Source organism: Lampris incognitus, chromosome 15, assembly GCF_029633865.1.
Source record: "Lampris incognitus isolate fLamInc1 chromosome 15, fLamInc1.hap2, whole genome shotgun sequence".
Taxonomy (NCBI): domain Eukaryota; kingdom Metazoa; phylum Chordata; class Actinopteri; order Lampriformes; family Lampridae; genus Lampris; species Lampris incognitus.
The window spans coordinates 40,523,207-40,594,160 of NC_079225.1; the positions used below are offsets into that span (position 1 = coordinate 40,523,207).

General features: G+C 47.8%; 4 protein-coding genes across 8 annotated transcripts in view; 3 read left to right on the forward strand and 1 right to left on the reverse strand.

Moving 5' to 3' along the window:
* The first annotated feature begins 413 nt into the window (after positions 1–413).
* Positions 414–19,192, forward strand: tube1 (tubulin, epsilon 1). The gene is made up of 12 exons (XM_056294872.1): positions 414–527; positions 631–704; positions 4,935–4,987; positions 5,101–5,161; positions 5,515–5,630; positions 6,889–7,010; positions 8,685–8,872; positions 9,108–9,280; positions 11,491–11,631; positions 15,170–15,310; positions 16,574–16,748; positions 18,345–19,192. Exons 1-12 carry the CDS (start codon positions 503–505, stop codon positions 18,501–18,503), a joined length of 1,428 nt encoding a protein of 475 aa, XP_056150847.1. The 5' UTR covers positions 414–502; the 3' UTR covers positions 18,504–19,192.
* Positions 19,193–19,296: 104 nt separating this feature from the next.
* Positions 19,297–27,686, reverse strand: ccn6 (cellular communication network factor 6). 2 transcript variants are annotated; one of them, XM_056295040.1, is made up of 5 exons: positions 27,614–27,686; positions 22,356–22,617; positions 21,392–21,634; positions 19,853–20,025; positions 19,297–19,578 (listed from the first exon to the last, which is right to left on the reverse strand). In XM_056295040.1, exons 1-5 carry the CDS (start codon positions 27,659–27,661, stop codon positions 19,297–19,299), a joined length of 1,008 nt encoding a protein of 335 aa, XP_056151015.1. In that variant the 5' UTR covers positions 27,662–27,686. The 2 variants fall into 2 exon arrangements, with proteins under 2 accessions (XP_056151015.1, XP_056151014.1); XM_056295039.1 differs by having other exon boundaries at positions 19,853–20,046.
* Positions 27,687–41,428: 13,742 nt separating this feature from the next.
* On the forward strand, positions 41,429–57,718 carry si:dkey-119m7.4 (uncharacterized protein LOC560629 homolog). Its single transcript, XM_056294219.1, has 10 exons — positions 41,429–41,785; positions 43,271–43,374; positions 43,838–43,992; positions 46,705–46,873; positions 48,269–48,392; positions 48,530–48,636; positions 50,762–50,973; positions 52,222–52,330; positions 54,142–54,354; positions 57,634–57,718. Exons 1-10 carry the CDS (start codon positions 41,429–41,431, stop codon positions 57,716–57,718), a joined length of 1,635 nt encoding a protein of 544 aa, XP_056150194.1.
* A 7,205-nt stretch (positions 57,719–64,923) lies between these two features.
* Positions 64,924–70,954, forward strand: part of fynb (FYN proto-oncogene, Src family tyrosine kinase b) — a 102,405-nt gene continuing 96,374 nt past the window's right edge. For all 4 annotated transcript variants that reach the window (XM_056295137.1, XM_056295138.1, XM_056295139.1 and 1 more), the window contains exon 1: positions 64,924–65,077. The gene's annotated coding sequence lies outside the window, so the exon portion shown is untranslated. The remainder of the gene's footprint in view (positions 65,078–70,954) is intronic.

Consider the following 70,954-nt stretch of genomic DNA (forward strand, 5'->3'; position numbering starts at 1 on the left):
AGGCGTCCACGTCATGAGAAGAGATGGGTATAGTATGAACGAAAACTAACTTAAGAGTAAATATGCCTGATTTCTCCTATTCCCCTGTTTTACATTTCCATCGTCTGACAACGTCAAGCGGCCCAGCCAATCATGTGGGCTCAGGCCCGACGCTAAGGGGGGGGGTCGAATCCAGCACGGTACATATGGTAAACGTCTTCCACTGCTCTTTTTGTCCCATTCGTCCTGTCTATCTCTTCCGTCAATTCGAAAAAAGGCTAAAAATGCCAGATACATCTTGAAAAATCCTCTTTTCTGTCTCAATAAAAACAAAAAAAATCGACCGTAACCAGCGTAACGGCGTCGCCTCTCCGCGACTGAGACGTCATCACCCCGCGACCGTCGACTGCCGAGGCGCGGAGTTCAAACGTCACATTCGTCTGCCCGTTGAGTTTAGCGTTAAAATGTCCGTCCGTGGAGTTTGTTTTCGAGCTGTAAAGTTGTCAACCGAGTTGCCGACGTTATGACACAGTCGATAGTTGTGCAAGGTGAGTTTAGCGTTTTAGTGAGATAACTGAGGCAAAGTCCTCGGTGATGACAGATGATCGTGACTGTGAGATATGTTGCCGTTAACCAGCGTCTGTTTTTCAGTCGGGCAGTGTGGCAACCAGGTCGGCTGCAGATTTTGGGATCTTGCCCTAAGAGAGCATGCCCATGTCAACAAAGTGAGTAAACATGAAAAATGTTTAAAAAAATCACACGATATTCAATGTGGGGTTTTATAGCGCTATAAGGTTTATTTTCCTCTTGCTCTATAATCCCCTTGGCGTAGAGCAGTGTTTCTCAACCGGGGGTCCGCGGGTCCTTAGTGGTCCGTGGTGTAATTGCAAGGGGTCAGTGAAAATAAAATATCTTTTAAAAAAAAGATCCTGTGACATTTTATAGAAATAGGATTATTTTACTCAAATGTGACTGAGACCTTTATCTACCTAAACTATAAAGGGTAACAGGACTTTTTTCTCTAATTACATCTGTTTGACAAGTGTAATTTATTGTATTCTAATAAGAGATCTCGCTCCCGTTTGCATTGTTAAAAGTTACCGCATAAAAATTCTGTTGTTACATCTATCTGAAAGTTACTGAATACATATTCTGTTTTGTTACATATATCTGAATGTTACTGCATAAGAATTCTGTTTTGTTAACTATATCTAAGTTACAACTGAAAGCTCTTATTTTTGCCCCAAAGAGTGAATAAATGCTATAATGCAATTTAAAATGCAGTTTCTACTGTTTCTATCAAATTGCAACCCCCCTCCCCCAAGATCAGGTGGAGGGGTCCTTAGGGTAGATCAAAAATACGCAGGGGGTCCAGCACCCCAAAAAGGTTGAGAACCACTGGTGTAGAGACTGGTGTTTGAGTAAATCAATTTTTGAAAAAAAATGTGGGTTAAAGGTGCTGTCATATACTGTATACTTTTCATAGAGGGCTGGATTATGTGAGCTATCATTATAGTCAAAAGTCAGTATTCTTTCAAACATGTCAAGCTTCAGTACATAAGAGATCTATCCACAGGTGTAGGTTAGCCTGTGGTTTGTCAGAATACACCAGTGGTTTTTGGGTAATCTGTTTCATAAAATCTATAGCCTACTGGGTAAAGCAATACATTTGTCTGCGGGAATAGTTGGGGGTTGGAAGGGGTGTGTCAAGATTTCCATGATTAAGATTGTTTTTCTCCAAAGGCATCTAATTAAACAGCATTAAAACGGTATTAATCAAACTCAGCTGAAAATCTTCTTGTGGTGTTATTGTCACGCTGTGCCTGTTTCATCCTATTTCATTAAATGACAATATCTTTAGTCATGATAAAGATTCCAGTATTACTGTATTTGACTTTAATTTATTTTTGATTTCACTGTTAGCATTTCCCCTGTATCCATCAAAAGCTAAATGGGTTCATTTAGAGTTAAACAACATAAAACAGCTAATGAGAGCAGCGGGGTTTGACTGCCTGGTATTTTGATATGCAGAGTGATAGAAACAGGCAGTAGTGTCACTGCCGTTATTGTTGTTACCATGATTTATGGTGAAACTGACATACCATCCCATCCCAAATACAGCACATACACAGGCTGAATTATTATAATCCTGGCTCAAGCTTGAATGATGATGCTGAGGTCTCCAAGTTTATCTCCTGAGCTTGGATGTAGAGCCCAACCGATAAATTGGTATCAGCGTTTATAACGGCCGGTAAACGACAATTAAAAAAGAAACAGATGGAAGATGGATCCCTCAACCACGTTATGAGTGTTGTCGTTGCGTAGTTTGCAACTCCACTGTTGGCAACACGTGTTTGGAACGCCACAAATCACAACAATCAGCTGACCCAAGAAGAGTCGAGCAGAGTAGCCCATGATGGAGATCATCTGTATTCATGGTAAGATAATTGTCACGTTAAATACAGTAATTAAATAATATAATAAATATCCCCAGTTACTTCTCTTAGCCTAAGTAAGCCTGACAATATTCATGTCAGCCATGCCTGGTTTCGCTGCAGTAACGTGAAAGCCGGTACCGTCGGTCAAACATCAAAATTACGTTTATTGTTATGGTAGTTGAATGGTGTAGGCTAAGCTGTTGACAAACTTGATTGTAGGTTTATTTATGAAACAGTGTGGCAGGTCTAGCCAGTAAACAAACAACAGTACTATCGTTTCTCCCTCGTCTAAAAATTATTCTAAAAATTCTCTGGCAACATCACTTACAGCAGCGTATAATGCTCTCCGTTGCTAATTTAGGTGAACCACAAAGCTAGCTGATGCCATGTTTATCAGTGCAAGACCACTAATGTTAATGAGCGGTTAAACTAATAGTGTTTAGCTTATTCTGCCCAAATGAAGCAATGGTAAATATATTTGCCACTTGCATGTCTGTTACCTGTGATGGCCTGGCGGCCTGTCCAGGGTGTCTCCCCGCCTACCGCCCAATGACTGCTGGGATAGGCTCCAGCATCCATGCGACCCTGAAAGCAGGATAAGCGGTTTGGATAATGGATGGATGGACACATCTACTACTACTACTACTTTCGGCTGCTCCCGTTAGGGGTCGCCACAGCGGATCATCCGTTTCCATTTCTTCCTGTCTTCTGCGTCTTCCTCTGTCACACCAGCCACCTGCATGTCTTCCCTCACCACATCCATAAACCTCCTCTTTGGCCTTCCTCTTCTCCTCTTCCCTGGCAGCTCCATATTCAGCATCCTTCTCCCAATATACTCAGCATCTCTCCTCCACACATGTCCAAGCCATCTCAATCTCGCCTCTCTTGCTTTGTCTCCAGACCGTCCAACCTGAGCGGTCCCTCTAATATAATCGTTCCTAATCCTGTCCTTCTTCGTTACTCCCAGTGAAAATCTTAGCATCTTCAACTCTGCCACCTCCAGCTCCGCCTCCTGTCTTTTCGTCAGTGCCACTGTCTCCAAACCATATAACATAGCTGGTCTCACAACCATCTTGTAAACTTTCCCTTTAACTCTTGCTGGTACCCTTCTGTCGCAAATCACTCCTGACACACTTCTCCACCCACTCCAACCTGCCTGCACTCTCTTTTTCACCTCTCTACTGCACTCCCCGTTACTTTGGACAGTTGACCCCAAGTATTTAAACTCAGATGTCTTTGTCACCTCCACTCCTTGCATCCTGACCATTCCACTGTCCTCTCTCTCATTCACGCATAGGTATTCCGTCTTGCTCCTACTGACTTTCATTCCTCTTCTCTCTAGTGCATACCTCCACCTCTCCAGGCTCTCCTCAACCTGCACCCTACTCTCACTACAGATCACAATGTCATCCGCGAACATCATCGTCCATGGAGACTCCTGCCTGATCTTGTCCGTCAACCTGTCCATCACCATTGCAAACAAGAAAGGGCTAAGAGCCGATCCTTGATGTAATCCCACCTCCACCTTGAACCCATCCGTCATTCCAACCGCACACCTCACCATTGTCACACTTCCCTCATACGTATCCTGCACCACTCCTACATACTTCTCTGCAACTCCTGACTTCCTCATACAATACCACACCTCCTCTCTCGGTACTCTGTCATAAGCTTTCTCTAAATCTACAAAGACACAATGCAACTCTTTCTGGCCTTCTCTATACTTCTCAATCAACATTCTCAAAGCAAACATCGCATCTGTGGTGCTCTTTCGTGGCATGAAACCATACTGCTGCTCGCTGATCGTCACCTCTCTTAACCTAGCTTCTATTACTCTTTCCCAAATCTTCATGCTGTGGCTGATCAACTTTATACCTCTGTAGTTGTTACAGTTCTGCACATCGCCCTTGTTCTTGAAAATCGGTACCAGTATGCTTCTTCTCCACTCCTCAGGCATCCTCTCACTGGATGGACACATGAACACACACAATTTCCTTTAATGTTCATTAGTAGTAGTACTCTATAGTTTTTAATGGATCTGATATTTTTATTTTTATACATTTGACTCATTTATCAAAACTTTGACATGTTTTGTTGTACTTTTGTTCAGAGTACTATTTATTACAATAAAGCAAGCTTGTTTTTAAACAGCATCATGTCATGGTGAGGACTCTTAATTAGATATAACAAATGTTTGTTTATGTTATGTGTTTTTTGCTTTTTTTTTTTTTTTTGGGGGGGGGGGGGATATCGGCCAGATTTTTAAATCCTCAAATATCGAAATCGGCATCGGTCTTAAAAATCCTATAATTGGTCGGGCTCTACATGGAGGGTTCTCACTAGGTGCTTTGCATGGACTATTTGTGAGAAGGCACCCTGTGGTGTGAAGTGTGTGTGTGTGGGGGGGGGGGGTGGTAGGTGGGCTGCGTTTCCATCCCGTTAGCAGTAGCAAACGGTATACGTTTCCCCATCTCTCCCGGAGCATCTGTAACATCCTGCTTCTTTTCTTTCATTCAGAAAGGAGAATATGATGAGGCCCTGAGCAGCTTTTTCCGGAATGTGGATTCAAGGTAACTGTATACGCTCTGATCCAGCATGCCTCAACGGCCACATGAGCGGAAAAACGTGCCCGTGATCTGTTGCCCTTTTTTTTAAAACCGTGCCCATGTGCGCACTTTTCCAGGAAGAGCAGTGGGGGAGCCAGTGACATCATTGGTGGGAGAATCCAACATCTGAAGGCCAGGGTAAATTCTTCTGATCCACTGGCTTGCCCAACTCATGCTGTTTTACATAGAAGACAACACTAGGTTGTTTTGTGTGTCTGTGTGTATAAAATTCTTATTCGTTTAACCAGTTAGGTCAGAAGGGTCAGATACTGGGACAAGTGCAAAGAGTTTTCGTCTTTAAATGAGGTGAAGCTTATTTTGGAGTAAGGGGGTGAAGGTCAGGCTCAAGTTCGGCATCTGCTGGGTAAGGTTAGGACAAAGAGGTCAAAGGGTGAACATGAGTCAACGGCATGTTCTGGAGGCACAGCAATACCAAAGTGTATATGCGCCGGTTCCACACGCAGTCACCAGAGGATTGTCTTCCAATGCAGGCGGTGCTGGTGGACATGGAGGAAGGCGTGGTCAATGAGATCCTGCAGGGCCCTCTGCGAGAGGTGTTCGACAGCACTCAGCTCCTCACGGACGTGTCGGGCTCGGGCAACAACTGGTGAGCAACCAACCGGCAGCCCCAGCGCGGCCTGGCACACGTGCCCGTGTAGTTTATGGCCGCCCTCGTGAAAGCCCTTTTATAACCGCTGTGAAGCGTTTGATAACTGTTCAGGCTGTGCAGCCACATCGCCTGTGTAGCCATTAAAAACAAATACCGAAGGGAAGTGGGGAAGAGAAATTACAAATTCATCTGCAGAAACACTTTTTTCCACAACTATTTATTTATCTATCTATCTATCTATCTGTCTATCTGTCTGTCTGTCTGTCTATTTATTTATGAGTCTGTGTAACTTCACATATGAAGCCATTTGCTTCAATAGACAGCCACAGGATTTCTCTACTCCATATAGGCCCAAAAGAACGGCGGAGGAGTTGACCAAACATCTGAACAAGCGATGGGGTAAATAATCCCCTGCAGTGGTGCTAAAAAGCAGTTTGTTGCTGGAGATAAATGCCCAAGAAAGGAAAATTATGAGCAAGGTCACTGACGCCACCTTGAGAGGGGCTGGTATAAAGTTTATGATGCCGGGCTTCCCTTTGCCCGGCAGCCATTGTAAAACGTCGTTCCTCTTGACGACATGCCTCTCTTGTGGAATTAAAGGGCACAAAGTGGAATTCATGACATCAATTACAGATGTAAAAACATGCACATTTCCAGTGGTCTCCAACCCTGCACCCCTGCTGTATTACGTTAGACGCATTTGTATTCATATTCTCTCCCACAGCGGCCTCGGTCGCCCTTTATTTCCGAATTATTGGAAATGTCAGGAGCGGTGGAAATGAGCCTCGGAAAGACTTATTCACATGTCACGTTCCCCTTAGAGCTACTCTGGATTCATTATCTCCTCTCACACGGCACATCCTGATGTGTCTGTAAGTTGTTTAGTCTGTCTGTATATAAAACTTTATGACCCTGCCTAACACATTATTGACTTTCACCAATTACCGATTTTTCCTACATTCCACATCAACGGGATTAAGGGGCTATTATAGTGTTATTTTTTCAGTATATTTTTATAGCGCTTTTTAGCAACTTAGTATTATTTTGTTGTCGATGACATCAGTGCCTGTGGGAGGGACCTCACACTGGCCATCACCAGTCTGGTGCTGGAATAATGGAGGAAAATGTTCATTTCCATTGATTTTATGTATAATTAAAGATGCAACCATGTTAATCCGGTCATTAATTTCAGTGTATGTTGGCGTTCTGGCGGGCGTTTGGTCACGTGTCGTCGTCCTCTGTCACCCCTCTCCAGGGCGGTTGGTCACATGACGTACGGCTCGGCGTACAGGGAGCAGATCGTGGATAAGCTGAGAAGGGCAGCAGAGCACTGTGACTGCCTGCAGTGCTTCTTCCTCATTCACTCTATGGGGGGAGGTGAGGCACAGGAAGCAGCCGTAGCCGAGGTGTTGTGTGTCTATGTGAATCGCAAAACTTGGTTTGAATCTCGCTAGGCTCTTTAATGCAGGACACAGAGGTACAGTTGTTGCTGATCAATACTGATGTGAAACCAACCAGTATCCACGTTGCATGGTAGTGAATTGATGAAAGGTCTCAGCTGCTGAAAAAGCTGAATCCTTTAATTGGTAAAACCCAAGTAGACAACTGATTATTAAATGGCAGGACATTGTAAGAACTTGTTAACTTAACTGTCTAATGGCAAATCCTGGTCCAGAAAGTAAAAGTTGTAACCATGTATTTGGCCCACCCATGTACTAAACCTTCCATTCATCCATCATCCGAACCGCTTATCCTGCTCTCAGGGTCGCAGGGATGCTGGAGCCTATCCCAGCAGTCATAGGGCGGCAGGCGGGAAGACACTCTGGACAGACCGCCAGTCCATCACAGGGCCGACACACACATTCACACCTAGGGACAGTTAAGTATGGCTGATTCACCTGACCTACATGTCTTTGGGCTGTGGGAGGAAACCCACACAGACATGGGGAGAACATGCGAACTCCACACAGAGGACGACCTGGAAACGACCCCAAGGTTGGACTACCCCGGGGCTCGAACCCAGGACCTTGCTGTGAGGCGACCATGCAAACCACTGCGCCACCATGTCGCCCATGTACTAAACCAGTTGAATCTAACCAACAGCACTCTTCAGTATGGTGAGGGAATGAAATCAGCTGATTTAGTACATGGGTGAAGGAAATACACAGTTCATAATTGTACTTTCTGGACCTGGATTTCCCACCCCTGTTGTGAAGAAGGGACAGTAGGGACCCTGTTCTTGTCATCAGTTTTGAGGCCAAATGAAAGGGTAAGCCCCTTGTTAAATGTAGAAAAAAAACTGCCATCTGGTTTGTGACCATCGTGGGAATAAGAACAAGCCTCTAGCTAAATACCGGTAAATAGTTCAGGCTAACCAGCTGCTTTAGCATGCAGCTAACTCAGAGTTAGATTTCTACTTATAAATATGTTTGAGTGGTTAAAGAATTAAAGAATCGGGGTGTCCGCATGGCGTGGCGGTTTATTCCGTTGCCTACCAACATGGGGATCGCCGGGTTTGAATCCCCATGTTACTGCTGGCTTGGTTGGTCATCCCTACAGACACAATTGGCCATGTCTGCGGGTGGGAAGCCGGATGTGGGTATGTGTCCTGGTTGCTGCACTAGCGCCTCCTCTAGTCGGTTGGGGTGCCTCTCCGGGGGGGATAGCACGATCCTCCCCTCCACATGTGTTGGAGGAGGCTTGTGATAGTCTGCAGCCTTCCCCGAATCAGCAGAGGGGGTGGAGCAGCGACCGGAACGGTTCAGAAGAGTGGGGTAATTGGATGGGCACTACTGGGGAGAAAAGGGGGGGGGGGAATCAACAACAACAAAAAAAGAGTCCAGTTACATTTGAGATTTACCAGCTACTGTGTCCCATCAGAATCTGCTTTTATTCTAGTTCTATTATTTTTTTCTTCTAGTTTTTACATACTGGGAATTTGACTTGATCCTGAGCTCTCTGTTACACACTGACATAACACAACATTCAAGAAACAAAAGCAGCCAACATAAACTACAGTAATTAGGTTGGTTTCTACTTTCTGAACGTTAGGGACGGGCTCTGGCCTGGGGACCAGAGTGCTGAGCCTGCTAGAGGAGGAGTTCCCCGAGGTGTGCCGAATCGTCACCTCCATCTACCCCTCCGCCGAAGATGATGTCATCACATCACCCTACAACAGCGTCCTGGCCATGAGGGAGCTCACGGAGCACGCCGACTGTGTTCTGCCCGTGGAAAATCAGGTCTGTATGTTTATAAAAGTTTCATGTTTTTTTTTTTTATTATTATTTTTATGGACCCAACTCCCATTATTTCCTAACCAGATGAAGGTCCCCTCCCCCCTTCCCTGGTTTTATCCTTCTTTTCCCGTTTTTCCTGCTCAAATTCCACCTTACTAAAAACTCTGCTCATAATTCACTTAAATTGTAAAACCGCACATCCTGAAGTTGGTGTATTCCCATGCCTCCTCTCCTCCAGTCACTGGTCGACATTATGAACAAGATCAAGCACATGACGCATGGTGGAAAGTCAGGGTTGGTGGTGAAGCAAGAAAGCACCGTCATCTCCAGCCAGGGTGGGCTCAGTGGAGCAGAAAAGCCCTTTGATGGGATGAATAACATTGTGGCCAACCTGTTGCTCAATATCACCAGGTATGGTGCTAGCATAGCAGTACAATCACAACAGTCTTGACACAGAATCCCCCCCTCCCATACCCCCCTACACACATACAAATGGGCACACACCCCCTCCTGTACAACCCGAGCCGGTTATATGTACAGAGCAGGTATTCAGTAGCCCATGACAGTTAAACATGGCCTGTTTCCATCAACGTACTCATGTCAAGTATCATCTCTGTCATTTTCTGTGTGCAGTTCAAACACGTTATTTTTCACTGGGTCAAAAGGAGTTGACAACCACCTACAAATGTGATGCTTTCCTTGCAGTCACTGACGGCATAATGGCCGCTGCTGCACCCCTTTGACTTTTCAAACACAGTCAATAAAGAACAATGTCTGATATTACTTACTTACTTAGAGGTCTTATGTGGTTGTTTCAGTTTTGAACATACTATGTTAAAGTATTGATAACACATGGTCATTTTTCTTGCAGATGCACAACTTATTGGGCAATTGAGCTCAAATTATGGCCACTTCATTTTGTCTTTACACTTTTTGTGTAATCTCTATTTAAAGTCAGTTTTATTCGTGTAGCCCTCAATTACATTTGTTGTCATAGTCCCTTTTGCAAATCCCAATTCCTGCAGAGGGAAGTGGTCTGAATCGGAGTTTGTATCCAAACAGGGACCAACCTCATCCCTCGCTCCCTTAACCTTGTGCTGGGCTGTATCCTGCCCCAACCACTGCCCATCAATCACGTACACTACCGCTCAAAAGTTTGGAATCACTTGTCATTTAAGTAGTTCTCGCAATTTTATTCAATATTAGCGTTTTTAAATTAAATTCATGAAACAGGGCATCCGGGTAGCGTAGCGGTCTATTTCATGCCCACCAGCGCGGGGATCACCAGTTCGAATCCCCGTGTTATCTTCGGCTTGGTCAGGAGGCCCTACAGACACAATTGGCCGTGTCTGCGGGTGGGAAGCCGGATGTGGGTATGTGTCCTGGTTGCTGCACTAGCGCCTCTTCTGGCCAGTCGGGGCGCCTGTTCAGGAAGAGGGGGAACTGGGAGGAATAGCGTGATGGTCCAATGTCTTTGCCTCTGAGCCCAGGCCAACCTTTTCTTTACATTTTGACATCTTAATAATGGTTTTCTGGCAGCTTTATAAAAAGTGACAATAGCACATCTGTTTTCAAGAGTCATTTCTTCTTCTTCTTCTTTTTCTTGCCATAATTAAGGTATGAGCCCTTGTCAGCCTTGCACAACTCCCCTCTGCCTGTAAGTGGTTATCCAACAGCTCTCAGCTGTTACCCATCCATTTATAGCTCAACCCTAGAGAATTCTGGGAAGTTTCTTGCGCATTAGCGAATAATCTAGAATTTCCTAATAATCGCTGGAAGCACATACAGCTCTCTAAAGGAAGTTGGTATCATCTACAACTGACATAATAATAATAATACATTTTATTTGTGGGTGCCTTTCAGAGCACTCAATGACACCTTACAGAACACAGTAAAAAACAAGCAGCACTGTTATCAGACAGCATAAAATCAAAGCAAAGTAGGGTAGACAATAAAAAGTTAATACAACATGGTCATCATCTGCACAGAACTCATCCGCATAGGGGTGAAATTGAATGCCAAATTTCCTGAAAATGTGGCCAAGAGGTAGTAGGTAAATAATAAATAGGAGGGGTCCCAATACACAGCCCCGGGGAACACCAGTAGTAACAGGAAAGGACTGAGATCTCAAATTTTTAAGTTGGACAAACTGAGTGCGGCCAGAGAGATATGATCGGTACCAGTCAAGGGGGGGGCCAGTTATTCCAATGGAAGCTAATCTTTCTAGGAGGATGTTTTGTGAGATGGTATCAATGTAATGATTCTGGACAACTGTAAAATGTCTTCATTTTTTACAACTTCTTTCAAATTATTTTAAACCTATGAAGGTGCATAATACTGACAGTCAAATCAATTTATACATAGTGCATATGCAATAGGACGAGTTTTACATTACTGGAAATATTGATTCTGTGTGAAAGTCCCTTGTGATTCCAGACTTTTGAGGAGTAGTGTACATGCATATTTACATACACATGGCCCCTACCCTAACCAAGGCTTTTTAACCATGTAAAGCATACTGAATTTCGATTTTAAAAATGTGCCATATAAATGAAGTTTGATCAACTAATCGCCTGTGTTAGCACCCTCACATGACACGTGACATGTATGCTGTCTTTCAGCTCAGCTCGTTTTGAAGGTTCTCTCAATATGGACCTGAACGAGATCGCCATGAACTTGGTCCCCTTTCCTCGGCTGCACTACCTGGTACCCAGTCTGACCCCTCTCTACACGCTGGCCGACGTCAACATCCCCACCAGAAGGTCCGTCCGGCTCTCCGTGCCACTATTTTTACCCTGCAGTTGTATGGTTCCCTATCAAGCACAAGGTATTAAGCCTGCTGTCATCCCGATAGACCCAGACACATGGCCGGTGTTGACTGAAGTGCCGAGTGGCAAAGCCCCTGCCCCCTTTTCCATGATGTCTTTACTGATCAGTGGTGTACACAACACCGCTGACAAATCATTGCACTAAAAAGCTGTTGATAAGCTGGACGTGGTCGTGTAAGACCGGGGTAATTTAAGAGACGTACTGCTGTCATCTTGAGATACACATAATCCACATTCTCATTCCTTCATCAGATTCGCAAAGGAACAATTGGATTTACAATCAAATTAATATAGGGTCACCAGCACCTGTTGAACATGCATTCCTGCATGTGCACTCTTTTTTCCCTCAGGAAGGATAGAACAACATTTGGTGCAATAAGAGAAGCCACATACCCTGGGCCCCTGTCAACCCCAGTATCTTTGAGCCTGGGACTGAGTCCTCATATCGTTTGTATTGGTTAAAAAAAAAACGTTTTGCTTAATGTGGCTTTAATTTCTTGCACTTCATTGGTTTAACTGACAGTATTAGATATTAGGGCTGAATGATAATGGAAAAATCGACATTGTGATATTTCTATTTTTTGGAATATGTATTGTCTTTGATGGACTGGCGGCCTGTCCAGGGTGTCACCCCACCTGCCGCCCAATGACTGCTGGGATAGGCTCCAGCGTCCCTGCGACCCTGAGCGCAGGATAAGCGGTTTGGATAATGGATGGAATATGTATTCGAATTTCAAAGAAAAGAAATTACTGTATTTCACCAGATATATGGAACCCCCCCATCCCCCCTTTTCTCTCCAATTGTATCCAGCCAATTACCCCACTCTTCCGAGCCATCCCGGTCGCTGCTTTACCTATTTGGGGAGGGCTACAGACTACCACAAGTCTCCTCCGATACATTTGGAGTCGCCAGCTGCTTCTTTTCACCTGACAGTGAAGAGTTTCGCCAGGGGGACATAGCACGTGGGAGGATCACGCTATTCCCCCCCAGTTCCCCCTCCCCCCTGAACAGGCACCCCAACCAACCAGAGGAGGCGCTAGTGCAGCGACCAAGACATACCCACATCCGGTTTCCCACCCGCAGACACGGCCAGTTGTGTCTGTAGGGACGCCCGACCAAGCCGGAGGTAACACGGGGATTCGAACCAGCAAGCCCCGTGTTGGTAGTCAACGGAATAGACCGCTACGCTACCCAGACACCAGATATATGGAACTTTTAACTTCAGTAGTTGCATTTGGAAAGAATTTAACAGTTTAGCAGTGATTCGGGTGATTTTAGAGGAGGAAATAAGAAGGTTGTTCAGTACTGTGGTTGACTCAGCATGGCACCATTGTATTCAGTTAATGCTCACCCAGCAATCCAGGCTAGTCCATGATCAAGACAACATTTATAATGTACTTTGTTTACCTTTAAAGAAGGGGGCTCGTCTGTGAATGAGTGAAAGAAGGGGGATGTTCCAGAAATGATTCAGGAGATTACAGGAGATTTCATATCACTGTCCTGAATGAGAACGATTGTGTCTGGCCATTCGCTGTGCACATAGAGCATGCGTGCAAGACCAGTAACCAAGAAGTGAGAAAATGAGACTAAATCATATTTATCAGATGGACTATTTTTCTTCTGGATTAGTCATGAAAACTGTGAACTATGCTTGTTTTCATTTTCTATCAAGCAGTTAAAAGGTTTTTGCATAACGTGGCTGATGGGCCCAATTTGCCTGACATTGCATTGTTTGCAGTGAGGCTATTGCATATGTGCACATGGACTATGGATGCTGAAGTGATATATTGTTTAGTTTATATATACAAAGAGATGTTCTTCACATTGTAGAGCATAGTGTGCTTTACATGAAATGAGACTGTCTCAAGGTTAGCAGGGAGCTTTGTAGCAGCAGGGTTACAAGTTCAAATCCTAGGGACATCTGGGAGCATCTGATTAGGGGAATTGACTGCATAGCGCCCCTCACACCCTTATATCCCCCTCACACCCACCCCTCTCCCTCTCTCAGCAACAACTACCAAGGTGCCCTTGTGCGGGAGACTCGGTCCAGAACTGCATCAGTGGGAGTATTATTTTTCAGCAGTGGGGGGCGGGAGGCTGTGGCTATACTGGGTAACTCCCAGATGTGGATGTGGGTAACTACGTGAATATAAAGCAGGGCATCTGAACAGCGTGCATGCTTAGCAGAACCTGCCTGAATAAATTAGGGTTGAGGAAAATAATTATTTTCTTTCTCTCCACCCTGCCTCCACTCAGACATGAGTCAGGCTCTGAAATCTCCATTTAAAGTTGCTCTTGGCAGTGGAAGGGTTACAAAAAACAACAAAAATAGTTGCGCTGATCATTTTCACTGTAATGAACTGGTTAACTGTCACACACCAGCAAATGGCACAAGCCGTTTGCTTTTGTTTTTTGGAATTTTCCCCCGTTTTCCCCCCAATTGTATCCGACCAATTACCCCACTCTTCCGAGCCGTCCCAGTCGCTGCTCCACCCCCTCTGCCGATCTGGGGAGGGCTGCAGAGTACCACATGCCTCCTCCGATACGTGTGGAGTCGCCAGCCGCTTTCGCCAGGGGGACGTAGCATGTAGGAGGATCACGTTAATCCCCCCCCAGTTCCCCCTCCACCCCGAACAGGCGCCCCGATCGACCAGAGGAGGCGCTAGTGCAGCGACCAGGACACATACCCACATCCAGCTTCCCACCCACAGACACAATGCCCGACCAAGCTGGTGGTAATATGGAGGTTCGAACTACCGATCCCCATGTTGGTAGGCAAAAGAATAGACCGCCACGCCACCCGGGCGCCCTGACACAAACTGTTGTTACGTCTTTTCCTGTTCAGATGAACCTTTATTTAAGCAGGAAGTCACCTTCTGATGAATTTTCGTTGAAGACCTGGCCAAGGAATGGCAGCATCACTAGCAAACCGAATAGTTTCAGTTCAACATTAATAGATATGCCACGTTGATATAGGCACCAATATGGACTAAAGCAGGCATAGGCAACCATGTGCCATGGAGTGCCAAGAGTGTGCAGGTTTTTCCATCCAACCCAACACTCCAGGAAGTGATTTCACTGATTAATCTGGTGCCTTCAGTTGAAGGTGTACAAATCAGTTGAATCGCCTGGTGTGACTAGTGGAATGGAAAATCATCATAACCATGCCTTCCATGGTACATGGCTGCCTACGCCTGGACTAAAGATGACATCAACTAAATGTGCTTTTCAAGCCACGTGCACCACATTTCGACCTCATGATAGGAACTTTTAAGTTGTTCTGACCTGTCTCTTGTTCTTATTTCTATTTCTTATTTATCTTTTATTTCTGTTTGTTTCTGTTTCTATTTTCTTATCTTGTATTTTGTTAGTTATTAGAGTGTGAGTGTCTGTAATAGAACTCAACTTCTCCTCAGGGATAAATAAAGTATTCTGATTCTGATCTGATTCTTCTGTCGCTTTACCTTCTAGACTCGATCAAATGTTCAGTGACGCCTTCAGCAAGGACCACCAGCTGATCCGGGCTGACCCCAAGCGCAGCCTGTACCTGGCTTGTGCCCTCATGGTCCGCGGCAATGTGCAGGTGTCCGACCTCCGCAGGAACATCGAGAGGTCAGTGCGGCATCCTCGCTGTGCACCCCAAGCAGCCCCGTCAAGGCCTTAGGCGTTCTACCAGACACACCCACGCTAGTGGAGCGCAAAGACAACCTTCCTTTCGCCTCCTCTCAAATAGTGGAGCCATTCAGTGCTCGGTGTTTTTCTGCTCAGCTGACAGCCGTGATTCATGACTGGCCCAGTCAACACCCACCTCTCTCTTCCTCTCTCAGTCTCACTTGTTTTCTTTCACTTTCTCATTTTCTCTCTCTCTGTCTTCACCACTCTCCATGCATACCTTGTTTTCCTGTGGCACAGCGTCAAGAAACTGGAACGGGGGCGGTGTACGAGCGCATACTTGTGTGTGACCATGGTGTAAATTTGATGAACATATCCCGCACCAGAATGTGGCTCGTGGCACATTTAGTAACCAGGTTTGTGTTTGTGTTGCAAAACAATTTCGCAATACAAACACAAACTTTCTTACACCAAAAAAAATAACATTTGAGCCTTGTCCTTTCTTTGACCTTAATTTTATTTTCTGACATGGCGTGGGGAAATAGTTTTGCAGCATCCAAAACAATATGTCCCAATAGTGACAAGCTAGCTTGTGCTTGCTAGCTTAGCTTGTGGCTGGCACAATGTGAACTATGGGTTTCATTGAGTTTGACTAATAATACCAATTAGTGACTTTGTTGTAGCCAACAGAAAAAATGCTTTTTACACACACACACACACACCGTAAGTGATTAATGGAGTCAAAGAATGTAATTCAGGGATCCCGTTGAGGGTCCCTTTAATTTGTCTCCGTTATATATGGGGTGGGGAGAAAATTTGATTCAGTGTAAAATCACAATACTAAGTTGTAGTGATTGTAATTTTGCAGCATTTCGTCTGAATTGTGACGTTGAAGCACAATGAACAGATGCTGTGAAGAGGTTTGATGTAAAGCTTTCTATATCTCTGGAGGTTTGAAGGGGCTTGAAATAAATCCAGCTTGCTGAACATTTTCCTTGGATTAATGCAGTTATATATGAGAGGGGATGGAGCCTTACAAGAGTTGTTAATAACGAACAGCAATATTTGTAATATCTGAAAAATTACCATATGTATTGAGTTTGCACTAAAACATCATTGTAATGTCGAATCGAGAGGTTACCGCCAGCCATAGTCTTCATTCTATGTTGCATTAAAGTGTGTGTGTGTGTGTGTGTGTGTGTGTGTGTGTGTGTGTGTGTGTGTGTGTGTGTGTGTGTGTGTGTGTTTGTTTTCCTCCTGCAGGCTGAGGCCCTCGCTGCCCTTTGTCTCGTGGAACCAGGAGGGCTGGAAGACGGGCCTGTGTTCCGTCCCCGCCGTGGGACATTCCCACTCGCTGCTCGCCTTAGCCAACAACACTTGTGTGAAGCCCACGTTCATGGAGCTCAGAGAGCGCTTCACCAAGCTCTACAGGAAGAAGGTTGGTCCGCGTGGCTTCCTGTGCTGTTTTTAGGCCTCAGGCCACAGGAAATGGTCGTAGAGGGTTGAGTAGTGATGGAAACAGGATCACCTGTCCCTCGTGTATCATGAGGACATATTCTCCTGTTTGACTGTACAATGTTTTGGCACTCCTTCCCTTGCAAAGGGCAACTTTATTTGAATATATTGATTATAGTTTATATATGAATATATTGATATTCATATATATACATGTGTTTGATAATAGTCATATGATTATACATGTGTATGTGTTATTTATTTTTTTCCGTAAATACTGTGAAATTCATTTCGCTTTTACATATGGACCCTCATTCATGGTCTGTGCATAATTTATTGAAACCTTCTGCAATCAGCCATTTCAGTCTGGTAGTCATTTGATGAATTAAGTCAAAGAATCAGACAAATCATACCCCACAGGGGGGCGTCCAGGTGGCGTAGTAGTCCATTCTGTTGCTTACCAACACGGGGGTCGCCGGTTCGAATCCCCGTGTTACCTCCGGCTTGGTCGGGGGTCCGTACAGACATAATTGGCCGTGTCTGCAGACGGGAAGCCGGATGTGGGTGTCGTTGTCTCTGCACTAGCGCCTCCTCTGGTCGGTCAGGGCGCCTGTTCGGGGGGGAGGAATAGTGTGATCCTCCCACACGCTACATCCCCCTGGTGAAACTCCTCACTGTCAGGTGAAAAGAAGCGGCTGGTGGCTCCACATGTATCGGAGGGGGCATGTGGTAGTCTGCAGCCCTCCCCAGATCGGCAGAGGGGGTGGAGCAGCAACCAGGACAGCTCGGGAAGAGTGGGGTAATTGGCTGGGTACCACTGGGGAGGAAAAAAAATCATACCCCACAGGTTTTGAAAGGCTAGGCTATCCTAATATTAAATTGTTGCTACAGATATTATGATACCGTCTCTTCCTTTTTACTGTGCTTTGTTAAGGAGGATACAGAAAGTTTGTCTAACCACTGTTTACATGAATTAAAGAAAATAGAAGGAACATGTCAGCCAGTTAGGTATAATATATAAACTTTGTGGGAGAGAAACGATGTAGCATTATTCCTCAGCTCGGCACAGATCACCCTGCAAAACTATTGAAACGACTGGAGACTTGCGGCGATTACACTGTTACACTGATACTGATATTTATTGGTGATCAGTGCCATCTGTTTGGCTGTGGTTTGTGCTGAGTTTTCACATATGAAGCATGTCAAGTTTCTAATTGTAATCATATGCAGTAGGCCTTGGTTTGAGTATTACTTCTTTCATTTCTGTCTTTTTTTTATCATCATATGAGGCTAAATTGCGGTATCCCTGTTCAAATATTTAACTTGTAATGAATTCAAAGTTATTTTGCTCCAGCCCTTTTCCAGAACAGACTTTGTTCTAAAGATAACATGATTTCGCATTCAGCAATTTTTTTTTTTTGAACAGCCCAGTACTGACTTGATGTCCTGTCTGTACTCTTTCAACAGCCTGTAGTGGTCATCCTAATCTTTCTGCTGTTTTTGCGCCCCACTCAGATCGGATGACTTCACAACATAGCCTTGCCTGACCTTTTTCCTCCATCTTCCTCTCTGTTCTCAGGCTCACCTGCATCACTACCTCCACGTGGACGGCATGGAGCAGAGCTTCTTCTTGGAGGCCGTGGCCTCCCTCGGCTCGCTGATCGAGGAGTACAGTCGGCTGGACGCCACCAAGGCCAGGCTCATGCTGGACGCTCCGCGGCTCAGCATCGCCACATGAAGGTCCACCGTGTCTCTAAGCCCTAAGCAGTCTTCGACCGTGCCCGGGTCTGTCCAGGTGTACGTGCACCGCTAGTGATGTGCAATATTCTTTTTTCAAAAAGAAAAGGACTCCTCATACAACCAAATGTTTTGTAGATATTTTTATGGGTTATCTTTGGAGATTTTCAGTTCTAGATCATGTCTAGATAAAGTCTCGAATATGTATTGATTTAGATGTTTCCATTTTGATGTTTGTTTCCATGGTTTACAAATAAATAAAAAGGAGCTACATGTAAAAAAAAAAAAAGGAATGTAAATGATGGTAGCGTAATGAACAAAAGCTCTGAAAACACAAAGTTTAGCTAATTCTATAGATGATATGTTTCATATTCATAATCCCTACTGCCGTTTCTGGGCTCCCTGACGTCCATAGCATTACTGAGGTACTCTTAGTAAGTCAATAGCTGCTGGTAGAAATACTACATCAGTCACAGTCTGTGTTGTTATTGCACACGTATGCCCTTAGGACAGGGTTCATGAAACCGTTTCGTCATCGTCGTCGTTTTTTTTTTAATTACTAACGTAAAAATGTTCCCCATTGACTGAATCATCCCAGTCCGTTCTTTGCAAAATGAGATTCTGTTTCTGAGTTTCGGTAGTTCGACCCGTTTCTAGTTGGCCAGAGTCATGTCACCGCTGCGTAGGAGAACTTTATCACCAAAGCGTGAGTATGATTTATTCCTCCCCAGTCTGCTGCTCCGAGGCTCGCGCCCCGTTTCTATACCGTGTTGAGCAGGCTCCGCGTTGGCCCGCTAGAGGAAGCGCAGGTCGGCAAACATGTCGCCCGGGTCGTCGCACCTCTTCTGACACACGCAGGAGGTGATCCACTGCATCTTCCAGCGCGTGCCGGGGCCTCCTTTGCAGCTGAAGCTGACGGTGACCATGCGGGATTTGTTGGGGACGCAGCAGCGCTTGTCCGTGCACACGCCGCAGTACGTGGGCTTGTACTTCTTGATGCTGGTGCAGCCGGAAAACCTAAGCCGCTCCGCTTTCTTCGCCTGGAACTTCGGCTGACACGTCTTTCCCTTCGCCAGCTAGATGGGGTGGAGGAAAAGAGAGGGCGATTGGTGATTTTGCATTTCATAAAGGTGGCGGTTTAGCGATTATTCGTGTGAGGTGTGTGTGGATCATGCTTTGATTCTGAGCAGGGTTACGGCGCGGATAGCGGTCCTCATGGGGCACCGTGTTTGTTGTCATCACATACCAGGCCAAAGGTTTTGCCTTTGTTGCTTAATGTATTTGAACCTTTGCCATGTGTGGTGTGCAGACCCCTCTCAACAGCCGGAGGGAGCTTGGCTAGCTCGTCACCTTTACGTTGTTGAGCACGGTCTTCACACATGGCCGCAGCAAACACAGGCGCCGGTCCTTCCTCATCTCACACTTGCTGTTGTCGTTGTTGACCCGCATGGAGATTCCCAGGCCGCAGGTCTTGGAGCAGGGGCTCCAAGGGGTGGTCTGGATCAAGCAGTTCTTCTTCCAGGCTAAAGGAGGATCCCTGTAAGCTTTCAGTATTATAGTTAAAGGGTACTGTGTCAACAGTGTCCCTGAACGCAGACCTCTAGGCAGCATGGTGCCAAGCAGACCACAGACCCTGTGCTCACAATGAACCCAAAGACCACCAAATGCATGGCCTTGCCTACCGCCTATGACTTGCTTTCTTTTTTGGGGGGGGGGGTTTCCCCCTTTTTCTCCCCAATTGTACTTGGCCAATTACCCCACTCTTCCAATCCATCCTGGTCGCTGCTTCCCCCCCTCTGCCGATCCGGGGAGGGCTGCAGACTACCACACGCCTCCTCCGATACATGTGGAGTCACCAGCTGCTTCTTTTCACCTGACAGTGAGGAGTTTCACCAGGGGGACATAGCGCGTGGGAGGATCAGGTGCCCCCGATCGACCAGAGGAGGCGCTAGTGCAGCGACCAGGACACATACCCACATCCGGCTTCCCACCCGCAGACACGGCCAATTGTGTCTGTAGGGACGCCCGACGAAGCCGGAGGTAACCCGGGGATTTGAACAGCCTTCCCCTTGTTGGTAGGCAACGGAATAGACCGCCACGCCACCCGGACGCCCCCGAGTTTGTCGGCTTTGTGACAAAACTCTGACTTGTGATGCGTGTGACTTTCTGATACAGGTCCAGACAAGAACCTCGTAAATGTTTCCCACTCCCTTAAACCAAGCTGATCAATATGTATTGGCACCATTTTGTTTTGTTTTTTGGTGGTAACACAGTTTCTGACCAGAAACGACTCCGTTATACTGACCCTTGTTAACTCACGGCTGAGGCCAGGCAATATGAAATTAACCTGAGATGCCAAAATCGTTTTCATGACCTTGTGAGCGCCAACTCATGACTTCTAAATCACATTGATGCTTTGGTTTTTTTACTTTGGACCAGTGATTGAAGTTTGATTAAATTTGCATCATGCCAGGGTGGAGAAGATCATAATAGAATGGTGGTTGCTCATTTAGCTTCACAGGAAACTGGGACATTTCGCATTTAGCATGCCAAGCAACACAAAATGCAGTAAAAGTACATCAAAGTGAAACAGTGAGATCTTCAGTTGCTTTTGATGAAAGTCAAGTCACCCGTGCTCTCTGAGTGTTTATGACTGGAGTCATCCATCCCCCCCCCTCCCCTCTTCTCTGGGGGTTGGTTAACCACAGTCATGCAACTACAGTCACTGCTCTCTCACTCTCGCTCTCTCTCTCTCTCTCTCTCTGCACAACACGTCCTGCCAAAGTAATGAAATGCCCTCTCCCTTTTCCTTCCAGCCTACTCTGACACCAATTAGCATTCCAGACCGGACAAGCTAGCAATTCTCCGGTTTTCTCAACAAATACACACCTGGCATGGACATGTAGGTCGTGTCCTGCTGGTGCTTCCTGGGGCCGGGACCACTCCGGAGGCCTGCTGGCACGTTGCTCATCAACGGGGCGGGACCCAGGAGGCCTGCGGGCTTCTGGATGAAGGCAGGGGTGCAGCCAATGGCTCCGGCGATGCATGTGCACTTATAGAGGGGGCTGGGCTGGAAGGCCTGTCCATTCTCATAGTGGGCCCCATTCAGGTCACACCCCACCGCCATCAGGTCTGAGGAAAGGGAGAGAAAAACAAGCCAGGGTTCGGGTGCTATCTAATTTTAGGAATACAGCTCAGAGTCAAGAGAAATTTTAAGATTAAATCTAAAACCTGTCTGAGGTTTTGTAGCGTAAATCAGAATGCAGTTTTGATTATTATGTTTTAATTATTAACTTTTTATTATTACTTGGTTTGAGAGCAGGTAGTGGCACTTATATAGTAGAGTATGCTAACTAGTGCGTGATGATGATGGCTGGGTTTCCAGAACCGGACTGAAAATGCATTTAATAACTTCAGGGTCTTAAAGTTTTTGGAGTAGACGGTAGGTCAGGACAACAGTTACTATATTAATTTATTTACTCAGTAGGTCTCTAGTGTGAATGGTCACTGTGGCGTGTGGCAGAAGAATTGTTTCATCATATGCTGTGTATGGGGTAAATGGTCTTAAAAGGGCTTGGAAAAAATGGTGTTTTTCAGTCCCATTATACCTTTGAAAACACATTTTAAGTTGCAGATCCATTTGTAGTTCAAATGTTTTGAGATATTTCTTTTTTTTCCTCGAGACACAAGACTTGTGTATTTGGCCATCGTATTGCCCTGCCACTGTCTGCAGAAATCACATTGACCAGTCCCAAAAAGGCTCTGAATACAGCGAAGAAATTCAAGTCTTTGAAAATAATGTAAGGCCGCTGTTTAATGAAGAAGGAAAAAAAAAAAGACTAGAATCACTCACATGCGCAGACTCCAACCTCATATCGGGGCTGGTCGGCGGAGAAGTCACAGTACATGCCCTTGTGTGGGTCGCAGACGTCCCTCTCGTTGCAGGGCTCTCCGATCTGCCGGGCGCAGCTCTTGCAGCAGCCGCAGCCGTCTAGGACGGAGCTGACGCCGGGGGCGCACTGTGGCTTTGCCCGGCACTTGCATGGCCACTGGCAGAACTGCCGCCTCTCAACAGCTGCCTGGCCATCTCCCTGGTTCTGGGCCCCGCTCAGGCCCTGGGTTCGAGAGAGAAGGATATCACTGAGCAGATGCTGTGCTGTTTGATTAGGTGATTTCTACTTCTACTAGGGTTTGGTGATATGTCAAAATTTTCCTACCAGCCGCTGTCAGACCAACAATCGGTGATTGCCGATATAGTCGCCCCCCCACCGCGCGCGCTGTATCATTCCATCCATTATCCAAGCCGCTTATCCGAATTCGGGTCGCGGGATGCTAGAGCCTATCCCAGCAGTCATTGGGTGGCAGGCAGGGAGATACCCTGAACAGGCCGCCAGGCCATCACATGGTCCACACACGGTCAGATCTAGGGACAATTTAGTACGGCTGATTCTCCTGACCTACGTGTCTTTGGACTGTGGGAGGAAACCGGAGCACCCGGAGGAAACCCACGGAGAGAACATGCCAACTCCACACAGAGGACGACCCAGGCGACCCACCAAGGTTGGACTACCCCAGGGCTCGAACCCAGGACCTTCTTGCTGTGAGGCAACCATGCTAACCACTGCGCCACCGTGCTGTGCGCTGTACATTTTCAGCAAATGCAATTATGGAAGAGCTCATTGTGAAAAAGAGTACAAAATCACCCATTTGAGATTGTTTTGGTTTTAAACCAGATGCAACCAGCAAGACGAAGGACCTAAATGAAGTCATTTGCCATCTTTGCAGATGAGAAGTGCTGGCAAGAGTCTAACACTACCAATTTGCACGAGCATTAATGTGAAAATCTATGATTTTACTAAAACATTACAGGGTACTCTCGGGGCTAATCTTCAATTAAGCAAAATAAATCACCTTGAGATCTCCGCTAAGCAATAAGCTGTAAAGACAGGCTGAACAGCTGTGCGACACCATTTGAGGAGGGAAAAAAGAGAAAGAAACAGCCTCCAAGTGAAGAAGCAGGAGGGCATAACAGAACTCTGACACTAATCAGGATGTACAGCTGCACATACAGCTTTTGCTATAGTTCTCAAATACTGCTTCTCAGATATTGCATTAAAGTTGACGTTGCTTTTCAGCACCAATCAATTGGACAGCAGCCACTAGAGACAGACGGCTTAATTGTCCTGCAGTCACCGCCCCCTACTTGTGAAAGACTTGTCGGAAATCAGTGCAAGAAGAACATGCATACGGCCCAACTCCAGCTGCCAGTTCCCTACCCACACACGTTTTGACTTGAGCTGTACAGGTTGATTATTTACCGAGTTGAATCCTTGCGAAAGCAGACCATTAAACTGTCAAAATAAAATGACAGAAATCACTCCAAAACATCGCCCAAAACATCCAATCACTGATTGCCGATATGTTCATCCAGTTGACCAAGCCTAATTTCTGTTTACGAGCAATCCTACTGATAATCTAGGCTTTTGTAACACGTGGGGCTTAACATCAGTGCATTTTGTTGTACATTTACTTTGAATTATTGCAGTTTTCACGTTTTGCTGTAGTTAAGTGGATGGAGCCTTACAAAAATCTCAGTATCAGTTCACTATTTTCGTGTCTTGATATCTGAAAAGTCACATTATGTATTGAATTGCCACTAAAAGCGTAATATTGAGTTGGGTTGTACCCGCCGGTACCCAACCTTTGTCATGGCCGCCCCCGGTTCCGGCCACTCCAGCCCTGGTTTCCATGTCCCAGTCCGGAGAACTCTCCGGTTTTCACCTGTTGTTTATTTGCCTGAAAGCTGTTGTTGATTATTCAATCAAGTATGTGTGTATTTGGGGTGTCCGGGTGGCGTAGCGGTCTATTCCTTCGCCTACCAACACAGGGCTCGCTGGATCGAGTCCTTGTGTTACCTCCGGCTTGGTCGGGCATCCCTACAGACATAATTGGCCGTGTCTACGGGTGGGAAGCCAGATGAGGGTATGTGTCCTGGTCGCTGCACTAGCACCTCCGCTGGTCAGTCGGGGTGCTTGTTCAGGGGGGAGGGGGAACTGGGGAGAATAGGGTGATCCTCCCTACATCCCCCCAGTGAAACTCCTCACTGTCAGGTGAAAAGAAGCGGCTGGCGACTCCACATGTATCGGAGGAGGTGTGTGATAGTCTGCAGCCCTCCCTTGATCGGCAGAGGGGGTGGAGCAGTGACCGGGACGGCTCGGAGTAGAGTGGGGTAATTGGCCGGATACAATCGGGGAGAAAAGGGGGGGGGGTCCAAAATAATAAAAAAATCTGTGTATTTAAGTGTGGCTGTTTAGTGCGTTCGTTGTCAGAATGTTGTACTTCTGTACCGTGTCTCCACCAGGTCACCATGTCTCCACCACGTCTCAACCATGTTCTCATCATGTGTGTTCCTGATACCCTCATGTTTCCTACCAGTAAACCTTTTATTTCACCTGCTACTGCGTCTGCATTTGGGTCCTCACTTCCTGCTCCCGCCGTGACAGCCTTGGTATTAATACACATCATATGTACACGGTTGCTGTCCAGACCAGAGCACAGGTACCATAACACACACACACATATACACACACACACACACACACACAAACACATTTAACTTAATGTTCTGATGGGTTAAAATGGGGCGTGATCACCCTGACGCATTAAATTCTGCCCTCACACTGAAGTGCTCCCTTTACTAGACCAGACCAAAACAGCCACCCCTTTACTAGACCAGCCCGAAACAGCCACCCCTTTACTACACCAGACCGAAACAGCCACCCCTTTACTAGACCAGACCAAAACAGCCACCCCTTTACTAGACCAGACCGAAACAGCCACCCCTTTACTAGACCAGACCGAAACAGCCATCCCTTTACTAGACCAGACTGAAACAGCCACCCCTTTACTAGACCAGACCAAAACAGCCACCCCTTTACTAGACCAGACCGAAACAGCCACCCCTTTACTAGACCAGATCGAAACAGCCATCCCTTTACTAGACCAGACCAAAACAGCCACCCCTTTACTAAACCAGACCGAAACAGCCACCCCTTTACTACACCAGACCGAAACAGCCACCCCTTTACTAGACCAGACTGAAACAGCCACCCCTTTACTACACCAGACCAAAACAGCCACCCCTTTACTAGACCAGACTGAAACAGCCATTCCTTTACTAGACCAGATCGAAACAGCCACCCCTTTACTACACCAGACCGAAACAGCCACCCCTTTACTAGACCAGACTGAAACAGCCATTCCTTTACTAGACCAGATTGAAACAGCCACCCCTTTACTAGAGCAGACCGAAACAGCCACCCCTTTACTAGACCAGACCGAAACAGCCACCCCTTTACTAGACCAGACCGAAACAGCAGCCCCTTTACTAGACCAGACTGAAACAGCCACCCCTTTACTAGACCAGACTGAAACAGCCATTCCTTTACTAGACCAGACCGAAACAGCCATTCCTTTACTAGACCAGACTGAAACAGCCACCCCTTTACTAGACCAGACTGAAACAGCCATTCCTTTACTAGACCAGATCGAAACAGCCACCCCTTTACTAGAACAGACTGAAACAGCCACCCCTTTACTACACCAGACCGAAACAGCCACCCCTTTACTAGACCAGACCAAAACAGCAGCCCCTTTACTACACCAGACCGAAACAGCCACCCCTTTACTAGACCAGACCAAAACAGCAGCCCCTTTACTAGACCAGACCGAAACAGCCAAGTTCGGTACATCAGATGTTTCTAGACAAGCTTAATAAGAGTCGAGATGGAGAATTCTCATGTAAGGTTGTTTTGAGTGTTTTTTCCATCGAGACATGAAAATAAATCCACCTTGAGGCTCCACAGAAAAGACACAAAATGAGTGAGACGGTTAAAGAAACTGTCCCTCTGGCATCACAACTCCAAATTAAGCTCCCGAAAAAAGAAGTATTTTTTAAGACTTAACCCATTCAAGTCATATTTAATAGTCGGTACAGTTTCTGATGGTCCTTGAGGCCTTGGTGAACTTCGAGGTGTGTTATAGGGGAGCGGCGTTTCAAACTCTTGGCCTTAACCAAATTTATGCACAAAACTATTCTTTCAGACGACAGTTAAAATGATCATTCAGGTGACGGTGATCAGTAAAGTCTTGTGGTTTTTACACTCCTTCAGTTCCCTTCTCACCAGTGAGCTCTGCAGCTCGCTGCAGTTCACCGCTTCTCAACTAGATCAACTCCCCGGTCCCACAAACAGCACGCTGTGCCGCTAAAGACCTTCCCAACAGAATTTCTTTTATTTCTTCTGTTCAGGTCGCCGCGCTGAAAAGAAACCGGCTGTCCCCCCGACTGCAGACGAAAACAAGCGGCTCTTTGAATATGAATTATATTCATGTTAAACTACTGACTCCCCCCCCACCCCCCAAAAAAACCTGAGCGGCAGCACCCAGGAAAGGTAAAATTCCACTACGCACTTCTGTAAACTGATGTTTGCTGTGATGCAATGCATGCGAGGTGTCATCTGCGCTCCAACTGCCCCGCCGCTGGCTGCTTCCAGGGGTCGCCGGAGGTTACGCCAAAAAATCTGAAGCCTTTCTGCCAGGTTTACAGAATGAGCTCATTTCACAGTGTGAAAACAGATCTGCCGAAGCCTTAAAACGCAAAGCCTTGAAAACCCGTGCTGCTGTTTTGTCTGGCCGGTGAGCGCTCCTCGTGCAGACCGCCGTACAGTAGACGCTAACCCCTGTCCCAACGAGCGGACGGAAACGTTACCGCACGTCTTGCGACAGACCTGGAGATAAGTCCTGTTTATGCCTAAGTTCATTTATAGATTTCATCACAAACTTTGCAGTTTAATTCACTCTCAAAATACTGCTGGTCCTGAATAGTTGCCCCGTCCAAAAAGCCATAAATTCAACAGCAGACTAATTCACTTATAACTTAGCCAGTGTGCTGTTTAGTTTTTTAGAACAGATTTTGGCGTCTCTATGGCATCATTTTCTCTTTCCCCAGATCTCAACGTAAGATAAGGTGTTGAATGTTCTGCCGAGCATCGCGTCCCAGTCCGGCGACCCTGTTTACCCGTTTGTCTAAATAGAGAAAGCCAACACACGTACCTGTTGAGCTAGGATGAGCAGGAGGGCACGGCAGAGCACAGATAGCATCTCTAAAGGAGCATTAAGCCTTGTGTGAGCTCCAGGAGCGAGGGAGCAGGGGCACGGGAGAGCTGGGAGGTGGGGTTGAGGAAGGTGGGGGACTTGGAGTGGGGGGGGGGGTTGGGTTGGGTGAGTGGTGGGGTCGCATTGGGGGGGGGGGGGGGGGTTGAGGGAGCCGACCTGTAAGGAGAGGCCGGACAAAGCAGCCCTCTGTCTCCTCTCCAAACACACCTTTCCGCGGCTTGCTGATCCTAAGGAGAAATATTTGTCTTCATAACTACTGGCCCGCTCCATAGCCTTCAAGCCCTGCCTTACTTGTTTATTTTTTGCCTGGAGACCCCATCACCCCCAGTACGTGAACACGCTTGTGAGATTTATCTGAAACTGAGTCATCCAACAGTTGGACCTCTGTGAAATCGTTTGTCAATCTAAAAAAAAAATTATTTAAACCGTATTACAGCACGGGCGCATATCAGATAATCCCCCCCCCCCCCCCGTATTTCACCCTAAACTCTAGCAGGGAGAGAAAACCCTGAATTCAGAGGTATTGCTCTCGGCGTAAATACACCCAGTGTGTCCTGTGAATTTTAATGTGGTGTTAGGCGGTGTGGTCCCACTTTACATGGACTGGGACGTATTTGGCTCCACATTCCTTGATTATTTACACTGAGTAAAGAGGTCCCTCTCAGAGCCAGCTTAAAGCCAGAGCTCCTTTCACCATTCAGACGGAGAGCCCTTCCGCAATCTGTGCACCCGAAAATGGCAGTAAGCTAATACTGCTTACCGTCGCTGCTACTACATCTTCCACAACAACTTTCAAAGGGGCAATGTGCAATAATGTTGGCTTTCGCAAAGCATAACGCGGCTAGAAAATATCTGTAGGAGTTACCCGCTGGTAGTGATTAAAGTAAATGGTTCATGGTCCCGCCACTCCCCAGACTTCTGCATTCAGAATCACAGGAGCTGGGTCGGCTGACTTTTGGTTGTTTAAAGGCTCCGTCCATCAAAGGCTTGGCTCATACACACAGTCCTCAGTGAAATATGTTGATATCTGATATCTACTGAATGTGTTCCAAAATGACTCTGAATGACAGAAATCAGTGCACAGGTAGAAATTACACACACCGTTCAGTAGGTTTATTTCATTAATTTTCATCTTTACTATTGGTCCGCCTCCTTGAGCTTATACAGTATATATGTTGATGCTATATATTGACAACCAGCCTGTGCCCACCATCATCGTCGGTCACTCGGGGTTGAGTATGACCGTCCTCCGTCTGGGTCCACTGGTGTCCTCAGGTGGGTATAGAGGCCGATCCTGGAGCCGCATAATGGGAGGACGCCTACGCGTGACAGCTTTTTACGTGGAGTGGCTGATGTGCCTGCAGCCACCACACAGTCCTTGGCAGGGGGTGGCCAGAGTCCAATGGCATGGAGAGCCAAGACAATTGGGGACCACCCTTTGTTGCAGCTTTCGTCCGCCTTCACAGCAATTGTGACCTGGAGACATCTTCCTCCAGTTCTACCGTTGAGGTCTTTGTTAGATCGCACTTCATCTGGAACCTCCCCCTTGACCTATTCGCCTTAGGTGACCCTACCAGGAGGCCTATCATCATCATCGTCATCATCAGCAGTCACTCAAAGCGAGTATGACTGTCCATTGGGTTGTCTACTTGTGGTTCTTCAGATGGCTGTAGAGGCTGATCCGCGATCCACATACATTACTGACCACATGTGGTGATCCCTCTGGACATGGTAATCCAGTCAGGAGATTTAAGGCAGGCTGTTTTTAGGGCACCTTTTCTAGCCCCTTCCCCAGGTGGGGTGAGCAGAGTAGATTCTAAAGAGGACGGCTCAGTCGTGGGTGCAGCTACTGAAAGGGCTCTTTCTACCTCGTTCTAAGAGCCCAGCAACTGAATCTAGCACCCACCGCCCGATGTGCCAGCTCATGACTAGGGGCTTCCAGACCTCACAATCCTGCCCCCGTCGCCACTAGCCAGTCATGATGGACTTAATCCAGGATGTTAGGGTGGATTCCCTTTATGGAGAATGCCTGTGCGTGACTTTAACATGTAGAAACTGGTGCACAGACAGCAACCACACGGTCCTTGACAGATCTGGGTCAGGATCCAGTGACATGGAGTCCAAAATGACTGGGGGCCCATTTCTGCTGCAGCCTTCATCCGCCTTCCCAGCCGTTGTGATGCTTCCCTAAAGTCAGCCATCATCCTCTGCCTGTCCCACCATTGAGGTCTTGGTTGGATTGCTCTTTGTCAGGGACCTCCCCCTTGACCTTACTGCCATGGGTGACCCTACCAGGAGCATAGCTCCAGACGGCATTGCTCTCGGGATCTCAGGACCACGCAAGCTTCTCCACCACGACATGGTGACAATCCACGGAGAAGAAAGGAGGCCCACCACACACACACACACAAACACACGACAGATGGAACAAGCCTGAAAACATTTGCCAGATCAGTTTGTGCATCGTTTACTATGTGATTTGATTAAAAAGGCTTTTGACTACCAAGACGTTCAAGTCTTTGTTGGTGTTTTTGGGCAGTTCAAGGAAGTGCATCGACTTAACCTGCAAACCCATATCAACATGTACACTCCCGCTCACCACCTTCATTCTGCCTCTGGCAAACTAGTATCTGTCACCTTTTCCAAAGTAGCTCCCTGTCCAGAGTTTTCTCTCACCTGGCTACAGACTTGCTTACTTCATTCAAGAAATGCCTAAAAACCCTCTTCTTCCAGGTCTTCCTTAGTCCTGAAATGGTTTCTTGTGGCACTTTGCAGCTACTATGACTCATCTAACACTACCATTGGTGTCAGCTACAAGACGACTGTTGTGCCCTTGCTTATCCGTGTCCACCATTGTGCCCTTCTTTTACCTGCAATCTCATAGCAATGATGTGTCTGTTACACTGACGTGTCCTGTAAATCTACTTTATCCTTTGGTTCTCCTATTCACCATCTCCTGATGATCTATGTCGCACTTACACCAAATACTCAACACGGCATGAACTCTTGGCTATGATAAGTTTACTATGTTTACTACTAAGTTTATTACTACCACTACTACTTCCTCTTGAACTACAATGATATGATTACTATGTAACACATGTACTAGTACTACTATGTATAGTACTACTGTGATATGATTACTGTTTAGTAGATATACAACTACCACTACTTCATATGGCAGTATCATGAAGTGATTACTAAGTAGCACTCTTATGATGCCAGCTGGTAATACTTCAGTTTAACTGCTAATAGGCGACTGTCTTTTAAGTCGCTTAGGATAAAAGCGTCTGTTAAATCAAGTACATGTAAAATGACTACGACTGCTCTGCTGCTCTCTTTTTCCAGTCAGATGTGCGAGGCCCCAAGTTTTGGAGCTGCCTTTTGGCCTGAGCTACTCTTAATACCACAAGGGGGCAGACATAAATTTTATTAGCAGCAGATATGAAAGATTGATAGGTGCAGGTAACACGGACAAACACTGTAGTCCGTCCACGTTGAACACTGGTGGTATTGTACATGTTAATCCACAGTGCCTATAGCAGTGGTTTGAATATCATGTGACACACTCCCAGTTCTTTATATCCATTTCAGAAGTCCTTTAATAACATATTTCATCTGTCGTTCAGCTACAACCGTCCTTTTGTCATCAGCATCGGGTGTTATTTGATTAAGTGGAGGTTATGAACTTGGGCATGTAGGCCTCTTTCACGCTTTCTTTTTCTGACTTGGGTGTTTTGGATAAATTGGTCCAAGTCGATGTGAGACTCCTTTCAAAGCAGTCCTGAGAAACTGCCCTCCTTTAAAGCCGGTGGGAGAGCACAGTAGAGACATTTTCACCGTCTTTGTGATCTCGGACGTCCATCCAAACCGCTTATCCTGCTCTTAGAGTCACGGCATGCTGGAGCCTATCCCAGCCGTCATTGGGCGGCAGGAGGGGAGACACCCTGGACAGGCTGCCAGTCCACAGGGCCCACACACATTTACACCTAGGGGCAATTTAGTACGGCCGGTTCACCTGACCTACATGTCTTTGGACTGTGGGAGGAAACCGGAGCACCCGGAGGAAACCCACGCAGACACGGGGAGAGCATGCAAACTCCACACAGAGGACGACCCGGGACAATCCCCAAGGTTCGACTACCCCGGGGCTCGAACCCAGGTCTTGGGCATATTAAAAGTTAAAGATAAAGTAAGTCAAACGTTGTTAAACATGGTCTTTGAGGGGAGAAAATCCAGCTACATGATACTCAGAGGAAAGAAAAAGCTACTGGCTTGTAAGTTTGCTTCTGCAAAGTTTTCCCCTTTCAGTTTCACGGATGTTCAACTTCGATCATCTTACAATGCTGTGGTCAGTTGGCGCGTTGTGGCCCCGGCTGTGCCTCCAGTTGTTCCCCCTTGTGTTGCTGTGTGTCTCCCTTTTTCCTGGTGTCTCCTGTTATCCCCTGCCTCTGTCTGTGTGTGTGTGTGTGTGGGGGGGGGTGGGGGCATGGCTTCCTTCCCTGGCACTCTCCGGCTCCCTCTTCTTCTCCTTTAATGCATAACGGCAGTTGGCATCCACATTGCTGCGTTACTGCCATCTTCCGGATTCAATCAATTCCTACGGTATCCTGATTTTGACACTTTTCCTGCGAGCCCTGTTCTCCGAGGGGAGCTGATCGAGCATCTTCTGCCCTGTCCACTAGCACCGCACTCCGGCATGTTCTTTAGCTCTGTCCCTGTGATCCCTTTTCTTTCCCCTCCCTTCTTCATGTCCTTCCTTCCATTGCAGTTAATGACAACATGTTCTACAGTTTCTGGTACCTGACAGTGTTCAAGAAAGACCGGTTGCCCAGGTCCTTCCTGATTTACGGCTCATTCACCTTACCCGCCCAGCCTGCACACCTTCCTTCCATCAACTCGACGGTATATTTTTACTCTGGTTCTCCATCCTGTCACCGCCAGATCGTTGTTTCAGCCACTGTGGTAGTCTCTCAGAGTTGGTATTTCTGGTCTTGTTCGAGTTACCTGTATTTACAGTGTCTCCTTGTGCTTCCAGGACCACTGCGCTCCGGTTCCCCTGCCTGCCCCACCTGCTGCTTATCCTCGTCCTCTGCCAGCCACGCTCACTTCCTCGTCCGTCTGCCCTGCTCAGCTTTGCTGTTGACCATTCAGCTCGGTCCAGCTCTGCCATCTGCCATCGCCTCTCTACTTCCTGCCCTACCTGCCATTCTCGTTCCCCTTGACTCTAACAGTAAGCCCCCTTTTACTTTACTTAATGCCATTGTATGTATCTGCATTCGGGTCCGCCTCTCCTTTTTTGGGGGGGGGGGGATTCCCCCCCTTTCCCCCTTTTTCTCCTCACTTGCACCCGTCCATTTACCCCACTCTTTCCGAGACATCCCGGTCGCTGCTCCACCCCCTCTGCTGATCCGGGGAGGGCTGCAGACTACCACATGCCTCCTCCAATACATGTGGAGTCGCCAGCCGCTTCTTTTCACCTGACAGTGAGGAGTTTCACCAGGGGAATGTAGCGCGTGGGGGGATTATGCTGTTCCCCCCAGCTCCCCCCTGAACAGGTGCCCCGACCGCCCAGCAGAGGCGCTAGTGCAGCGACCGGGACACATACCCACACCCGGCTTCCCACCCACAGACACGACCAATTGTGTCTGTAGAGACACCCGACCAAGCTGGAGGTAACACAGGGATTCGAACCGGCGATCCCCATTTTGGTAGGCAACGGAATAGACCGCCACACCACCTGGATGCCCAGGTCCGCCTCTGCTGACCATACCATAGATCTTATTTTGTGTGTGTGTGTGTGTGTGTGTGTGTGTGTGTGTGTGTGAGAGAGAGAGCGTTCTATTGATTATGTTGTCATTAGAGGACATTTGTGTTGTTGTTTTTTATATTATTTTCAACAACAAAAAAAACCCCGCCATTTTCATCTAATTTGCTTATTTTTTGGGTCATTAAAATCTATCATTTCTTATCTCCACCCTCCTATGTTTTATCAAGGGGCAAATAAACAAATTACACTTAATAACAGTCCCAGAATTTGAAATATCAGTTGCTCTCAACCAACAGGTATGTGGCCTTGGATTCAGTCAGCGTTGGAGGCAAAAGTCTGGATGTTTGGATCTGCCCTGCCCTCTCCGCTTGACCTTTGACCTCTGGCCCATAGGTAACGTATAGGAGATTAAGAGGTCATTCTTGGTCTAATCTCTCCATAATGGAAATAGGTACCAAAGGTTAATGAGGGTCCCACAGTCGCCTCTTCCCATAAGGCATTTGAGGAATGCCGTGCTGTTTGCGTTGCACTCACTCTTTTTTTACTGCTTCCCAGTCTAAGCTGCGGTGGCTTCGCTATTCCCTGACTATGCCAACACACGGGAACGAGTCATTGTGTATTTGTTTGTTTGTTTGTTTCAACCGATGGGTTTCCCAGCTCTCTATGGACATGGGCAGTGTGTGGCTCCTTCCTGGTATCCGTGGAAATCAAGTTAACTTACAAATGATTCGGATTGTCCATTTCCTTTTATTGGGGGGGGGGGATTTCCCCCCCCTCTCCAGTTTTTCTCCCCAGTTGTACCCAGCCAATTACCCCACTCTTCCGAGCCGTCCTGGTCGCTGCTCCACCCCCTCTGCCGATCCGGGGAGGGCTGCAGACTACCACATGTCTCCTTCCATACATGTGGAGTCACCAGCCGCTTCTTTTCACCTGACGGTGAGGAGTTTTCGCCAGGGGGATGTAGCGCTTGGGAGGATCATGCTATTCCCCCCAGCCCCCCCCCCCCCTGAACAGGTGCCCCGACCGACCAGAGGAGGCGCTAGTGCAGCAACCATGACACATACCCACATCCGGCTTCCCACCCGCAGACACGGCCAACTGTCTGTAGGGATGCCCGACCAAGCCGGAGGTAACACGGGGATTCGAACCTGCGATCCCCATGTTGGTAGGTAATGGAATAGACCACTACGCTACCTGGCAGATTGTCCATTTCTAATGAGATTAAAGTGTAATCGTGACGGTATCTGTCCAGAGTCCTGACGGGTCAGTGCAGAGGTGTCTGCCTGTCCCGAAGCCCCCTGAAGCCCCCCGCCCATACACAGAGCATTAACGGTGACCTTTGTGGCTCTGTTTACCAAAGCCAACACACGCACACATGCACAAACACACACCTTCCAATGCGGCTGCTTTTTTTTTTTTTTCCACATCCCATTTAGAGTGAAACCTACCACCGCAAAATCAGCGCTCTCAGGCAGAAAGAAAGCTTCAGCACGCACTGCCACGGGTTCGCGGCGGGCTCTGGAGGAAGGGAGAGGAAATTCCATGCGTGTGACCCAAGCTCTTCAGTTGTAACAGATTTCCTGGCCTCGTACCAGACTCACTAGAGTTGCTGTATGTGGCAGACGGCAGCGAGATGCTCTCTGGATCATCATTCAGACCTGACCCACTTACCGGCTCGCGCCGCAGCTCCGGAAAGTTTTGGGAAATATGGAAGATTCATTTTTATCGTATGGGATGACTTGGAATGTTTCAGAAATGCCGCCCCCCCCCCCCCACGCAAAAAAAAAAAAAGTCTCGAAAACTGTGGAAAAAGCATTGCACTGCACAGCAACGGTTTACATTACTGTCCAGCCCCTCCGCATGTGTTTATGTTGGTCGTGATATTTCCTCTGCAGGAGCTCTCAGCAGTGTGGGTGCTGTGATGCTTTGTAAATCTGAATTTATTGGAAAACCGTATTTACCGTGCTGTTTGTTCAGTTGGTTGGACTCGAGGCGTGCACGTGGCTCTGCACTGTCCTTGCAGACAATCAAAGCAAATAGTTTCAAATGGAGATTCTACAGGAGACACGTTTCAGTGATAGTGGACCTGCTGATGTGTCGCTTAAGTGATCTTGTTCAAGAAACCGCTGAGAAATGGCCTTTGGGGGTAGAACATCAGATAATCCATTGTAAAAGATTGTGTGCGTTTGTGTGTGTGTGTGTTAGAGAGAAATCCTGTTCCTGTCCACAGACCCGACTGGTTTTGGCTGTTCAGATCAGAGACCCGCTTTGCACAAGACTTTAAGCCCCCGTCTTGAGAATTTGCATACAAATGAATGTCTTTGATAATGCGTGCTGCTCGCTCCACAGCTAGCCACGTCACGAATGCTTTTGAGGTTTTCCCCTCTAAACGGTCCAGGGTGTCTCCCCCGCCTGCCACCGCCCAACGACTGCTGGGATAGGCTCCGGCATCCCCGCGACCCTGAGAGCAGGAGAAGCGGTTTGGAGAGTGGATGAATGAATGGCTGCGGTCTGGTAGGACGTTCTGATGCCAGTAAGTAAAGTTCAGGTTCAGACATGCGTGTTTTTTGTTGGGCGGTGAGGAAAGTGCTGACACAACCAGCACTGGCAAATCTCCCCAGTCGGTCTCGACTGGGTCGCAAGGGTTCGCAGCGGTCGAACACCGCCGCAGTCGCCGGTATCGCCGCCGGTGTCGGTGAATGAAGCAGAAGTGTGTGATCTTGAGGCCCACGGCTCTGTAGACAGGTCTGGGACCACACTTCACTATGAACTGGTCTCGATCCCATGTGCAGCCCCCCTCGACCAGCTGTTCGTCTCCTTAAAACCTTTATTTCTGTTTTACTGATGACGCGGTGTCAAACGGAGCTGCTCGCGGCTCCGCCAATCAAACGAGGCTCCCCGGTTTTCATACCGGCACGGCTGCTCGAATCCCCCCCCCCCCCCCGGCCAGTTCTTTTTAATCCGGCCTGTGCTGCAGACTGTTATTTACAGCCAGGCCCGGGAAACAGCAGGCCTCATGAATAGAGCTCACTAAACCAGCTTCAGCCCTCAGGAATGAGTAAAATATCTGAGCAATGAATACAAACTGACTTTATCTAAGATAGAAACCTGATTTATGTCTTCTTCCCCCCCGTCAAGGATGTTGATTCATGCAGCTGGCGGAGGGAGGGATCCATTTTACAACCTTAATCTAGATGGATAGTGAGATGCCGTCTTACCCCTGACTGTAAATTAGTTATTGTGCGTGGGGAGGTGATAAGGAACAGGACTACAGTGTTTCCAGCAACACCATTAAAAAAAAAAAACAAGATTAGTCCAACAAGCTATCGCGAAAACGCAACCTTGAGGCCGTGGTGCTAGTTTTTTTTTTTTAGCATTGCCTTAAGAAGTCCTGGCAGTGACTTTTTGTCAGATATTGTGAAAAAAAGCAATCTAACAGCTAATAATAATGTGTGTAAACTGGTTGTGTGGCAATGCTGAGGGTGTGTGTTATATAGTTGAGAGTACCATGTAGACTACCTTGACAAGACTGCAGGCAGTGAGTTCGTTTTGCAAGTAAACCAGTGCACCAATACTCCCGCAGCACAAGTCGCACCGCAGTGAAGACGCCAACGGTAATGTTGTTGAATTCTGGATGTGCAAGGCTTGTGTTATTGATAATCTTCCTGTCATACAACCCATGACTACCACAAGACAACATGCTACCAGACACAACACATGAACCCTATCACTGTCGATACAGGTTTCAGTTCCACATTAATCCAAGTTTCGGTACTAGCTTGATCCATGTACATTCCCTCTAAGTATTTTCCCCCGATTTCGGTGAAGCGGCTACACATCTGCTCACGAGCCCAGAGTATACCCGGCTACATGTTTCCCACTTTTGGAGCAAACGGGGTTTAACTGACCGTTATTGCCCCAAACATCTTTAACCGTCTAAGATCCACAACGCGAGTCCATATAGAATACTTTTAACCGCTCTTATTTTGGTAAGGGGTAGTTGGGGTTTGGATGTAGACCCCTACCAGACTTTGGTTTTGCAGCCACGTTTCATGGCGGCTAGATGGTTGTAGCACATGGAGGCGGTTGTTGATTCAGCAGCGGTCGGATGTCCTGAGAAATATTACAGGAAGGTGTGAGAAGTCGGTAAAGGCACAAAGTACCTGCAGATACACGCATACAGAGGTGCATACACGCTTGCTGTGCGTTACCGGTGATAAATCAGGGATCGGGGACAATTTCTTGTCGTTTCTCCCAGCTCACAGCAGTGCAACACAGAAACACATATCCAAAACTTCCCAAAAACGACACCACCAAAAACATACAAAACCAGAGAGAACAAAGCAAAAAAAAAACCACAAACGGTTAACAACACAGTCCACCCAGTGCAACACAGTCCAAAAGCTCCACTGTCCGGAGAACGATGCCGGCCAGGAGGACTGTCGGAACCGCCGGTCTGCATGGGCTAGCAGTTAGCTTAGCCTGCCCCGCTTCTGCGTTCTGTCGGACCGCCCTCGGTGTTTCCTCTTGGGGCGCAGCTCCGGGCAGGGCCGTGGTCCCTGGGCCCACCGGACGCAGCGGCTCGGCCGATCCAGCACCAGCTCTCCCAGCCATTAAATGAAAAAAATAAAAACTTCACACAACGTCACAAACTTAGACGTGGACAAAGACACTGCATAGTCAGCACAGGGTGAGGCCGCCACAAACGTGAGTTCGCGCCGCCATCTTCCCAAAATCACGAGACACAAGTGTGGCAGGAGGAGAGCAGCAGTTAGAGAAGTGTTTGTGCTGAAGTGCGGAAGCATTTGGTAGGGCATGTTTGGTTTTTGTGTTTCGTTGGGGTGAATAGTGGTGGTGTGAGTTTCAGCTTGTTGGATGGTAGCCGTGTGGAGTGTGTTTGGAGGTTTTTCTCCATGCACTCAGCACAAACACAATTAAATATAGCAGTAGTTAACATGATGTTTTCATGTGCAGAAACAGCTGTGAAATGTGTGGCAGTGTCGCGGAGGCGTTTAGCCGACTGGTTCAGCAGAGGAGCAAGCAGTCACAACACGAGGAGGATGTGTTGCTGAGGGCAGCTCGGAGAACAGAGCCGAGCAACGGCAGAACCTCCTAAAAAAGGAGATATGGCGAATAAGAAACAAGTCTGCCAGTGGTAGCAAAAATTCACTTTATAGTGTAGGTTATATATGAAGGCCTAGTTTCTAACACAGTTTCACATTGTATATTTTAAAAGGGGTTTAACCCTGCTGATGTGTGTGTGTGTGTATATATATATATATATATATATACGTATATATATGTATATATACATACAGAGTATGGCTCACTGTGCATGTGAAGGCCTGCAAGCAGTTAAACAGTTTGTTTCTCCCTGGCTTGTCGAATAAGCCTGCGACTTGCTTTCACAAACTTTAACTTCACTACACGTCAAAAATACTGCAATTTGGGCGTCCAGGTGACGTGGCGGTCTATTCCGTTGCCTACCAACATGGGGATCGCCGGTTCGAATCCCCGCGTTACCTCTGGCTTTGCCGGGCATCCCTACAGACCCAATTGGCCGTGCCTGCGGGTGGGAAGCCGGATGTGGGTACGTGTCCTGGTCGCCGCACTAGCGCCCTCCTCTGGCACCTGTTCTGGGGGGAATAGCGCGATCCTCCCACGCGCTACGTCCCCCTGGCGAAACTCCTCACCGTCAGGTGAAAAGAAGCGGCTGGCGACTCCACGTGTACCGGCGGAGGCGTGTGGTAGTCTGCAGCCCTCCCCGGGTCGCCAGAGGGGGGCAGAGCAGCGGCGGAGCAGCGACCGACCAGGACGGCTCGGGAGAGCGGGGTAATTGGCCGGATAGAACCGGGAAGGAAAAACAGGGAACATTTTAAAAAAAAAAAGGAAAAAAGAAATACTGCAATTTACCGCCCACGTCAGTGTTTTATTTGAACCTACCTGCCTCTGATAGTGTCAGTGTGGTGTCCGTGTTGCACACCTTTAAACACATTTTGTAAATATTGTAAGGCCGCTGTTTGGCGAGGGCCATAAAGGTCCCGCATGGTGATTTAGCGTCCCGGCAACTGACATACAGTCTAGTTCTGTAGTTTTTCCTCACAACTCAGATCAGTTTTCTAACAGAACTGCCTTTTTAGGTGACTTTCCAGTCGTATGTTTTTGCAAGTTGTTTTCTTTTCCCCCCACAAACTCTTTTTTTTTTTTGCGGCTGTTGTCACTCCCTACATGTGACTGCGGACGCGTGCCGCGTTGCATCACCGCACATGTTGTTACCTCTTACATGTTTACTCTGAGATAAATCTGCACGTCAGATTATTTTATCTCTCGCAACGCCTGCGTTTGCTGAAGGTGGGGTGGGTGGGTGGGGGTCCATGTTGCCCCTGTGCCGTGTGTGTAAATATACACATGGTTTAATATAGCGGCGGTGGGTCTGTCTCTGCACGGACTGTCAACAAGGCGCGTTCCTACGCAGATGATATCCTTGAAAAATCAAGTGACCGATTTCACTTGAACTCGACACGGTGTGTCAGAACGGCCATGTGTGACAAAGCGTCTCAAGTTACAGACATCCGCGGTCCTAGATGGAAACGGGGGGTCTCTCGCTCTATTTTTTCCCCGGCGGGGATGTGCGGCCTTGAGCAGGATTTTCAGGGATTGTCCCGGTGCAGTTGTGAGACTCGAACAATGGGGGCTCCATACCTCTGCAAAGAATGCCAGACATCAGCCATCTCCATTTTACCCCCGGCTGCCCTGTTTCCAGTTTTCTGAATACTTCTGCCCGGGGCGCCCGCTTTTGAGCAAGGCGGTTTTGTTTCGGCTCTCCCAGAGGAGCGGGGGCGCCCACATTGGAAATACCCAACGCCAGTTTAGGGGCCAAAAATGACACGATAAGGCGGCGAAATGGGAGCGGGGGGGGGGGGGGATGACGGCTGTAATTACGGAGAAGATAGGGAGTCCTTTTATTGATGACGGGGTTTGAAAAACAAAAGAAGAAGAAGAAAAAAATGTAATCCCTCCCGTCAGCACGTCTCTGGCTCCTTTGTCTCGCCGGACCAGTTTGCCCCTCCATCTTGTGTATCCCATGGCCCATGAATCATTGGATGCCAATAAGAATTTCAGTTTCTTCTAGCTTGCCGGACCCCACCCAACACACACACACACCATGGAAAACCACTGACAACAATGAAAGTGAAGAAGAATATATATATATATATATATATATATATATATATATATATATATATAAAACCATTGTTGGTTTGAAAAAAATGATACACAGTTACGCACACTTGTTGGTACCACTCACACATGCACAAAATCACACAGCCTCACTTTTTCATAACCACTCATAAAGTTGCATCTCGTAAGTCTTCTTCACCTATTTACTTGACAGACGGCTGCTGTTGTGATTCAGAAACAGTACAGAATGACCGTGTCAACAAAAAAAAAGGAAGCCCAGTAGGTTTGAAACCTTAACTTAATGGAAGAGCAAGAGACAGAGGGATGAAGAAAAACCAAAAAACCAGCCACTCGGTCATTGCTGTGAAGGGGCCCCTCCCTCGGGGGAGCAGGCCCCTCCCCCACCCCCGTAGTAACTCCCATCACGGAGCGGTTAAATCAGCCCGGCGGCCCCAGTGCAGTGTCAGTTCAGTGTGTCAGACCCAGAGAGCTGCAGCCTCAGACCTGCGAGACCGAGTGAAGCACAGGTGTGGCTGAACCTGCACGAAGAGGCTTAACTCGGCTTGTGGTAATCGGTCTGGCGGAGGCATTACCACGTGACGCTGTCTCTCCCCCTCTCTCTCTCTCTCTCTCTCCCCCAGGCATGCTCTGACACTTGGCTCGTAGCCCTCATTGCATCTTTGGTAGCCCCATTTAGTGTAGCTTTGTGGGAGCTCTCGCATCAGAGGCGACTCATTACAGAGCGGTGCGTTTGAGAAAGCGAGCGAGAGAGAGAGAGAGAGAGCGAGCGAGCGAGGGCCATGAATTTCGACGAAATTCTCTCTCTCATCGGAGGTTTTGGGAAGTTCCAGAAGATCTTATACATATGGATTTGTTTACCTCAGATCTTTCTGGCGTTTCAAATGCTGGTCTCCATTTTCACTGGCGCCGTCCCTCCTCACAGATGCCGCTCCGCGTGGCCCTCCGACGGGGCCCCGGCCCCCTCAGACTTCAACTTTAGCCTCGTGTCCAGCCCCGGCGGCTGGCGTAGCCTGTCCTGCGCGGCCGGGTCCAACCACAGTGTCGGTTCGGGTCCGAGCGGCGGCCAAGCCACCAAGAGCTGTCAGGGAGGCTGGGAGTACAGCGGGGAGACCTTCCACAGCACGGTGGTGACGGAGGTGAGTAGCAGCACGGCAGACACCCGCGGCCTCCGCCACAGCCTACACTGGGGTCATAAAAGTGGTAAACGCCCCTATTCGTGAAACAAACAGGCGAGCGCTGAAAAGCGCCCAGCAGCTTTTGTAACGTACGTGATGATATGTGAGACAGGGTGAGACTTGTGGGAGAGCGGGGGCGCCGAGAGGTGGACTCCTGCAGTGCAGGCGTCCTCTAGGTCCTCCACACAGCCACACTTGTCTCTATGGTATGTGGACCTGAGGGGGCTTTTGGGGGGATGGGATAGATTACGCGACCGTAAAACACACAGGATTGGTCACCAGCAACATGCAGCAGCCACTGGGAGGCGAGAGATCCCGCCGCAGGCGGAACAGCTGGATTTGTCCTAGAAAGCACCGGCACTTTGTCAAGCTCCCCCCTGCGCCTCTCCGGCATGGTAGGTGTGATTACCCAACCGCAACAGCAAAGGCTGCAGTCAAAATGCGGTGTTGCAACACACACCGGAGCTGGCCGGTATGTGGCGTCAGAATCAGTACCGTGTGCAACAGTCTCATCGTGTAGGGCAACTAGGGCTTATCAGCCACGGTAGGCTGAGACTCTTATTGCTTGATAGAAAATGAAATCTAGAAAGGTCTGTTTTTTTTTTATCTACTCTAGCAGACAAATATTAGAGCCCTTCTGACAAATAACTTAGGCTGATTTAGTTACTCCTCAGACAACCTCCTTATTTTCTCCCCCTCATCATTATCAATGATGTCAATTCCTTGCAAATTAAGCTCTGGAGGTTAAAAGCTGCTGTATCTGGTGAACTTATCGAGCTCCTCTTAAACCTCTGAGATTCCAATACATGTCACAGAAAACCTAAAATATTGTGACATGGATTTTTTTTGGGGGGGCGGGGTTGTACTTGGCCAGTTACCCTATTTTCCGAGCTGCCCCGGTCGCTGCTCCACCCCCTCTGCCGATCCGGGGAGGGCTGCAGACTACCACATGCCTCCTCCCATACATGTGGAGTCGCCAGCCGCTTCTTTTCACCTGACAGTGTGGAGTTTCACCAGGGGGACGTAGCGCGTGGGAGGATCACGCTGTTCCCCCCAGTTCCCCCTCCCCCCTGAACAGGCGCTTCAACCGACCAGAGGAGGCGCGACCAGGACACACGCACCCACAGACACGGCCAGTGTCAGTAGGGACGCCCGACCAAGCCGGAGGTAACACGGGGATTCGAACTGTCGGTAGGCAACGGAATAGACCGCTACCCTACCAGGACTCCCCGACAGTGGTTATTTTTACAGCATCCTTCAGCTCGTACCGCGCACCATCACATAACAACATGTGGAGTCAGACAGACATTGCATGTGAGATTTTGATCTCCCGGGGAATTTTAGCAAATTTACAGGAGATTTAAATTTACTCAAAAAGGCGCACTGAAAATGTTCCACACTGAAAAGGTGACCTTTCTCCTGAACCCTGCTTGATCCTCCTCACAGTGGGACCTGGTCTGCGACAACGCCAGCCTGAACAACATTGGCTCCTCCGTCTACATGTTTGGCCTCCTGGTGGGAGCTGTGGTGTTCGGCACCTTAGCGGATAAGTAAGTGTGAAAACGTCTGAATATCTCCCGATTACTTACAAACGGACGGCTTAACTCAGTCTGAAACCGCAGCGCTGACGTCGTTGCTGTGGTACAGCGGCTTCGGCCAATTTGACGGAGTAGCATTTATGAAAACTGAATTTGTTAAACCTATTTGCTGTGACTTCTCTGGACTCGGTGAAGTTTTACATAAAGGCGGAGGATCTCGGGCACGTGTTCCTCCCCTGAGACTTTTCGACCCCATAAGTGACTCCCGAATGACCCCTCTGTTTCCCGGTCATGTCAGTAGCATCCCAAGACGGTTTAAGGTTTTCGATGGCTGAAGTTAATGTACATCGAATTTCCCCCAAACGCCCTCCCCCTCACAACGGGACTCTGCGCTCTGGTGCAAGCGGGCAACCGCGGCGCGCCGGGACCTGCAGAATATTGTGAAGAGTTGCATTTTTTTCCTCTCTCGCCGCAGGTTCGGTCGCAGGGCCATCATCCTGGTTGGCCTGACCATACAGGCGATCTTTGGAGTGGGGGCTGCTTTCGCTCCCAATTTCTACGTCTACACCCTGCTCCGCTTTATGGTCGGGACATCCGTCTCTGGTGTCATCATGAATGCATTTGTCCTAGGTCAGTATCCTGCAAAATAAAAAAAAAAAGAGGAATTCTGTCTTGTTAATTGTCTTTTCCATTTCAGTTTAACATATAGAGAATTTCTCCTGTTTCGCTTTTGTAAACCGCTGTACAGTTGTGGGTTGGTAGGAAACGGACGTGACCGCTACGCTACCCGGACGCCCCTCTCAATAGGTTTTTTTGCACAGAAACGGTTTACCTGGCCGCAGGGTAGCGCAGTGGTTCGAACCCCGGGGTCGCCCAGCCTTGGGGGTCGTCCTCTGTGTGGAGTTTGCATGCTCTCCCCGTGTCTGTGTGGGTTTCCTCCGGGTGCTCCGGTTGCCTCCCACAGTCCAAAGACATGTAGGTCAGGTGAATCGGCCGTACTAAATTGTCCCTAGGTGTGAATGTGTGTGTGTGTTGGCCCTGTGATGGACTGGCGGCCTGTCCAGGGTGTCTCCCCGCCTGCCGCCCAATGACTGCTGGGATAGGCTCCAGCATCCCCATGACCCTGAATAAGGATAAGCAGCTTGGATGATGGATGGATGGATGTCTTGTTAATGTTTTGTCTGTATTATATCAGGTACAAATATATCTCCATAATACCTTAGTTTGAGATAGATAGATAGATAGATAGATAGATAGATAGATAGATAGATAGATAGATAGATAGATAGATAGATAGATAGATAGATAGATAGATAGATAGATAGACAGACAGAATAAGAGCGCGATAAAACAATAGAATACAGTGATAGATATAGTGATAGGTAGACTGAATGAAGCTGGAATGATAAAACAATAGAATGATAGATAGATAGATAGATAGAAGACAGGCAGAATGATTGAACAATAGCACATTAAATAGAATGATAGTGACTAAACTGTTGTGACGGGAGAGGTTTGGATGGAAACAGGACACAGTTTAGGCGGTAACACAGGTTTTTATTTAATGTCTTTCGCTCTCTGGATGAAGAAAGGGGGAGGGATTGGTATGGGGATGAGGTGTAGGGGTCGTCTGCTGCTGGGTGGTGGTGGTGGTGTGGGTGTGCATGTGTGAGCGTAGGTGCTCCTGTCCCGTCTCCTCCTCGGGGCCGGGACTGGGTGAGCCGCAGGTGCGGGCCTGGGGTCCTCGCCGTGTCGGTCCTGGGCGAGAAGGGCGAGGTGGTCCTCAGCTAGGGCGATGGCTTTGACCAGGCCCTCGGAATGGTGGCGTTGGACCCAGTCGGCGGTCGCAGGTGGAAGGCAGGCAACGAACTGTTCCATTACCACTTGCTGGGGGAGGTCGTCGATGTCTTCCGGGTCTCGCCGCATCGAGGAGCTGCTGTGCCAAAATGAGCGAGCACCCTTAACCAGTGGCGTGAGCACCACCCGGTCCAGGATGGCTTGCCTGTTGGCGCGCAGTCCACCCGGTGAGCAGTGAGAGCGCGCGCACAACCAATTCCTCCTCCGACCACCCACACACTGACGCCGTCCTCTCAGATTTATCGAGGAAAGCCTCGTTGTCGTCATCGGCTTTCATCTTGGGGGAGGGTGATCGGGGGCTGGTTGCCGTGGGCAGCCAGAGGGGAGCACAGCAGCTCCCTCACGAGAGCCCGGTCTTCAGCCTGCTGAATGGCTATTTCCTGCAGGGCTTGGGTCTGGTTGTGGAGGTTCTGCATTTACTGGTGCTGCATCTGGGCCTTGCCCTCCTGGAAGTCGGTGATCCGGTTTAGGGATCGCCCTAGTGGAGACCTCTTCTTTTTCCCCCTTTTTCTCCCCAATTGTATCCGGCCAATTACCCCACTCTTCCGAGCCGTCCCGGTCGCTGCTCCACCCCCTCTGCTGATCCGGGGAGGGCTGCAGACTACCACACGCCTCCTCCGATACATGTGGAGTCGCCAGCCGCTTCTTTTTACCTGAGAGTGAGGAGTTTGGCCGGGGGGACGTAGCGCACCCCTGAACAGGTGCCCCGACCGACCAGAGGAGGCGCTAGTGCAGCGACCAGGACACATACCCACATCCGGCTTCCCACCCGCAGACACGGCCAAGTGTGTCTGTAGAGACGCCCGACCAAGACGGAGGTAATATGGGGATTCGAACCGGTGATCCCCGTGTTGGTAGGCAAAGGAATAGACCGCCACGCTACCCGGACGCCCCAGTCTGTTGACTTCTACCCATCCAGTCACCCCTACGGGCCACCACTGTGACAAGACTGTTGTCACAGGAGAGGTTTGGATGGAAATGAGGACAAAGTTTAGGCACTAACACAGGGTTTTATTTAATCTCTCTCTCTCTCCCTCTCTCCCTCTCTCTCTCCCTCTCTCTCTCCCTCTATTTCTCTCTCAATCTACATGCTCAGTAAAACAAAAGACAGAGAAAATTCTCTGTGTGATAATAATGAGGCCCACTTATAACATTTGGCCTCAGAACAACAAAAAGGGGGAGAAATAAACCAAAAACAAAATGAAGATTACACACCAGGATATCAGCTGAGCTGAACATCAGACTGTCGGGGCCAGCAGAGACAACATGGTGTACAGCTTGTACTTCTGAACTCTGGCTCGGTGGCTTGCACCCAACGGCCAGGGGTTGAAGATACGGGATGGATTAACATGAAATACTTGTTTGATTTTCTGCTTTCAATATTTGGTATTACATTATGTGTATGTTCATCACATGACACTGTTATAGCATACGAAGCACTACTTACGTAGCTTATAAATGTGTCTCTTCCTGTCTCCCCTCTAGGCACGGAGTGGACTGGGTCCAAACAGAGGATGTTGGCGGGCGTCATTACCGACTACTTCTTTGGCTTTGGTTACATTTTGCTTGCGGGGGTGGCATACCTCATAAGAGACTGGCGTAAGCTCCAGCTGGCCATCTCAGCACCCAGTTTCCTCTTCGTCTTCTACATCTGGTGAGTCCACAGTCATGTGGACCGGCTGCAGCGCTGCGGGCATGCCAGCAAGGATTAACCAACAGATGTGTGTACGACTAGTCACAAAAAACAACACTGAGCGTGTCTGGTGGCCCGGCCAGATAGTACGCTTACCAGACATTCAGGTAGCGTGGCGGTCTATTCCGTTGCCTACCAACACGGGGATCACCAGTTCGAATCTCTGTGTTACCTCCGGCTTGGTCGGGCATCCCTACAGGCACAATTGGCCGTGTCTGCAGGTGGGAAGCCGGATGTGGGTATGTGTCCTGGTCGCTGCACTGGCGCCTCCTCTGGTCAGTCAGGGCACCTGTTCGGGGGGGGGGGGACTGGGGGGAATAGCGTGATCCTCCCACACACTACGTCCCCCTGGTGAAAAGAAGCGGCTGGCGACTCCATATGTATCGGAGGAGGCATGTGGTAGTCTGCAGCCCTCTCCGGATCGGCAGAGGGGGTGGAGCAGCGACCGGGACGGCTCGGAAGAGTGGGGTAATTGGCCGGACACAACTGGGGAGAAAAGGGGGGACATTTAAAAAAAAAAAGAAGCTACTGCACTTACATTGGTACACATGCTAAACACCTTAACTAAGAAAAGCCTCTTGGGGTTTTATGCTGTGAGTGACCTTTGTGATGTCACAATGGCGCAGTGGTTAGTGCGGTCGCCTCATAGCAAGAAGGTCCTGGGTTCGAGCCCTGGGGTAGTCCAACCTCAGGGGTCATTCTCTGTATAGAGTTTGCATGTTCTCCCCGTGTCTGTGTGGGTTTCCTCCGGGGGCTCCGGTTTCCTCCCACAGTCCAAAGACATGTAAGTCAGTTGAATCAGCCGTACTAAATACTCCCTATGTTTGAATGTGTGTTTGTGTGTGTGTGGGGGGTGGGCCCTGTGATGGCCTAGCAGCCTGTCCAGGGTGGTCTCCCCGCCTGCCACCCAATGACTGCTGGGATAGGCTCCAGCATCCCCGCGACCCTGAGAGCAGGATAAGCGGTTTGGTTAATGGATGGATGGATGACCTTGTTTCACATCCTCCTGTATCAGCTTTTTCTAATGAACAACAACAACAACAATTTTGTGCTAGGGTTATGTTTACTTCATAAGGTTTGTCATAACTTTGTCCTGTGAGAGAGCAGGATAAAGGAGACTTTAACCTACATCAGTGTTTACCATGAACAGAATCCATTAGGAATGCATGACTGCATTTTAAATGCCGTTCACATACGATGGGGACAAATTCCTCTGATAGTTCCTGGGTTGGAAAACAGGGAATTGTGTTGGCCAACTTGATGAATCTGTTTTGGCGTTTCGCCAAGATGGTCTCTGTCGCGGTGTACGGGTGTTGATGGGTTTGTCGTCTGTGTGTCACTCCTCCACACCGGCAGGGTTTTACCAAAGTCGGCGCGCTGGTTGATGGCCAACGAGAGGGATGAGGAGGCATGGGAGCTCATCCGGAAAGCGGCCAGGGTGAACGGGAAGCCTCTCCAGGAAGATCTGGAGATGAGCCAGGTGGGAGGGGGGGGGTCTGAAATGATCCCTGGTCGATCCTGACATTTAGGCTACAAGTTTTTAGCCACGACTGGTATGAATTTACAAATGCATTCTTTACTGTAGCACCCATCTGACCTCTATTTCTCTCCCGTCAGTCTTTCAGAGACAACCGGAAAGTAGAAGAGAAGAGGAAGCACACACTGACTGACCTTGTTCGAACCCCGAAGATGAGGAAACAGTCGCTGATCGTGTTCTACCTCTGGTGAGTATCAGCGATGGATTAGCATCGCTGATGTATTGTCGAGAGTAAACCCACCAAAACTCAGTTCACCCACTTGTTTAACCGAGGGCTGAAATTCAGAGATTTAATCTGATCGCTCTAGAGGCGTTATAGAAACATTTGAGCACAAATAGATTGTGGACCGAGGACTGTTTCTCAACACGGTGAACAATTGTACAGCGTTACATACAACGGGGATCCAGTGAATCCTCACCAGCCAAAGTAAAATCCAACTCCAGTGCCAGGGGATTTCTCTTCTGCTCTTGTTTGGGCCATTTGTTTTAACACGATAGGAAGAGTGTGGAGCTGGAGTCCATCTGGCAAAAATCATTTCGCTTAAAGACAAACAAGGAATGTCTCTCCTGTAAAGACTGAACACTAAACACTGTAAAATTAAATCTCAGGGTGTACCACATCTCACCGACCACATTAACTCTGTGGACAACCACATCAAGTTCACCAGGGAGGATGTGAGAAATTACAGGTTGGCCTTCTTAGACTGTGAAATGCAGTATGTTATGGGGACATCTGATTGTTGATGTTTAGCATAAACCAACATATACTGATCAGTACTTAAGGTCTGACTGTCATCATCCACTGGAGCACAAACTAGGAGTCATCAGGACGCTGCACCACCGAGCTGACAACGTCCCCACCAACCCAGCGGCCGGGGAAGGGGAGGAATCCCACATTAAACAGGCCCTGGTTAAGTGTGGTTATCCTAACTGGGCGTTTGTCAAAGCCAGGAAGACGCCCAAACAGTGCACCAGCCAATTGAAGAGAGGAGAAGGACAACAGTTGCCCAATGTAAACCAGTGGTGATTCCGTATGTGGCGGGAGTGTCGGAACAGTTGAGACGTGTATTTCCCACACGCCGCATCTCGGTTGCTTTCAAACCCCAAAACACACTGCGCCAGAAATTGGTCCACCCCAAGGATCAGGTCCCCCGGCACAAACAGAGCAACATAGTGTACGCTGTTAAGTGCCAGGAGGATTGCTGTGACTTGTACATCGGGGAAACCTGTGTTGTGCCAAGAGGATGTCACAACACAGGAGAGCTAACACGTCAGACCAGGACTCAACAGTCTACACCCATCTACAGGCCAGTGGCCACTCTTTCAAGGATGAGGATGTGCACATCCTTGATAGGGAGGAACGCTGGTTTGAACGGGGAGTCAAAGAGGCCATCTATGTGAAGAGGGAACGACCATCCCTGAACCGGGGGGGGGGGCTAAGAGTACCTCTGTCGCCATCTTACAATGCTGTGATTGCAACTATTCCTCAATCCTCTGTGAATAGTACACATGGCCACTGTAACTCTAGTTAATGGGCACGCCCATATTTGCATATGAAACTGGTCGTTGGTTTGGGTCGTTATGCCACTGTATCGTTTATAAGGGTGGGGACACCTGCAGTCAGTTGAGACTGAAGAGGTCACTCAGATGAGTGATGGAACGTTTCTCTCAATAAACGTTGTGTCCAGATCAACTGATTCAACTTTCTGTGATTTTCTTACCTGGATTATTGAGCAAGGCTCCAGCATCCCCGTGACCCTGAGAGCAGGATAAGCGGTTCGGGAAATGGATGGATGGATTATTGAGCATTCATAAAGACACTAAACATTGTTGCTCCAATTCTCAAGATTTGCATGTAAAGTAACCGTTGCTCATTTCATTTTATCCCGTTCATTTTAGTTCATTGCATCTCATTTTAATGTCATTGGCTTGACAATCAGACTGTCAAGTACGGCTCTCTTGGTAGAAATAGTACAATGCATAGCCTTTTACATCTTTACAAGAACAGCCAAATGCAGAAAGAGTGAGGCAGGTAGCAGCAAGTGAAGTTGTTTTCTTGCAAGCAGATACTAAAGAACAAGCTAGGAGAAGACTTTTATTGGCAGGTAGCACAGCATAAATAAGTAGACCTCAGGTTCAACCATGTGTTTTTTGTTTTTTGACACAACAGCTCTGATGAATGTTTTAGTCTGAATGGATCACGTATCCTAAATCAAACCAAAATGACAATCTTCATGACCAAAGCTTTAACAGCGCCACGCAGTCACCCTCGCCAACTTTTTTTGGTTTGTTTTTCATCCCGTCTGTCCCAGGTTCGTCAATGTCCTCGTCTACTATGGCCTGTCCCTCAACATTTCAGACTTTGGGATGAACATCTACCTCACCCAGATGATCTTTGGACTGGTAGAGATGCCCGCACGCACCATAACTCTGTTCACCCTCAACCGCTCCCGCAAGTTCTCCCAGCTGGCATTCCTGGCCGTTGGCGGCACGGCCTGCCTGCTGACCATCTTCATCCCCGACGGTATGGGCCAACGAGCTCACCCAATGCTTTTCTGTGTGCCACAACCTTTGAAGACATTTATGACAGCGTTAACAATTAATACGGGAGAAAAGTAAAACCAGACACCAGCTGCATTCTTTTTTTTCCCTCTCCATTAGCTTTAATCCCCAAGTATCAGGTATCTCAAGTAGTTCAGGGAGTTCAAGTATCTCGGGGTCTTGTTCACGAGGGAGGGTAGGATGGGGCGGGAGGTTGACAGGTGGATTGGTGCAGCATCAGCAGTAATGCAGACGTTGTACCGGACCGTTGTGGTGAAGAGGGAGCTGAGCCGGAAGGCAAAACTCTCAATTTACCAGTCAATCTTCGTTCCAACCCTCACCTGTGGTCATGAGCTTTGGGTAGTGTCCGAAAGGGTGAGATCACAGATACAAGCAGCTGAAATGAGTTTCCTCTGTAGGGTGTCTGGGCTCAGCCTTAGAGATAGGGTGAGGAGCTCGGACATCCGGAGGGAGCTCGGAGTAGAGCCGCTGCTCCTTTGCGTCAAAAGGAGCCAGTTGAGGTGGTTCAGCATCTGATTAGGATGCCTCCTGGGTGCCTTCCTTTGGAGGTTTACTGGGCACGGCCAACTGGGAGGGGACCCCGGGGTCCACCCAGAGCTTGCTGGAGGGACTACATGTCCAATCTGGCCTGGGAACGCCTTGGGATCCCCCAGGAGGAGTTGGAGGGCGTTGCTGGGAAGAGGGACGTCTGGAGTGCCCTACTTAGCTTGCTGCCACCGTGACCCGACCCCGGAGAAGCGGCTTATTTGTTTGTTGGCCAACTTGATTCTAAAAATCAAGTTGGTTTGTAAAATAATGAGAGTTCCATGATGGGATGAATGGTAAATGATCTCATTTATAGCGTGACTTCTATTCAGTAGAGCACTCAAAGCCCTTTACACTTAATGCCTCACTTTCACCCATTCACATGATACACATGCCAATGGCAGAGGCTGCCAAGCAAGGTACCAACCTGCTCTGTAGGAGCGGTCGATCTCATAATCTCATCATCTCATCATCTGAGATATCCTTCAACATCAGCCATTAGCAAACTGGGAATTTCAACACATATGATTGTCATGATGCTGCTGTAGTTTTTTGATATCACTCTTATGGGGAGGTTTTTATAGCAGATAATTTAGGAACTCTTACAAGTCTATGGCAGAACATGTCTATCCGCAGCGTGTCGACCTTTCTCAAAAGCTAAAGCCTTTGTGATTCTTTCCTCTAGATCTCGCCATCATCAGGACCATCCTGGCTATGGTTGGAAAGTTTGGGATCACAGCTTCTCTGTCTATTATATACATTTACTCAGCCGAGGTTTTCCCTACCGTTATCAGGTGAGTGACGAGTGACACCACCCTCCGCCCCCCCCCCTCCATCCCACCATGCAGTGTTCTTAGTTAAACCCTCGCTTTCTGATAAAGAACATGAATCGGGTTTGACGGGATCTGTGACTTCAGCCCGTTTGGCTCATTGTGATCCAACTCATATTCCATCTTCTGCAGGGCACAGTGATCTCAGAGCGCTGGGCCACGTCCACGGCCTTTCTCAACTTTACGTTGCTTCTGTTACTCAAGAAGAAAGAAATGTACTGTATAGGTCAGCTGGCTGGCTGGTTGGGAAAATGCCGTGTCAGAATTGATGGTAAATAATCCTACAGTCAGGTCCTGACTAGTAAATGATTCTTGAAACAAGATGAGATATTTGTGTGAATTTAAGACCAACTCGTTCAGATATCCAGTTTTTGCAGAATAGCTAGATGTACAGATATTCAAGATATAAAAACAAGGACATGGGTTGTATCATTCAGGTGATACATTCTCCCCATCCTTCACCAAAACTAATCACCAGTCTACAATCTAAATGCTCAGAAAATTGGGAATGTGACTACAAATCTTCAAATAACTGGCCTAACGAGTTCTGTCTTGTTGAAACTTGACTGGATATTTTTAAGTTTTGGGTTTTTTTGGGGGGAATATTTCTCCCCAATTGTATCCAGCCAATTACCCTATTTTCCAATCCATCCTGGTCACTGCTCCACCCCCTCTGCCAATCCGGGGAGGGCTGCAGACTACCACGTGCCTCCTCCGATACATGTGGAGTCGCCAGACGCTTCTGTTCACCTGACAGTGAGGAGTTTCGCCAGGGGGACGTAGCATGTGGGAGGATCACGCTATTCCCCCCAGTCCCCCCGAGCAGGCGCTGCCGACCGACCAGAGGAGGTGCTAGTGCAGCGACCAGGACGCATACCCACATCCAGCTTCCCACCCGCAGACACAGCCAATTGTGTCTATAGGGACGCCCGACCAAGCCGGAGGTAACACGGGGATTCGAACCGGCGATCTCCTTGTTGGTAGGCAACGGAATAGACCGCTACACCACCCGGATGCCTCGATTTTAAGTTTTAAATCAAAGTGCTAAAACAATGGCTTTATGACATTAAGAACAAGTGGCAGTCTATCATGCATTGCCCTTCACACACATACACACACACACACACACTCTCATTTAAAGCTGAAGGAAGAACCAGATCAGATGTGGAAGGTGAAATCCACAGTAGTCCCAGTGGTAATAGGAACACTAGGGGCAGTGACCCCCAAACTGGGAGAGTGGCTCCAGCAGATTCCAGGAACAACATCTGAGGTCTCTGTCAGGAAGAGTGCAGTCCTAGGAACAGCTAAGATACTGCACAGAACCCTCAAACTCCCAGGCCTCCGGTAGAGGACCTGAACTTGAGGAAGACACACACCACCCGAAAAAGGGTGAGAGGGAGATTCTTTTTTGATTTTTACATCTTTTTTTTTTTTTTTGGCAAAAGAAGGAGTGCAAGGTATGGATCTGAGACTTGGGTAAGGAGACTGGTATCTTTTTTTTATTATTATTTAAATGAACTTTAAAGCAGAGTTTCGGAGTGCTTTTTATCTTCATCACACGGCATTTGGAATGTTTTTGCTCTGGAAATATAAACACATGACAGGAAGCTGACGGCATAGTTGAACATATGCTCGCCTTCACTCCGACGTGAAAATGCCATTCCGTGTTGACTTACACGCCGGATAATGACATGATTGGCGGTCTGCCGCTGACTCAAGTCTGTCTTCCTTCTCTCTGTCTGTTTGTCTGTCTCTCTGCCCTCTCTGATGAACAGGCAGAACGGGATTGGTATAGGTTCCATGTGTGCCCGGGTCGGCGGCGTCTTGGCCCCCATCATTTACCTTCTGAAGGAGATCAGTAAGCAGGCTCCCATGGTACTGTTTGGCCTGTGTCCCCTGATGGGCGCGGCCCTCACCCTCCTGCTGCCCGAGACGGCCAATAAGCCCCTGCCCGACACCATCGAAGATGTGGAGGGCTCCAGTCTGAGGTACGACTCCTGTCTGGTTTTCAGATTTGTAAGACTCAAATGCAGGAGGCCGATGAGGTGGGCTTGTGATTGGAACTGAGATAGGGCGGACATTTCTGGCAGGGGTAAATGTGCCGAAAAACCTCCCTTAACAAACGAATGCCCTTGAGCAAGGCACCATCACTGCAAAAAGGCCAAGTCAAAGTTGAGACAAAATTTTGAATATTCAAGAAAATCTACAAAACATGCAAAATAATAATCAGCCAGTGCAGTCAAAAATTAAATTGGGTAAGATTTCTTGTAACAAGATAAAATCACCAGAAATTGCATTGATTTTACGCTATTCTATCTATTCTGAGTCATATTCCGTTAAATTTAATCACACAATTATCAAACAAACCCACTTAAAGCAGCTCTGCACACAAAGCTTTTCCATTTTACTTCTAAAATGCTCTTTCTGAGATGAAATAATGAAGTCAGACAACTCCCGATGAATCAGAACATAGCATGGCCACCCGGACACCCCGCCAGGCGTGTGATCTGCCTTTTTGTCCTTCCCTCTCGCCGTGATCTGCCTGTCTGTCCTTCCTTCTCGCCGTGATCTGCCTGTCTGTCCTTCCCTCTCGCTGTGATCTGCCTGTCTGTCCTTCCCTCTCGCCGTGATCTGCCTGTCTGTCCTTCCCTCTCGCCGTGATCTGCCTGTCTGTCCTTCCCTCTCGCTGTGATCTGCCTGTCTGTCCTTCCCTCTTGCCGTGCATTCACAGCACTCATATGTGGCCGTCATTCAGGCCGAACAGCTCACGGTAAGGGAAAATTGAATCTAGGGGTACAGTGCCTTGCTCAAGAGGACCACAGCAGGACCAGTGACCGGCAGTGGGATCAGACCGGTGACCTGTGTGTTACGGGACGATGTGTCTGACCACAAGCACCTTTACCCTGTCCCCATCCCACATCCCTGCAAAAAGAGTCGAGCTTGCTGTTGTTGGAGAAAAAAGGATTTGATCTGGAGACAGACTCACCAGACAGAAAAAGGATGGATGTGTTTTATTGATGCTGATGGAAATTTACCAGTTTAGTGGTGAAGAGAACGTGAGATAAGGAAGGTATGCGCTAATGAAGGCTGGATGTTTATGAAGCACATTTAAAAATCAAAAAGATGGGGGCGTCCGGGTAGCGTAGCGGTCTATTCCGTTACCCACCAACACGGGAATCGCTGGTTCGAATCCCCGTGTTACCTCTGGTTTGGTCGGGTGTCCCCACAGACACAACTGGCTGTGGGAAGCCGGGTGTGGGTGTGTGCCCTGGTCGCTGTACTAGCACCTCCTCTGGTCGGTCAGGGCACCTGTGCGAGGGGGAGGGGAACTGGGGGGAATAGCGTGAGCCTCCCACATGCTACCCCCCCCTGGCGAAACTCCTCACTGTCAGGTGAAAAGAAGCGGCTGGTGACTCCACATGTTGGAGGAGGCACGTGGTAGTCTGCAGCCCTCCCCGGATCGGCAGAGGGGGTGGGGCAGTGACCGGGATGGCTCAGAAGAGTGGGGTAATTGGCCGGATACAGTTGGGCAGAAAAAGGGGGACCAAAAAAAAAAAATCAAAAAGATATACAGTACTATGTTAATATGATGGACAGAGAGATAGATGGATTTATAGATCTACTAATTTATCTGAGGGGACCTCTGCATGTGACTCGCACTTCTAGTCCGCATGAAACCTTTACATCCCCAAATAATTTCACTCGACTATTCAAAGACATTCAGCTGCCAGACGTCCCTTTACAGTTTAAACTTCCAGCCAAATCTTTTGCCATCTGCAGTTTACGCCGACTGCAGCTGCTGAATTTCCTGTATCGCCAACATCATGCACATGAATGTTCCTGTGAAAAATGTCCCAGAACAAGATTATTTGAAATATGGATGAGGTTAATTTTATGGAAATGGCATGAAGATATGGGAAAGAGTAATAGAAGCTAGGTTAAGAGGAGGTGATGATCAGCGAGCAGCAGTATGGTTTCATGCCACGAAAGAGCACCACAGATGCGACGTTTGCTTTGAGAATGTTGATGGAGAAGTATAGAGGAGGCCAGAAGGAGTTACATTGTGTCTTTGTGGATTTAGAGAAAGCATACGACAGGGGGCCGAGAGAGGAGGTGTGGTATTGTATGAGGAATTCGGGAGTGGCAGAGAAGTATGTAGGAGTGGTGCAGGATATGTATGAGGGAAGTGTGACAGTAGTGAGGTGTGCGGTAGGAGTGACGGATGGGTTCAAGGTGGAGGTGGGATTACATCAAGGATCGGCTCCGAACCCTTTCTTGTTTGCAGTGGTGATGGACAGGTGGACGGACAAGATCAGGCAGGAGTCTCCATGGACGATGATATTTGAGGATGACATTGTGATCTGTAGTGAGAGTAGGTTGCAGGTGGAGGAGAGCCTGGAGAGGTGGAGGTATGCACTGGAGAGAAGAAGAATGAAAGTCAGTAGGAGCAAGACAGAATATATATGCGTGAATGAGAGGGAGGACAGTGGGATGATGAGGATGCAAGGAGAAGAGGTGACGAAGGCGTACGAGTTTGGGATCAACTGTCCAAAATAACGGGGAGTGCAGAAGAGAGGTGAAGAAGAGAGTGCAGGCAGGGTGGGGTGGGTGGAGAAGAGTGTCAGGAGTGATTTGTGACAGACAGGTACCAGCAAGAGTTAAAGGGAAGGTTTACAAGATGGTTGTGAGACCAGCTATGTTGTATGGTTTGGACACAGTGGCACTGATGAAAAGACAGGAGGTGGAGCTGGAGGTGGCAGAGTTGAAGATGTTAAGATTTTCACTTGGAGTGACGAAGAAGGACAGGATTAGGAAGGAGTATAGTAGAGGGACAGCTCAGGTTGGATGGTTTGGAGACAAAGCAAGAGAGGCAAGATTGAGATGGGTTGGACATGTGTGGAGGAGAGATGCTGGGTATATTGGGAGAAGGATGCTGAATATGGAGCTGCCAGGGAAGAGGAGAAGAGGAAGGCCAAAGAGGAGGTTTATGGATGTGGTGAGGGAGGACATGCAGGTGGCTGGTGTGACAGAGGAAGATACAGAGGACAGGAAGAGATGGAAACGGATGATCTGCTGTGGCGCCCCCTAATGGGAGCAGCTGAAAGTGGTAGTAGTAGTAGTAGTAGTAGTAGCAGATTAGGTTAAATTTATGTGGCTCCTGTGCAAAAACTGCTCGGTGCCTCTGACGCTGTACACAGCACCACGTCCGTGCGGCGGTATGGGCACAGAGCTGATTTTAAAATGACTCCCGGCGTCTTTTTTGCCAGCGAGGAGGAAGGCAAACTGAAGGCGGCGCTGTACGAGGCCTACCCGAAAAACCCGGACATCATCAGCGGGATCGGGACTGAGTGATGGATGACACCAAGAGAAAGCACCGGCCTGCTCCAACAGACGTTCCCACGCCCCGCTACGGCGCCTCCTGGGGTCGTTTTACGGGAGCCAAGGTCACGCCGCTGTTGAGGTCAGCCCGAGGACTTTTATGTGACGCTGGGTCCATGCGCCTGCAGGTTGCCTCCCTTTAATATGGTGAGCATTTAAACAGTTTTAGCGTTTGTTGGACCCAAGTAACTTTCTACATCTCTGTATTACCTACTTTATAGACTTTTTTTTACATTCTTTTTTTTTGTTGTTTCCTTTTCAAGTTTCTTCAGTTCTTTTCTTCTTTTATTTCGTTTCTTCAAGTTTCTTTTGATACAACATGTCTGACTTCTTTGTTATATCAGTGCATTATAGCTAATATCACCAGTTTACATTTTGTTTGATTGTGAAACTGGAACAATTTGATGTTGTTATCCATTGTTGTTAATCCCTGGGGCTTTTTTTTTTTTTTTTTGGACACCCCAGCAGTCCTCGAGGTTCCTTAACGAAATTCCGCGTGGACCTGGAGGCCAGGTACATGTAAACACACTACTTTTTAGTGGCCTGCAATTTAAGGAGCACAATCCAAAATGCCAGTTCAGAGCGACATTAGCCATTGACAGGATGGTCTGGCGGTCGCTGTTGGTCTGTTTTTCAGGACAGCCTGTAATTAAAGCTGACCTGAGATAATTATTTCCTGTTCCACAGCCATAAAAATGCCTTTGTGTCATAAAAGTGTCGCAGTTTGTCTTGTTGGTACAAGAGACAGTGCCAAAGATAACAGTTCAGAGCGAACCAAGGAAAAGTTTTTGCATAGTTGTGTGTGTGTATGTGTGTGTGTGTGTGTGTGTGTGTGTGTGTGTGTGTGTGTGTGTGTGTGTGTGCATCATTTTAAAAGCTCTAGACAAAACACGTTAAGACTTTTACAAAGGCAATTTATCGGCAATTTGTAATGTGATATTTCTCGTTGGGATTGTGCTCTTTAAGAAAGACCCGTCCAGCTGTGGTAGAAGTAAGCTGATGCGATCAGCCACGCAGGTGAAAAACTCACTCTATTTGAAAGCAATTTAAGTTCACTCTGCTTAATATCTCCCTGCATTAGCATAAGCAGGCCACTTAAGTTGATTGTACTCCGTACAACTAAATAGGCCCAGCTATATTTCATCCACTTTTGTAAGCGTTAGGATTATTGAGCTGAACCTGTTGCATATTGCTCTGTATTAACATTAATATTGAATTTGACCGCTTATCAGAACTCAGTTTTGTTCTCATCCGTAGCGTGTCTGCTTTTCAGTGAAGTCAAAAAGTCCAATATTAGGCAATATCAGTTTTTTTCCGCGCTCCTCACGGGTTATTTAACATTAGCTTGGGACAGCTTAAGCCTGAGTGAAAGAAAACAGGATATTGTACAAATCCTCCCAACAAGACTGAAGAAACCTACACCTACCTACACTGTGCTTCTCCTCCCGACGGCCTAAAGCAAATCTAGTTGTGGAAGGCTGCTGTAATTTAACTACCCACCGGTTTACAGGACAACCCTCTGTCATAGTAAACACCCGTCCAACTTCACATACAAGTGGGTTGGCGCCAAAAGACAGAATGTTATATTTGAAAATTGGAGAATGCAACAAATAAAAACGCACAAGCATGGAGAATAGAGAGACTGTATGGTTGTTCCATCGTCTTTGGTTTACATGATTTCTGTTTTACTTGTCAGACTTGAAACCTCTTTTAGCCGTCATTCAGAATGCTGGCGCTCTGAACGGGGACGTGAGTAGGTTTGGCAACCACGTCAACACGTTACGTTGGACAAAACACTGTCACCCTCAGGAGAAAGCGGCACAACTTCTTCTCTATGGGATAACGCTGGTCTCAAGCACTGCACCTCTGGTTTTATGAACGGGCCACACGGTGGCCGTATTCCAAGTGTACTGTATGGTAATTATTGGTGCTATTCACATTTCTGTTTTTATATATCCGTTTTCATGTGTACGTCTTTGTCCTTGCAGAACCAAATGTCTGACTTTCTGTCAGTTAGGAGGGATCCGACGAGGACTTTATAGTTCAGTGTCTTTATTTCAACGGTGACGGTTACAATCATACAGTAGCTAGCTCCACAGTAGTGACTCGTCTGAGTGCTAAACATAGACTGACGATTATGTGGTCCCCCTGCGGCCTCATGCGCCAGATGGACCAATCAGCTTGCAGCTAACTTAACAGCCAATAGGAGTGCTTGTATCACATCCTTATAGCCAAACGGGCTATTATGTTCTAGAGAATATTACACCAAAGTCTGTGACAGGGACGTTTTAATTACGCTGTGAAAAATATGTTTGCCTACCTCGTTTTTTTTACAATAAACATTTGCCATTTGAATGTTTGTTGTTGTTTTGTTTTTCCCCCAAGGGGTTTCACGAGCTTTTTTATTCATGTGTTCCTTAAAAAAAAAGAAAAAGACAAAAGGACGGAATTCCAGGAAAGGAAGAGTAAAGCTGGCTCCCAAGTTATCAGGGAAATTGGTATTACCGTATTTCCCGGACTATACGTCGCTGTGTTTTTCACTCGTCTGGCTGGTCCCGCGACTTAATACAATGTAATTTTGTCGAACGAACACGCTGCATTTCAACTAAGGCCACTAGATGGCACTGTTCAATATTGTGACTCATTTGAAAATACTGCACCAGCCGTAGAAATTGAATGAGAGTAGAACAGATGTTGAACCTTTTTTGTTGTTTTGAATCGCAGCTCCCGTAGCCCCCTACACCGCACGGCCCGGGGACGGTTGTTTTATTCACACCGGCCAGAGCGGACCAGAACTGTTTGCATTCGAGTCGCTCAAAAGAAAATGGCGGTTGTTGTTAGTCGTCATGGTGACAACACACGGCAGTGGGGCCGCACTGCTCGTCTGGTCGTTACTGCAAAGTCTCGCCTCGGTGAGTCCGCGACCTGCCGCAAGTCGATTTAAATGGAAGTTGGCCCGCCACAGTCACAAGTACACGGCGACAACGGTCGCGGTCGCAGCTCGTTGCGATGGCAACGGTTCAAATGGCCGCCGTGGTGCCGACCAGCCTGCTGTGTATTTGCATGTATTGTATGTTTTGTTTTTCTTCACAACGGGTCTTTTGCTGAGTGCTACTTATACTCCAGTGCGACTTGTAGTCCGGAAAATATGGTACGTTTTTCAGTTATATAAATTGTCCATATTTAGCAAAATAAGACGTGTAATATTGTAAACTATTAATAAGACACGTTAGCCCCTAGCTAACGGGTCTGACCCAGTACACCCGTATCGAATCCCGCACCGGGCAAGAACATAACCGGTTACGTTGGTGGCAGCGGTGGGATCCGGAAGTGCGCAGATCCTCAGAAGTCTCTTCGGAGCGCGGGAATAACAAGCGCGACGGCACGCTTCCGGGGAGGGTGACGACTGTAAACTACTAATAAGACACGTTAGCCCCTAGCTAACGGGTCTGACCCAGTACACACCATTTCGAATCCCGCACCGGGCAAGAAAATAACCGGTTACAATGTGATTTAAACTTAGCGCAAAAGGTAAGGAAATGTGTGTTTGGTAGATTATTTCTTTGTTGTAACAAAGCTTCCTGGCAATAGATCTTATATCAGGCAGCTGATTGTCAGCACCTGGGGTACCGGAAGCTCAAAACAAGAGTCAATAGCAGCAGCAAAATAAGCTGTTTGGCGTTGGCTGAGAAGATTTGGCAAATTTTTCATTGCGCCACCTACATACTCAGCTCTGCTGCTCATCCCACAAATGCATGTTCCTCACAAATGTGGCCCCATTTAAAAGGGGAATAAACAGGCTTTACAACGGTATAAGATTTATTGCCAAGAAGCATTGTTACAACAAAGAAATACTCTACCAAACACACATTTCCTTACTTTTTGTGCTAAGTATAAAAGATAGTTTTGATTGTTAAGGGTTCCTGGTGAGGACTCATTTTACCGCCATGTTTTCTCCAAGTTTCCTCAATGCTGCCTGCTCGAGCCCGAGTTGAAATGTAATTAATCAGTATTAGTAATTATTACTTATATTAGTTGGCACTACTTGTTACTCAAAAATATCACCCCTTTCCCCTTCACACATCATTTAAGATGAGACGTATGTGTAATAGTGCTTGGTAATGGCCCCCGCTGATGGCGAGAGCGTGTTTTTCCATCCAGCCAGCAAACCAGATTATTAGAAGTTATGTTACGTGGGCGTTCTGGGGGTTAATCGAAAGTACGTCAGTTCGTTTTAACATTCTGATGGGTTCTTTTAGCAATTTCTGCATGTGTTCAGTGAGCCATTTTGAAACTAGCTTTTCCGACCTTGACTTCCTGTCAGCCCCTGCAGGCCTGTGGACTGCACACGATGGGAAACTGGTGCACGGCACGCATGTCTGTCATTATTCACAGGCCTGTCTGAGGATGTTAAACAACAACTGCTGTTCCAGTTACACAGTGGACATCCCATGGGAAGCAGCTGATGGAAGAGGTCGATCCCTCTCAATGCCAACCCCCACCCCACTCCACCCCCACCCACCCACACACACACACACACACCCTCCCTTTAAATGCTGTAATGTCAGGTAGATTCCTAGCAGCAACTGTCCCTGACATGTAAGCAAACAAGCAAGGCTTTATTTATATAGCACTTTTAAAAACATACAGTTACAATGTGCTTTACACTCAATACACAAAATACGAATAAATACATGAAATAAGTTGAATGAATATAAAAACAAGGCATAGGGAGTAACGGACCAAGCTATAAACGAAACAAAACAGAAGTCAGGGGTGGGCCCCATAAAAAAGCTTCCCTGAGAAGACGGGTTTTTAGAAGCCGCATAAAACAGTCCAAAGATTCAGCAAATCTAATGGATTGGGGGGGGGGGGTTATTCCAGAGGCGTGGAGCTAAGACTGCAAAGGCGCGGTCACCTTTTGTTTTGCAGTTGGCGCGAGGAGTGGATAGAAGACCGATGTAATGCCGTGTTCACACACCAAATATTTGGGAGTGCAGAGGCCTTCAAAAATGCCAACAGAAAGGCATTTTAAAATCTGCTGGGTCAGTCCACAGCCCCCACTCCATTAAAGTGCATTAGAGAATTAGAGAAAAGTTTTTTTTTGGCAAAAGAAAAGTTATCTCCTTTGGGGGGGAAATGGTTTTCAATTAAGTTATGGCACTAAGTGTTATTAAGTATTATTCAAAGGAAAGATTCCATTTTGTTGATGCTATTTTTCCCTCGGACCTGACCAGACAACACCTGATAACATCTTGTGCTAAATTTCGGTTGTTTCTCAATTTGACAGTAGGAATTACAGAGGAAATTTGATCAGAAATGTGTAGTGTGGCATTTGTTTTGATACCGTTCACATTTTTTTTCACTTTTCTGAGTATATGTGGTTCAAACTTGCAATTCTGTGTTGCCCAGAGTGATAGAAATGGTGCTTCTAAAAGCAGTATTTCAAGTTAGCTGCTGAAAATAGTGTCCTTAACCAAAAGTAAGTGTTGAGACAAACGGAGTAGGAACCACAAACTGAGCCCCCACAATGCTCCTTCTCGTGTGCCGTCTGCAGAGCAGCTAGTATAGTCTGAGAAAACATAGAAATGGTTTCAGAATGTCCAATAATAACCAGGGGAGTTATACATGCAATGACTTGGTGTTGCTCACATGAAACAGGTGAAGCAGTAGCACAACCGGCTTTTATCTGTGTGACAAATAATACCACATACATAATACCACAATAGTGGTACTGATCAAAACTATATTTGCATTGCGCCTCTTGAAAAAGGTACACAATGCTGTGAGCAGAAGGGCCACATATACCTCCAGCTAGCATGCAGACGTGCAACAGACCCCTGACAATAAGTCAGCAAAACCCCCAAACAACGTGATAGAACAAGTCTGTTAGATGCAAAATTAGATAAAGAGAATGAAATGGCTGCATTTTTATGGCACATTTACAGTCTGAGGACACAAAGTGATGTGAAACACTTTGTGTCCTCAGACATGATGCACGGGTGGCAACAACCCCCCCCCCGCCCCCAACAACTGGCAGTATCAGTGCCTTGCTCAAGGTTATATGCCGCCATAACTGAGCCACATGAGACAAATGTCTCCAGCAGAATCTCTCTTCCCCCTGCCTATGTAATTAGTTGTGTTTCTCCGTGCTAATGTATGGCTGTATCAAAGTACGTCACGAAATGGGACAGCCACGGTTTGTTGAGTGCGTCGTAATGCTTCGCTAACGAATGGCCAGTGAAGTATTCTACTATCGACAGCAGATGGCGCTCCAATCACACATCCAGGACTCCCCGCGCGCCCCCAGAGCCCCGGAGATTATTATGATTTGTGGGCTACTGTGTTCGGGGATTGCCAGAATTATGAACAGCCTACTCAGCTAAAACCTTCGCCCGAACTCAGGCGGAATAAAGCCTCACCTACGTGACGTGCACACTGGGCTCCTCTGTGCACCGCCCTCCTCAGCGTCGCTCTCGCTGCTGCCGTTGCCCGTCTGTGCAGACTCGGGGCTGTTTGCAGAACTTACCCACAACCCTGATAGATGAAAACTTAACGTTTCCTCGCCTTATGATGACGATGAACTATTCCTATTCAAACGTGTTCTCGTTATTCCAGGTAGATGCGGAATTGCACAATTCAAGATAACGTGCAAATTTTGGCCATGTATGGGGAAAACAGATGCGACGAGGCGTCGGCAGCGTTGCTGATATATCCACGTAGTACAATCAGAGCAGAAGTAAAGCGGTATGTGCGGGGCGGCAGTGCAAGTGGTGATCGGCAGTGATGTGTAGCGTTAACGGGTTATGCAAACGGCGCAGAGCAGGAGAGGCTTGTTGTTCTTTCACCTCTGACAGGGATTAAAATGTGCTCGGGAAAACGCGAATGTGACGAATCAGTCGCTCGCCCCGATGTAGTGGGCTAGTAAGTGACATTCCTAACCTGTTTACAATTTATCGCGCGCGCGCGCACGCAAGTAAACACGCGCGCGCGCGCGCCGCCTCTTGTCCCCGCCCCCCTTCCCGCCTATCGCGTCGCTGTGCTCAGCCTCTCCCTTCCTCCTATTGGCCGGGGGTTCTTGTCAATCACCCTGGCAAGTCCCGTTAGTTTCATTGTGGCCCTGCAAAACCAACGCCATCACGCAGCGAGCCACGACGGGCAGGGCAGAGAGAGAGAGAGAGGGGGAGAGAGGGAGAGAGAGAGAGAGAGAGAGAGAAACGGGAGATTCGAGAAGTGCCATTGAGTATCACTGATAGATAGTTCATTATTCTCCGTGTGAAGTGCAGCGATAATGGAATACAGTCCTCCGGATTACTGAGCGCCTTTGAATTGGTAAGAGACCTTGTGGCACTTATTATTACCCCCGAATTGGATCGTCAATCTCCCCATACTTTCCCCCCCCCTTTTCAATTAACGTTACTTGTTCGTGAGATTACTTCATCCGTTAGAACTGTCCAGCTAGTGTCCGAAACCCCCCCAGGTCCTGTGTAATCTCTGTTTGTCTGTAAACGCATTGTTTAAAAAATAACAATAATAATTTTTTTTTTTGCCATATTGTCTACGCTGCATGGCAGCATCTATCGCAAGAATGAAGAAACGGTGCCCGACGCTGATCAGAGATCAATCGGCTCTGCCGTCTGCGGTCGCGGGATTTAGACCCTGGCAGCATCCCTGACGCATTCGTTTTGCGCCTCTGCCTCACCGGTGTCGTCCCGGTCAGCATCTCGTGTTGGCGCGTGGTGGCGGAGTCAGATGAAGGACACAGCCTCACGTGCCCGCCAGGCTCCCGTTACTTGGGATGCTTCCGGCCGCGCGGCGATGCGGGGAAACGGGCCCCCTCCATCCCTCGCCTCTTAACTTTTACTCCCAGGATCCGTGCGGCGTTGCCCCGTCCCGGCTGGGGGAAAGGCTCTATGGTGGAAGTTAAAACTCCGCGGTTGTTTTTATTGGTCTGAGATGCCCGAGTAAGTGTCGGTGCCCTGTCCCACTTCCTCCGTGTCCTTCATAATGACCGGTCATATTTAATGGGGCGAAATGGCATCTCTCTGTCTGCTTCCAAATGAGTTAGGGTTGCATGTTTTGCTCGTGACCCAGTTTGTGTTCTTTGCAACAAGTCAAGATTTTATTGCATATCTTAAAATGGCCCCGCAACGAGTACCACGGCTTTGAACTATTGAGGCGGTACCATGCCCAACTTCTGGTATAGTCATTGTCCCACTTGACGACCCGGCGTGTTGAGGCTTCGAACGCCTGGTTGAGACCTTCGTCTTTCCTCTTGCTAATTGGGGTCAATTGCTCCTCTCACCTCGCCGGCATCCTAAAGCAATTGCAAGGCGTCGCTCCTCGGAAAGGGGCCCCTTAAAAACCGGAAGGGTCTGAAAACATGTATACACACGCGCTCCATTTGGGCGACATGCAATCGCGCCTGGGAAATAAGTGTGACCGATTATCTGGACGTTTGCTTCCAGCGTGTTCTCATTGTGGCGTATTGGGGGTTGCACGTTAATGCGCATGCGCACGTCGTTGTACTCTCGAGCCGGAAGTAGGTCTGCTCGCTCAAGTTATGTCTGCTGTTTGCTCTCATATGTTCAGTGAAGGTTCGTAAACAGCGTCTCCCTGGTCTTTTGGCGGGTCCCTGGTCTTTTGGCGGGTCTTACGCTCGTCACTTGGTTGATGATGACAAACACCGAGCGTTTCCTGCACGAGTGTCTCTCGCTGGCAATGGAGAACCCTCAGGCCACGCGACGCTGCACTGCTCTCTGGGATGAAGGTGGCATTTCATTAGAGGAGGCGCGAGGGTGACACGTTAGAAGTGAATCGGACCCACTAACTAGCTTGTCGAGGATAAGACAAGATGACGCCTAATTAATCCTCGAGAGGAAATTCAAATGTCACAGTAGCAGGAGAGCACACACACACACAGGGGTTACCAGGGGCGGGCAGTCTTATCCAGAAAGGGCCGGAGTGGGTGCGGGTCTTTGGTCCAACCAAGCAGTTACACACCATCAAGTTCCTCAGCAAAGACTCTGCTGGTTGATTAGTGGGCTCAGGTGTGTAAGTGCTTGGTTGGACCAAAAACCTGCACCCACTCTGGCCCTTTCTGGATAAGACTGCCCACCCCTGTGACATGGAAGATGATGCAGGAAGAGATGAGCAGTGTGCAAATGGCTGCAAGTACAGTGTACGTATAGCAACACACATGTACCCACAGATATATGGAGTTTAGATGTGCAAGTATAATATGGACATAGATCTACGTATAGCAAAGAAAGCATTCCCTGCCATGAGTAGACGCCTTCATGTACTCGTACAAGCACTTACAACGGTACACTGGAGAGTTTTGTCGCGCTTTCTTTTACGACAGTAGCGTGGTTTCCTGGGTTGCAGTACCGTTATCCCTATTTTCAGAAATCCCATTTCCGTGCCAGTGGTTGGTGTGGAGTTTGCTGGCTCCGCTTACTGTGCGATCTTTAATAAAAAGATTTAGAAGGGAAAAAAAGCCCTCCAGTTTTACGGACATCGGATGTTATTGGCTATATTAAGGTGCGGTGCATGGAGGCTCTGTGTGTGAAGCTCTAATCTGTGTTGGCTCAGTAAAGGTAGCAGCCTTGGAAAGCAACCACAGAAGCCATGTTCATGGGGAAATATCGGCTTTCATAGCAGTTTTATATATATATATACAAATCCAGCACCTTTCCTGTTTTCTAGGAACCTAGTGTGTGTGTGTCTATATATATATATATAGACACACACACAAATCCAGCACCTTTCCTGTTTTCTAGGAACCTAGTGTATGTGTGTCTATATATATATATAGACACACACACACAAACCCAGCACCTTTCCTGTTTTCTAGGATCCCAGTGTGTGTGTGTATATATATATATATATATATATATATATATACATACACACACACACACACACACACACACACAAGCCCAGCACCTTTCCTGTTTTCTAGGATCCTAGTGTTATGGCTCACATTTGCTCCACGTCCTTATCAAAGTCTGTGTAAATCCGACTGAACCGAAATGTTACAGATACTGTTGCAAAGCTTACCCCACCGTCAACATATCCCTCTGTTTAGTTCTGTCAAATATGGCATACTTGCAGCCGTGTGCTGTTTTCGGGCAGTCACTGTACTTGCCAACATCCTCGTCTCCTGACAACTCTTAAGTGTTAGGGAGGAAACCAACGCTTTTCCTAATGACTTGTGGATTAAGGAGCGCTCGTCTAAAAAGTGCACTTGACAATAGGATGAGGCATGCATGGCGGTGTGTTATTGGCTCACAACTTGGCACCTGTTTGCCTCGCCTTATTCTGGCCATGTTAGACAGCCACACAGACAGACTCAGACAGATCGAGTCAGACAGACAGACAGACAGAAACGGGCAGAAAGACAAACAGAGACAGACAGGCAGACAGAGAGAGAGGAAGAGACAAACAAACAGACAGACAGATTGAGTCAGACAGACAGACAGGCAGACAGAGAGAGAGGAAGAGACAAACAAACAGACAGACAGATTGAGTCAGACAGACAGACAGGCAGACAGAGAGAGAGGAAGAGACAAACAAACAGACAGACAGATTGAGTCAGACAGACAGACAGGCAGACAGAGAGAGAGGAAGAGACAAACAAACAGACAGACAGATTGAGTCAGACAGACAGGCAGACAGAGAGAGAGGAAGAGACAAACAGACAGACAGATTGAGTCAGACAGACAGGCAGACAGAGATAGATTTATAAAGCTTTTCATCCTTTCCCTCTGTTGGGCTGTGCTACCAAACCACCACGTTACCTCGTTTACCACTTTCGGCTGATGAGAGCGGGGCGAGATGAGCCCGGTGGCTTAGCTTAGCTCGGATATAGTTCAGATAGTGGAAGGAGTAGACCCTGGTTATGGCAACACAACAGATAAATTGTAAGTGTGTTCGGTATTGGACTTATGTGGCTTTCATACTTGTTGGCCAATAAGCTATACCGTTTACATGTGAGGCGTAATGTATGGCTGCACCGCGACCCCATTAAGATTTCAGCTTTAGAAAATAAGCAAATGGAGCAATAGGTTTGAGAGTTAAGAGTCGTCGGCCGTTATCGTATTTTTTGTCTTTCTAGCTGCCTGTCACGCTGACGCTGGAGCCATTTTGAATTTCTTTGGATCAGGTCCCTGTCCAGTGTCCAGTGCAGAGCAGGGAGCCATGTCAGGATGGATTAGATGGCTGGCACCCCCCTTTGTGTAAACCCTAATCCAGAAATCTTTCAAACTTACATAACACATAGTAATTCAATGTTCCGATCTCACAGCTCAAGTGAGATCACGCATTTCTCCCTTGTGCCCACATTTGAAAGTCTCAACCCTTCAGACTTAAAAGCTTTTACCTACCCCCTGTTTGCCCTGGCACTCTTGTCTTTTTTTTTTCTTCTTCTTTTTTGCCCTTTTGGTGAAAACTGAAACAAAATTAAAGGAATGGAAAATGTAACAGAAATACACCCATGGGCTGGCAGCTTGTAATATTGAGAGCCCAAAACAAATGTTTCAGGTATTTTTGTCCATTTGTTAGTCACGAGGGTTCCTGCATGTCTGCTGTAATGCCACTAGGAGGCGCTACGCAGTTTGCTGGAAGAGCGAAGCGTGTCGTCACGTAAAGGGTTTGTACACGGCTTCGTTCAAGGCGGGGACGTCGTGCATTAAGCCACCTTGCAGTCTGTGTAAACACGCCTGTAGAGGCAATGCTGAGAAACTCCACCGGTGTCGGTCTTCAATACAGAAGAGACAAAACGCGTAAAGCCCAAATCAGCTTCACAGACCAGATGGTGGAAAGTGACTGGGAAGGCAACCAGAATGAACTAACGGTGTCCTTTAAAAATGGCTTGATGTGACGAGCTGCCGTCCCAGTGCCCCCAGTCTTACTGGCTGTGCGGTCAGCCGACGTGATGTCAGAGCATTTGTGGGGTAGCTTCCTCTGAGATGCTCAAACAGTTGTAACGGCGGCCCCCATAAAGGCGTCGGTTCTGCTTAAAAACTGGTTTTCAGAGACGAGCATCTTGGTTGTATGAGCTCCTTGTTGTCAATCGTTCACATGAATCATGACTTTATATCTTAATCTATCTTCCTAGCTGTTTTGTTTACCGTGGGTTTTCTTTTTCTTGTAACGTGATTAAAATGTCTGTAGTCCATCTGTGTGATTTGCCTTGTCTTCCAGACTTGTTATTTGGGTAAATTAGAATCAAACAAACAAACAAATAAAAGCCAGCCTCGGTCATTGGGTCCAGCTGATGTCTCAAAATGGAGGTTCACACATGTTGGGTTTGGAGTTGGCCTGAGCCGCTCAGTGCCACGCCAGCCCTTTGGAAGTCAGGAGAAACAACAACTACAACAACAACAACAACGTCCTTTGTGCCACGCCGCTAGCAGCATGGGGCAAATATGCCATTATTTTGGATTTTGGATTTTGATATACTTTACTGATCCCCGTAGGGGAATTCCTCTCTGCGTTTAACCCATCCTAGCCGTGTAGCTAGGAGCAGTGGGCAGCCGCCGTGCAGCACCCGGGGACCAACTCCAGTTCATCTTGACATACCTTGGTCAAGGGCACAGACAGGCATGCATGTTAGGTATTAGCCCTAACACGCATGCCTTTTTGATGGTGGCACCCGGAGGAAACCCACCGCAGACACAAGGAGAACATGCGAACTCCACACAGAGGATGGCCTGGGGTGACCCCCAAGGTTGGACAACCTCGGGCTTCGACCCAGGACCTTCTTGCTGTGAGGCGACAGCGCTAACCACTGGACCACCATGCCGCCCTTCGCTTGCTAGTTGCTATCTCACTTGCTAGTCGCTGGCAAACTTGTACCATACTCACAGGCCCGAATGAAGTTCTTGTTACGGACGTGTAAACGTTTAATGGGTGAATGCGGCGGATGAATGACGGAGCCGGCGGGGAGGTACACTGACGTGCGAGAGAATCCCTACAGATTGTGTGATTTTCCCCCCCCTCAGAATCCTCCTATCAGTGCTAATAGTTTTATCTATTTGTATTTTAGTTACCGCTGCTTGAAAGTGAACAGACACACTGGTATGACTGCTGGTAAGTGCCGGGCGTAAACCGACGGGTCCCCCACCGTTGCGGTGGAATGAGGTGTGAAAGTGGTATACTTGCACGAAAGCTTGTCCAACCCAAGGCCCTTGGAGATGACTGCTT

Coding starts and splice junctions, on each gene's coding strand:
- tube1 (XM_056294872.1), top strand. CDS start 503: ATGACACAGTCGATAGTTGTGCAAG. Junction 4,988..5,100: donor TTCCGGAATGTGGATTCAAG/GTAACTGTATAC, acceptor GCACTTTTCCAG/GAAGAGCAGTGGGGGAGCCA. Junction 5,162..5,514: donor TCCAACATCTGAAGGCCAGG/GTAAATTCTTCT, acceptor CTTCCAATGCAG/GCGGTGCTGGTGGACATGGA.
- ccn6 (XM_056295039.1), bottom strand. CDS start 27,661: ATGCTATCTGTGCTCTGCCGTGCCCTCCTGCTCATCCTAGCTCAACAG. Junction 20,047..21,391: donor GACCTACATGTCCATGCCAG/GTGTGTATTTGT, acceptor TAATACTGAAAG/CTTACAGGGATCCTCCTTTA. Junction 19,579..19,852: donor CCGTGCTCAACAACGTAAAG/GTGACGAGCTAG, acceptor CACCCCATCTAG/CTGGCGAAGGGAAAGACGTG.
- si:dkey-119m7.4 (XM_056294219.1), top strand. CDS start 41,429: ATGAATTTCGACGAAATTCTCTCTCTCATCGGAGGTTTTGGGAAGTTC. Junction 50,974..52,221: donor GACCATCTTCATCCCCGACG/GTATGGGCCAAC, acceptor TCTTTCCTCTAG/ATCTCGCCATCATCAGGACC. Junction 52,331..54,141: donor GTTTTCCCTACCGTTATCAG/GTGAGTGACGAG, acceptor TCTGATGAACAG/GCAGAACGGGATTGGTATAG.